At 44.0% G+C, this 72,089-nt stretch overlaps 1 protein-coding gene across 1 annotated transcript; it reads right to left on the bottom strand.

Annotated features, from left to right (window-relative positions):
* Window positions 1-17,160: 17,160 nt before the first annotated feature.
* Window positions 17,161-43,307, bottom strand: TEKT3 (tektin 3). The gene is made up of 7 exons (XM_067714373.1): window positions 42,713-43,307; window positions 39,848-39,931; window positions 35,109-35,179; window positions 31,604-31,747; window positions 28,985-29,207; window positions 25,482-25,636; window positions 17,161-17,624 (listed from the first exon to the last, which is right to left on the bottom strand). The coding sequence occupies exons 1-7, from the start codon at window positions 43,289-43,291 to the stop codon at window positions 17,408-17,410; spliced, it is 1,473 nt and encodes a 490-aa protein (XP_067570474.1). The 5' UTR covers window positions 43,292-43,307; the 3' UTR covers window positions 17,161-17,407.
* Between the last annotated feature and the right edge of the window lie 28,782 nt (window positions 43,308-72,089).

The following is a 72,089-nucleotide window of genomic DNA, read 5'->3' as shown; positions in this document are numbered from 1 at the left end:
TCAGCGGTTAAATCCCTATCACCCTCCTTGGCCAGCAACAGAAGTCCCTTTGTTTGGTTTTTGACCAGTATTTTCCAAACAGGCGAGGGTCTTTCTCTTCTTTTGATTTTAGTCACATGGTCGGTACATGACTTATCTTCCAAGAATCTGCCCCAAGATCACTCCCTTCGTGAAGCTTAACCTGACAATTTCCCGCTACCACTACGCACTTTGTATAGAATAGAGCCTTTCTATTCGTGAGGAATACATTCTGAGCACTTCGTGAGTTCCTGCGTCGGGGCCCACCAGTAAAGCACCCTTATTCTCTCTAAATGCTCTGTTTTCTGGACAAGAACAGTCGTGTCCTTGGAGGTCTTTCATTTCTCCTCTTTTCTATCATTGTCACTAGCAACTGGATTTTTCTCAAGGTTGTTTCTCACTATACTGAGAGAGGCTTTTATGACACTGTGAAGGTAACTGTGCCAGTCCCCCCATCACCCCCGCAGAAGCCAGCAGCATCTGTTGGTGGGAAGTCAGCTGGTGTCCTCATTAATTTGGCAACTTGTTCTTGTCCATACACTTCACACTGTGCCCTCAGCCAACCAGGTCATACTGCACCCAGCAAAATTAAAATCACTGCATGTGTGAATAAACTACGGTACATCCCAACAATGGAATATCATTGAACACACACAATGAGCGATCCAGCCATGAAATGACGTGGAGGAAATATAAATGCATATGACTTAGTGAAAGAAGCCAATCTGAAAAGTCTACACACCGTTTGACTTCAACGCTATGACATTCTGGAAAATGCAAAACTATGGAGTCAGTAAAAAGATCAGTGGTTGCCAGGAATTTGGGGAGCAGTTAGGAATGAATAAGCAAAGCACAGAAGCTCTTTAGGGCAGTGAAAATACTCCGTATGATATAATGATGGGTAGATGTCATTATACATTTGTCCAAACCCATAGCATGTACAACACCAAGTGAACCCTAAGGTAAACCACGGGCTTGGGATGATGATGTTGTGTCAGTGTAGATTCATCAGGTGTAAAAACTGTACCACTCTGGTGAGGTACGTTGATAATGGGGGAGGCTGTGTATGTGTGGGGCAGAGGCTATATGGGAAATCCCTGTACCTTTCTCTCAATTTTTGCTGTAAACCTAAAACTTCTCTTTAAAAATAGTCTTTTAAAAAATCAATGTAAAGGGCTTCCCTGGTGGCGCAGTGGTTGAGCGTCCGCCTGCCGATGCAGGGGACGTGGGTTCGTGTCCCGGTCCGGGAAGATCCCACATGCCGCGGAGCGGCTGGGCCCGTGAGCCTTGGCCGCTGAGCCTGTGTGTCCGGAGCCTGTGCTCCGCAGCGGGAGAGACCACAACGGTGAGAGGCCCACGTACCGCAAAAAAAAAAAAAACAAAATCAATGTATGGCATAGACCTATGTAAGTACTCAGAGACTGCTGACACCATGGATACCAAGTCCATTTGCTGAGAATCTAATTAACTTCATTGCATTTCTTCATTTATTTCCTTAGTGGAGTCTTCCTTCTAGGCTATAAGGCTTGGAAGGCTGGGACTTGTCTTACCATTTTCTGATTCCTGTGGCTAACTACAGTCCCTGGCATAACATAGGCACTTTATTAATATCTGTTGAATGCATGCATGAAAGGGTTGTTGGAGAAACACACAAATCTCCAGACTTCCATGTATTACTAGAAAGCCTGCACGTGAACATGGGGACCCCATGTTTATATAGGCACCACACTTTGTTAAATATTGCTTTGAGTTGTTTTACAACTCATTTATTGATGTTACTTCAAGCATTTTAAATTTCCAACCTAATGATTCATCGACTATCCATTCTGTCACTTGGACTTCAAGGCAGGTTTAAGGAAGATAGAATGTGGTACAGTAGAATCATAGGGTGTCACAAGAATGCCTAGGGCAGTGATAAACGCTTCTTTGAAGGTCTTTATCATCTCACCATCATTCTCTATGACGTTTCCTGAATGCTAATGTGTATAGGAACTTTGAGAGCTTTCCTACAATAAAGTAGGAACCCTCTTTGCTTTTTAATCTGATTAAAAACTTAGAGCATGTGGGCTTCCCTGGTGGCGCAGTGGTTAAGAATCCGCCTGCCAACGCAGAGGACAAGGGTTCGAGCCCTGGTCCGGGAAGATCCCACATGCCGCGGAGCAGCTAAGCCCGTGCGCCACAACTACTGAGACCGCCCGCCCTAGAGCCCGTGCTCCACAGTAAGAGAAGCCACCGCAATGAGACGCCTGCACACCACAGCCAAGAGTAGTCCCCGCTCGCCACAACTAGAGAAAGCCCTTGCACAGCAACGAAGACCCAATGCAGCCAAAAATAAATAAATAAAATAAATAATTTTTTTAAAGAAACACGTTATAAAAAACAAACTTAGAGCATGTATGTGAAGACACACTATTATTATTATTCCCATTTTAAACATGAGGAAAATGGGGTTCCAAGTATAGAGAAACTTCTAAGTCCGCTGGAGTTGGACTCTTCTGCCACCAGCTTGATCTCAAACTTCAACTTTCTCCGGGGCTCATTATCTCCAAGGATAAATACTTCACGGCGTTGGGTGGCTCTAACGGCAGATCTGATAACTCCTGACGAGCCGCTGCCTGGAACAGGCTTAGGATTTTCTGTGAACTATTTAGGGGCCTCTGATGAAAGGCTGTGTGGTATGAACACTCAGTCATGGTCCAAACATCTGAGGGACTGAGCTATGTTTATCCAGACCTGGCAGATCTTACGTTCAGAACTATTTTCCTGGAGCACGCTGGAGGGGTTTGTCTTTGCCAGAGAATGTTCCTATATCGTTTCTCTCGAGTGAGAGGAGAGCATCGCCCCTGCTGTGCACGGCAGGGATGCAGCTGCCTGCTCTGCGGCCCTCCCAGGGGTGTGGGAACACAGTTTTCATCAGATGCTTATAAACACTTTGTTCATTACACAGCCCTCTCAGCGCATGTGTGCGGACACCACGGCCAGACAGATATGTGGGACGTCCACGCCAGCTTGTAGACAAGCCTGGGGGTTGTGACGCCAGGTTCTTTTCTTGGCCACGAACTCCAGCCTCAGGCCACTTGTGGTCTGAGTCCTAACCCTGCTCTCAGCACGTGTGACCACATGGCTGCGGGACAAAATGACACAGCTGTGCTGTTGGGGATCCCCCTCTGGAGGCAGGAGATGGCAGTAGGACCCAAAGGCATCATCAATCCCTGGACAGACCCTTTTGTGAATGGGATGATTCGTGAGCATCTTTAAAAGCAAGCCATTTCTTACAAGCTTGATGACCTAGTTTTACCTTAGTTTGGGAGTATGGTTCCTTTTTGCTGTCTCCCAAACTTTACAGAAGCCTGCCTTAAATGCCTCCTCTCAGCGGGGCTCTAAGACATCAAAGGAAGTCACTTTCCACCCCCACTGTATTAGTTAGCCAGGGTGGCCCCAACAAATTGCCCAGAGAAGACGGCCAACTTCTCCCTGTGTCTTCACCTGGCTTTCCCTCTGTGTGGGTCGGTGTCTAAGTACCCTCCTCTTGTAAGGACCCCAGTCCTGGTGGATTAAGGCCCACCCACACGACCTCATTTTAACTTACCTCTTTAAGGACCCTGTCTCTTAATACGTCACATTCTGAGGTACTGAGGTTTAGAACTTGAACAGAGGAATTTTAGGGGGACGCACATAACACGTAACACATCCCTACAGAGAACAGTGCGGTGGAGCCTTGGCGATTAATGAGGGATTCTTCAAAGGGAAGACAAATTTGAGAGGAGAGGACTGGAGCATCACGCCTGAACTCCCTTCTCCCCAGAAAAGAGCAGACTTGGAGTTTCTGGGTTTCTTCCTTTCTTTCTTCCTTTCTTTCTTTCCTTTCCTTTCTTTTTTTCTTTCTTTTTAAATTTTATTGGATTAGAGCTGATTTCCAATGTTGGGTTAGTTTCAGGTGTACAGCAAAGTGGTTCAGTTACACATATACATATATCCACTCTTTTTTAGATTCTTTCCCCATACAGGTTATTACAGAGTATTGAGCAGAGTTCTCTGTGCTAAGTAGGTCCTTATTAGTTATCTATTTTATATATAGTAGTGTGTATATGTCAATCCCAATCTTCCAGTTTATCCCACTCTCCGTTGCCCCCTTGGTAACCGTAAGTTTGTCCTCTACATCTGTGACTCTATTTCTGCTTTGCAAATAAGTTTCATCTGTACCATTTTTCTAGATTCCACATATAAGCGATATTATACGATATTTGTTTTTCTCTTTCTGACTTACCTCACTCTGTATGACAATCTCTAGGTCCATCTACGTCTCTGCAAATGGCACTATTTCATTCCTTTTTATGTCTGAGTAGTATTCCATTGTGTACATGTACCACATCTTCTTTATCCATTCCTCCGTCAGTGGACAGTTAGGTTGCTTCCATGACCTGGCTATTGTAAATAGTGTTGCAATGAACATCAGGGTGCATGCGTCCTTTCGAATTCTGGTTTTTTTCTGGATACATGCCCAGGAGTGGGATTGCTGGATCATAGGTAGCTCTATTTTTAGTTTTTTAAGGAACCTCCATACTGTTCTCCATAGTGGCTGCACCAATTTACAGTCCCGCCAACAGTGCAGGAGGGTTCCCTTTTCTCCACACCCTCTCCAGCATTTACTGTTTGCAGATTTTTTGATGATGGCCATTCTGACCGGTGTGAGGTGATACCTCATTGTAGTTTGGATTTGCATTTCTCTAAGGATTAGTGATGTTGAGCATCTTTTCATCTGTCTCCCACTTTAAATCTCACCCCCTGTATTAAGCTTTCCCAGATCCTAAAAAGAGCCCCCACCTCCATCCTTACCTCCTTACACCACTTCCTTCATGTTTCTTGAATGGCGCTTATCCTACCTTGTCTTCCAAGAACTGCCCCCCATGACCCTGCAAGCACAAGGGCAGACCTGTCTCCTCTTCACTTCGCTGTGAAGTGCTCCCTGCGTCACCTGACCTTTGAGGATCCCACACAAGTTTAACTGGATAGAGTTACCACCCCTTCTACATGAGCCTTGACACCACGTTCAAGTTCTTTATTGCTACCATTATCTTCTGAGTCAATGTCTTAGTCCGTTCAGGCTGGTATAACAAAATACTGCAGATTGGGGAGCTTATGTACAACAGAAATTTACTTCTCACAGTTTTAGAGGCTGGAAGTCCAAGATCAAGGTGCCAGCAGGTCTGGTGTCTGGTGAGAGCCCGCTTCCTGGTTCACACACGGCCATCCTTTTGCTGTGTCCTCACGTGGTGGAAGGGCAGGGGAGCCCTCTGAGGCCACGTTCATAAAGACAAGAAGCCCATTCATGAGGGCTCCGCCTCCCAAAGGCCCCGCCTCCTAATACCATCACCTGGTGTGTGTGTGTGTGGGGGTAGGTTTCAACCCGTGAATTTTAGGGGGACACATGTTCAAACCATCGCAGCCAATGAACACTAGTGCCTGAGGGAAGGAACATCTTCCTTTTCATATTTTGGTCACAGAAGAATAGACTTTCTCTCCCCTCCTTATGGAACACTTTTGAAGGGAGCATCGCTGGCCTTTCTCTACCCCCTTCCAGGGCCCTTCCCCAGGAAAGACTGGGGATCACTGACTCGCTGCACCGTGAAAATCATCACAGCACTGGGGCCGCTAGGTTCAAGCCCCTGCTCAAGGGCCCGACACTCTTTTGGGTATTACTAGCGACGTAAAGCCAGCTAGTTATCTTCACTCTTGTGCGACAGTCAGTAGCTGAGTCAGGAATTGTCTTGGGGCCCGATCTCTCTCTCTCCATTGCCATCTGAGAATGTGGTCCCCAGATTTCAATTCTGGGGTAAGAGCCAGGAAATAAGAGGCCCCCGTCTTGTCCCAAACTTGAAAACGCTCTTCTAATTTCCCACACTTTGCACTGGGATGTTGGGCTCTGAATTGGTAGACCCAATATCCCATTAAAAAGGAAGCATGCAAATGAAAATGCCTCTCTGTTGCTTAGTGAGACCTGTGTTTATAATCAAACAGCAGGAGGAGAGAATGTCCTTCTAAACCTCCATTCACACCGTGGCAATTAGTCAGAAGGTTAAAGGGGGATCAATTAAATAATTGGGGCATCTCTTGCAATAAAGGGAAAACAATAAACCCCATACTTGGTTGAGGGTATTTAGAGGAACATTGTCTGATAGAATGGGGGGATCACATTCTCTGGGGAATCACACACGTTGAACTTTTCAGATGATTCCCATTTCCTGAAAACCAAAGACGGAAGGTTTTCTACATTACCTGCCCCTAGGGATACTGAGTTTTGCTTATACTGTTTTCACAAGCCAACTTTTACTGAATATATATCCATCCTGTACGAGGACATCTATCTAATTCATTTAAGCACTTCGTTTTATTTTCTTTTTAAATTATCCTTTTTTTTTAAATTTGTCATTTTTTGGTGGTGTCACTCTCTGTTGTTTTAAATCCCCAGTTCGCAGAAAAGAATCAATGGCTCAAAAGTGATTTGTTAAGAATAAGAGTGTAATGAAAATAGTAATACAAATACTAGAGCTCAAAATAACTTCATAAATATAAATAGGAAAGAGGAATTCAGTCTAGTTCAAATATAGACTATGAATCTGCATGTGCTAGAACAGTGATAGGCAAGCAGATTTCCCGCAAACAACTCCAACTGGAGAGTTGAATGAAAAGTCTGGCAAATGAATTTTTAAACTGGATATCACGGTACTTAGGAATTTCTTTCTTTCTACTTCAAACTGATTTGTCTTGTTCGGAAGCTTTGTTAAGTAGGAGTATGAAGATTTTGCATCATTTTCCAACAGTGGCCTTTTCTAAATAAACCCACTGAGTATTTTTTTTCTAAAACAAGCTCAAAATATTGCTTTCCAGTCTTCAATGGAATATTTTCCTCTAAGGAGTCTAAAACTTCAAAGCCGACATTCAAAGACTTCTCCAAAGCATAAACAGGTTTGAGTCAAAATATTTTCCCGAAGTTTTGCAAAACCAGTTTCATAGCTTTTGACACATTTATGCTCAGAGAAGAAGTCGAATGAGCATGTGGAAATCATTAGGACCATTCCCTACCTATTTCCAGTTCTCTGCCTTCCGTGTGCCTGACAGCACTGCATCTCTTTGAAATCAGGCAGGGCCATGTGACCTGCGTCAGTCTGAGAAATGAGGGTGGATAAACAACTTTCAGAGCGCTCTCTCCCCCGCTGCCATGACAACTTGTCCATGTTCCAACAGTGGCTTTTCCACAAGTCTGGATCCCAGAGTGAGGATGATGTGCAGCAGAGCCTTCAACTGTCCTGTGCTGGACATGAACTTTGCTGGGCTAGATCTGGGGGCCATTTGTTACTGCAGCATAACTTAGCCCAACCTGACTGATACATAGTGATGGAATTTATGACGCAGAGTATTAACAGCATATAATGTGGAAGAACAACGTCATGAGGGGTGGTGGTAAGGCTTGTGTTTGTTTTCGGTTTGCGGTTGGGTCAAACCACTGATGTACCAACTTTTGAACTCACTTGGAATATGAGTGACATATAATCAAAGAAGAAGAGGCTGGCCACTTTTTTCTGTTGGAAACTTAGAGTACAGAAGAAGAGGTATTTATTTTAGTGAGCAATTATTGTGTGAGTCATGGTGAGGATTGGAAAATGTGCGTAGGGAACACTAGCTAAGTAGGCACTGGGGGAGGAGCTGCCGTGAAAATAAACATCGGTCTTCTCAGGATCACCACTGCGCGTGTTAATTGTGATGCAATAAAGCAGGAAAGATGCTCAAACTGTAAATTACAACCGAGTGGTGTCCATTTGGCATATGTTTTTTCAACACATGGTGTGAAAGTACCTGCAGGAAGCGTAAGATTTTATTCTCTACACAGACTGTATTGGGTAAAAGGCACTCAAATGAGCATTTGAATTTAAGAATGAATGAGTTTGGGTTTTTTTTAAAGCATTACTTGGCGGCACTGATAATATCACTTACAGCCATTTCAGTGATGTTCAGTGCTTTGTGTGTGTGGAATACCTTAACTATATATTGGGCAATTTATGAAGATTCTTCAAGAGATGGACACTTGGTACAAATGACTTAATAGCAAAGTATTTGACTCTTTCCTGACACTTTATGATTTTTTTTCCATTATCAGAAGAAGAGATAGATGATATTAAGGGGTAGACAGTGTTTTAAAACTAGCCAAATGATGCCACAGAATTTGAAAAATTCAAAAGCTCAATGCAATCAAAAAGTGAGTGAGGAAATGTTCACTGCTCCTTCCCAGCTTTTAACTTTCACATACTTCAACTATTCTTCCTGATGTTTGACTAGACACAGAGAGTATGTACTTTCATGATTTTTAAAAATCTGTAATCTGTAGAGATTACAGATAATTTTAAAATACTGCTTCTGGAACAATAAGTAAGAATGGCTGAAAGATTTTTAAGGATATTGAGAGAAGTTTTACCTTACAGTAACATTAAAATTGTTATCAAGTAATTCATCTCTTTGGAAGATAATACATGCAGTCTCATTCTTCCAATACGTTTAATTTCTCACTCTCTTCACTGGCTTCTTTCCCTATACTTGCAAACATGAACAAGTTTTTGCAATCTCAAAGAAACTTGTATGGACTGCCTTGTGTTTTTCTGGGTGTTGCATTTCTGCCCTTCCTCTCACTGCTGGTCAATTCCTGTTCCCCATGGAACACAGCCCTGTTTCCCTTAAATTCCTGTGTTATCTGGTTACACTGTCCTCCCCAAAGAGAACTATTAAAAGTTATCAGTGATCTCCTTCATGCCCTTCAAGTCTTCTGATCTTCGACCTTCTGTGACCCTTTACACGATGCCACACTGGTCCCCACGCTGCCTGGACCCATCTCTGCTCTCTCTCCACTGCCCTATTCTGGACGTCCTCTGACTCTGCTGGAGGCAACTTCTCTGCCTGCACCCCCTACCCCCCATCTCCTTAACTCCCAGAACAGTCCCTCTCCTTGACGTTCCAATGCCACCATTGTTCCCAGCGCCTCTGGACATCTGGGTGTGGGAGAAATGAGCCCCTAAGGGAAGAAACCTCGACACGTGGTTTTCCTTGAAGCCCTTCCATCTTTCTGCTCTGGCCACCACGAGTCTATCCTTCCTACTTCCTCGGTAGCTTCCACTGAGAAGTTCATTAAAAGCTTCTCTGGCTTCTTGCTGCCAATAGGTCAAATCTAAGTCTCTCAGCCTGGCACTCAGGACCACCAGTGTCAGTGCACAAACTTAGTTTGCAGCATCCACACCCACTGCTACCCTAATTAACACTCGGGCCGAAAGAATCTGGATTTCAACCTGGACTCGGACTCTTAGTGGCTGTGTGGGCTTGGGCAGGTTACGTAGCCTCAGTCTCTGCAAACCCAAAGACCAGGGAGTGGCATAGGCAGTGGGGTTTACCACACGCAGCCTGTGTGTGTCAGGCACTAAAGAACCTGCAGGGTTCAGGACCCTTTGCCTCGAGCACAGACGCAGAACACGGCCCATTTGTATAACAGATGGCAACACCTCTGGACCTCTGGAGGTGAACACTTGGGCCCTCCCTTTCTCTTATTTGTCCTTAGAGGTCAACCAAGTGATTTTCTTTTCTCATTGCTCACCCTTTTTTGACCCAATGGAACTATTTTATTTCTTGGCATGCCCCGCAATACTCATGACATTTAATAGATGCTCTATAAAGCTTTGCAAATAAATGGTTGTTTGAGACCGCCGGGTCATAGCATAGAAAAAAGGTCCCTGAGAGTCAGAAGATCTGAGCTTCTGTCTGGATTTGCCCTATTCTGATTCTGTGACACTGAACGACCAAATAGCTTTCCTGAGCTTTAGTGCCCTAAGTTTTCATGTGGAACCCTGCTAATTTTCAGTGTTTAATAGACACATGTGGCAGGTCGCTACCATTCTGGACAGAGAGGATGTAGAACACTTCCATCATTGCAGAAAGTTCTATTGGACAGCGCCGAGAGCTAAAACAGCACAAGAGGATTATGACGTGGCTGGCAATAATGTCATAAAATAGTCTTTATGGGAAATGCCTAGAACAGAAGCTTCACTGACAGCAGAAACACAGCCGCCTTAAGTGGAAGAGACAGCAAGTGTCTGTGGGATGTACTCCAGGGCATCGAAGGAATTAGATTAGCAGAGATTCAGACAGGCAACTGAAAAGCCTCATCGTAATCATCTGGGTGTTATCTGAGCTCGCTGCGTCACAGGAAGGAAGCGGGGGGGAAGCAGCCCTACTTTATGTGAGTCTCCAGCATTGCGCTAAAGCTACGAGGCAATTCCCAAAACTATTGCGAAGCCTCAAACGGGAAACAGTGGTTTTCAGATCTTTAAGCTTCTTAATCGATTAAAGAAATTGAGCTTGAGTTGAAGAAGCAAAACGATGGTATTTAGCTCAGAGAAGAGAAGGCTGGGAGGACGCATGTAAGAGGTGATACCTTTCCCAACCCGGAAATTTCACCTGATAACTCTCTGCTCAGTTCTCAAGATCTTCTTCAATATATTCCTATAATGTGTAACTTCCTATAATGTGTAACCTTTAAGAACACCCCTTGGCCAGGTTTTGCTGTACCTGCTGTACTATAAGGTCCTAAAGGGCGGTAGCCATATCCCTCCTTCCACGCTTCACATCACAACCAGAGCATCTTTTAGGAATTGAGAGGATGTCTCTCCTTGCATCAAGCCTTCCAATGGCTACATAGCACAAGTAGGACCAAGATCAAACTTCCACAGCCAGGACCACCTACATACTCTGAGGGACTCAGTGCAAAATGAAAATGCAGGCCTCCTTGTTCAAAAATTATTAAGAATTTCAAGGGGGTAACAGCAGAGCATTGAACCAAGCACGAGCTCCCGAGCCCAAGGCTCTGAGTGACTGCACAGGTCTCATGTCCGCGAAGCCAGTCCTGCCTGTATGTAACTCCTGTATGTAGCTCCTCACATGTTCAGGGTCTTTGAAAATGTGATTCTCTCCACCTAGAACACCTTTGCAGGCTCTCCCACCCCCAGCACGTTGCACATTGATTTTCTTACCATTCAGACAGTTGCTTAAGCGTCACAACTTCAAGAGAGCCCTCCAAGATGCAATCCCTCTCATAAATTCTCATAATTAGCTTAGTTCTTTGTGTGATTATTTGTCAGTAGAATCCACTGGACTGCAAGCTCCATGAGGGCAGAGACCGTGTCGATCTCGTCCGTTGTATTATCCAATACAACATGCTGTCCAATACAGCACAAACACATGGAAGGGACTCAGTAAAAATCTACTGATTGAGTCAGTGAATAAAGAACGAATTGCAATTTTCCACATACTATATCTTCAAAGAATTGGCTGGTGGGGACAAGTGGAGGGTGACGCTGGAGGACAAGATATCAGTCCAGACCCCAGTTCCTAGCACGGTTTCGCTCCATACACCTTGCTCTGCTCTCCTCCAGGGATTCAACCAACCAGCGAACAGGCAGACAGAACGAAGCTGAGGTTTGGATCACTTACTACTGAACCATCCTGCCATTCCTACTGGGCCACAATATATCCTCTTGCTTGCCACTGGATTTGATCTTCTATCGTGAAACTGACCAAGAGTGATGGTCATTATTTCACCACTGGGGATAAGGTCTTTCTGCATTATCCCCGAACATTTGCGCTTTCCCCTCCCTAAGAGATAAACATCATCATCGTCTTCTTGAAGCTTGAACAATAAACACATCTCAGAACTTCTCTACGAAGGTAATTATCCAGCAAACCAGAACTCAAATGACTCTTGAAATTCTCCCTAGATAGCTCTACGTGTGTAGATCTGGGGTTTTCATTGACTCTTCATCTCTAAATTTCATAATTAGACTCCTTTCAACATTTCCTAACACTGTTACTCCACAATGCCTAGTACTCATTTTACTAATACAGTCCTGTGTGTCCTGAGTTCCGTGCGAGCAAAGAAATGTGACCCAAGCTAAGGGTCTTAAAACCCACAAGATAAGATGAACAGAATCCAAACCAAGGTAAGAAAAGGAGGCACCTAGTTCTAAATTCCTTTTTCTCTCTAGAGGAAGTTAGCTATTTCTGTAGCTATAACTCCAGCTCAGACGCAACCCAGAATGCGCACAAACGGGAAAGAACCTATTTTGGTTAACTCGCACCAAAATGCCGGTAAGTGACACAAAACGCAATGGCTCCCCATTTGGGACTGAATGCTCTTTAGGAGAAATACGGTTCCAAAGACCCAGGCACATGGAGAGTAGTCCTACAGTCCATCAGTACCAACGGTTATTGCCAAGAGGATGCCAGAAGAGGTTGATTTCTAGAATTGCGTACATTCTGTCAAATCGGAGATTTTTTTCTTCTATCTGACGATACAGAGTATACACGCAGATATTATCCTTAAATGCTATTTAAAGATAGAATCAAAGACGTTGAGATCTAGGACTTGGCAATACTTTGGTAAAATTAATTCATTGTGTTGATGAGATTGATTGTTCGAAATATTATACCCTCATGGACGTCTCTTGGGAAAAATAACACTTTCGTTTTCAAATAATTTTCTTTAAAAAACCCACAAACTTTGATAGCGTCTAATTTATTCTTTTTTTTTTTTTTTTTTTTTGCCATGCCGCAGGGCATGTGGGATCTTAGTTCCCTGACCGGTGATCGAACCCACGCCCCCTGCACTGGGAGCGCAGAGTCTTAACCGTTGGACTGCCAGGGACATCCCATGATAACGTCTAATTTATTCTGTACAGTTAGATCTCTACCATGATGCCACCAGAGTTGCTTTTTGGTCATGGTGAGCTCTTTAGAAGCTCCTTGCTAAAAGGAAAAAGTTGGCAGCAGAAAGGGTCTCCCAGTACCTCCCAGCAGGGTCCCCAGGGAATGACCCATTAATCACAAAACAGAACGCTTCTGATGTTGGAAGGGAAAGATCTGGGCTGAGGGAGAATATAGAACTGTTTAGAGCAGAGATCGCAATATTTGTGCTGCTTCTTCTCCATCCTGGACCCCTGCAGGTTAGATTAGCCTTCCGACGTCTAGATTCTTACCTGTGTGAACTCACACATGTCCTCAGACTCCTTCTCAACATTCCAAATAAGCACTGCTATGGTCTAGAACTGGTCCTCAAGGTAAAATAGATTTTCCATCCTTGGAGAAGACATTAAGTATTGCCTCTGTTCTCCATGAATGCCTGACTATAACAGGGTTCAGAAAATATCATCATGGCATCCCGCCTAGAAGGCTGGTCTTGGCAATCCCACCAATGGTGGGTCCAGCACTGCCGGGAACAGTTGAAGGGCCAGGGCTAGAAGAGTGGAGACTGACAGGGAAAACTGGGGATACATCCATGAGAACCAATTCCCCCTTCTCCTGAACTGGGTCAGCCCTGCACACAAAAGGAAGGACTCCATTCCCGTTTTCAGTGCAAAAATTATAACCAAGAACCGGACCCCACCTCAGCTATTTCCAGCATGAACTCAGGACTCAAAAGTGCCCTGCGAGGTGTTTATGACAACACTCTCCAGGGATGTAAATGGAAATTGCTAAAATTATAGGTGACTTGGTTATTTAGGGGCAGTTACACACATTTCTAAATCTGAATGATGCTTGGGTGGGTGGAAGCCTTTGACATTCCAGCAGCCCTTCTTAAAGCCACGTAATATTAAAGATAGCTTGAGCCTGAATAGATAAAGCCAGATCACGTGTTGATATTTGCGGACCTGTGATTCTGACGCAAGATCACACTCTGAGTCTTGGCTGCTCGTGGATCCCAGCGTTTGAATATCTGCCCTCGGAAGTAGCTGTGACATTTTAGACCAGAAACCGAATGTTTATTTGTGGAATTTCGCTTTGCCCACAGTTTACCAAAATAACAAGAAAAGTAGCCTTTTCCTCTGTCTGAACTATGTCTTCTTCCCATCACATTCTTGTAATGCTGGGAACATATGTTTAAGTAAAAGGACTCCACACTCACATATTCCTCAAAAAAAAATTATAATTCGTGGAAAAAGTCAGCAAGATTTTCCCTGAAACATGTAACAAATAAGAGACGTGGAATTTATGTTTATTCTAACTATTGTCTAAAACTGATGACCACCAACACTTGATTACTCTAACTGCCAAGTGTCTTAGTGGCACTTAAATATCTTTGTTTCCATTAGAAGCAAAGGGAGAATGACAAAAGCTACAATTTGATGTCTAAAATGATACACTGAGACCACAAAAATAACCCTAGTACAAGCTTATCATGTTTATGTCAACCCTACTAGCATTTTGAGATGTTTTGTGAAGTTGACTGACCAAGATGTGCTGAAAAATAACTTTTAAGAAACAGAAAGAGAGAGAGAGATGGATTTGGCATTAATAGACAGTGGTTAGGACAGAGCAAAGAGAACACAGGCAGAAAAAAGATGGTTATAAGAGAAAGAGGAGAGAAATAGGAGAGAAAAGAGAGAAACCCTTCCCTCCAGTAACTCATTTTCCCATTTCAGTATTTCCAGATCAAAGGATTCAAAGCTAGCATGCTCTCTACATCATATCAAATTGAATTCCAGATGGTTAAGGGTAATTTAAGAAGTCATGAATGGAATCAGAGGAAATTATAGGTAAATAATCTTGGAATGAAGAAGAGCTTTTCTGGTGTAACTCCAAAGAAATAAATCATCACGGAAGTATTTACACATTTCAGCCTCTGAACATTGAAAACCATGAGCAAAATGTAAAGGCAGGTGGCATACAAAGAATATATGCTCAGTACATAGGCTGAAAGTGTCACATGACTGATACACAGAGAACTCTAAAAAACAAATGAAAAAAAGAGAGATACTCAGGGGAAACAGGCAGATAACAAGGACTAGCAACTGACAGAAGAAATTCAAGGGTCCAGTGAACAAGGTTCTACACCACTATTCACTAAAGATGAGCTGGTGAAGAAAGATAACACAGCATTATCAAGATGCAGAAAGACAGGCCCTCTTACAGGCTGGTGGCGGAGTGCTGAGTGACATAAAGTTTCAGGAGGTCAATTTGATAATACACTGCAAAAGCCTTTTTCAATGTGTGCCTGACTTTGATGTAACGACTCCAGACCTAGGAACCTTCCTTAAGCAAAATATTAAAGTTGTTCGCACACATTTCACTAACAAGATTAAATCATGGCTACATTGTGATAAAGAAGAGTCGGGCACAACGAAAATATCTGATAATGGGTAACTGGTCATAGAACATTCTAGAACCTCAGGACAATGGACTATTAAAAAGCCATTAAAATGAAGTTATGGAAAGGGATTAAATGACATGGAAAGAGTATACATTTTCAAGTGCAAAAAGCGTAAATGAGTTGAGGTGAGCAAAGCACTGGGAATGGTTTCAGCCCAAAGTAAGTGCTTTGTAAGGGCTACTTTACTCGGGATTCCATTTCTGAAAGGAAAATGTGCATAAAAATACAGAAATAGAATATAGGTATATCAAAGCATCTAGTTAGTTTAGAAGTATGGAAGAGTTTTATTTTCTTCTTTTGCTCATCTGTACTTTCTCTTTTTTTAATCCAAGTGTAGTTGACTTACAATATTATATTAGTTTCAGGTATACAACATAGTGATTCAATATTTTTATAGAATAAAATAATAACTCCACTTAAAGTTATTACAACATAATGGCTGTATTTCCCTGTGCTTACTTATTTTATACGTAGTAGTTTGTACCTCTTAATCCCCTACCCCTCTCTTGCCCCTCCTGCTTCCCTTTCCCCTCTTGTAACCACTAGTTTGTTCTCTGTATCTGTGAGTCTGTTTCTGTTTTGCTATATTCATTCGTTTGTCTTATTTTTTAGATTCCACGTATACGTGATAACACGGTGAAATAAGTCAGGCAGAGGAAGACAAATACTCTGTTACCCCTCGCCTGTATTTTCTGAAATCTCCAAGAGTGGTTATTTCTTGTGTTTAGAGACACCAAGGCAAGGCTTTAAAAAATGATGTTGTGGGGCTTCCCTGGTGGCGCAGTGGTTGTGAGTCCGCCTGCCGATGCAGGGGACGCAGGTTCGTGCCCCGGTCCGGGAAGATCCCACATGCCGCGGAGCGGCTGGGCCCGTGAGCCATGGCCGCTGAGCCTGCGCGTCCGGAGCCTGTGCTCCGCAACGGGAGAGGCCACGACAGTGAGAGGCCCGCGTACCGCAAAAAAAAAAAAAAAAAAAAAAAAGATGTTGTGCATTAACAGCTAATGACATGGAAACCCATTTATAGTATAATATATGAATAAGGAAAAGGAGATTACAAATCAGAAGTGTGGTCCCAAGTGTTATTAATTATGTATTTAAATATAAGCATTACATATGATACATATGTGTAAATAAACACTACATATGTAAATAAATTTTATAGACACATATACTGTCACAGAAAAAGGACTGAAAGCATATACCATAAAATGCTGACCAACTTCAGTGATTATTTCTGGGCACTGTGATAGCAAGTAATTTACAAGGAGTTCTGGGTGTGTCTTTTCCCTATTTTCCAAAACAGATATCAGCAAATGTTTTTCATTTGTAATAAAGTTATTTTAAAAAAATAAGCAACCCCTGAGATAAGACAGGACCTCCTAGAATGTAAGCAATGTCCCATTTTTCGGCCCACCCAAAGTCAGCAACTTTTTGTCACCCTGGGCCCTCAGGGCTCACTCGCCTGTGAGGTTAGCGAGTCCTGCTGATTTGTTGTAACATGCTTTGTGCTTCTCCCCTCTTGGTTTCCACGGCCATCTCTAATTCAAACTTTCCTTACCCGGTCATTGCTTTCACAAGGCCATGTCCCTGCACAGAGCTGTCCATCACTCCCCCTACCCTTGAACCCACCCCCCGCAACTTTCCAGGGGTCTCAGCCATCCTGTTTCTTCATACACACCCTACGTTATGAATCACAGCCAAACTGGTCTACTTACTAGTGTCCAAATGCACTCTATTTTTCCACCTTCGATTTTGCTCAAACTATCCCCGACTACTACCTTCCAGAGACCTCTCCGGTTCTCTCAGAACCCACCTGCTGGGACACCTGCCTCCACGGCCTCAGAAAAGAATACATTGCTCCTTTCCAGCCCATTCATGTTACACAGAGAATACAAGAGTAATACAAATAAGGGTTCTTACCTTGTCTATTACATCGATTGTTTTTCTCTGGCCCAGAGGCCTAGTAAATCGTCGGCAACTAAGGTTTGGAGGCAAACGAAAGGTTTTACGAGACAGGACCGCGGCACATGTCTATAAATACGATCCTTTAATAAGTGAATATAGATTGGCCCTCGTGTAAGTGCGTGCGCGCGCGGCGCCCTGGTTCCGCCTTACCTGGGGAGCATCACACCTAGTCCAGGGGAGGGGGCCCTAGCAGAAGCCCACCAGCCGCCGGGTGCTGGGGAAGCTCCTGCGCATGCTCATGCACTTCTCCTGGTCGATGTACAGGGAGTTGGCTTTGACCGCCAGGTCGTGCTCCAGGGTGGCCTTGGTGTGGACCAGCGACTGCAGGGTGTCCTGCGCGTCCCTCAGGCGCTGCTGCAGGGTCTGGATGGTGTCGTCCACCTCGTACACCTCGTTAACCAGGCTGCGTGGGGAAGAGGCACCTGTTAGGTTAGCAGAAGTCACGCTGGTTATCAGCTTCGCCGGCGCCGAGCGCGGTTACTGAATTCCCACCGGTCACATCAACCTCAGAGCTACTTCACGCTGCAAAGCCGCAAAGCAAACAGGACGATCCAAAAGGCACACCAAGGATATTCGGGGGACACCAGCAAGTTTTCATACATGCATTGCGCATACACGCGAATACTAAACCTTGTAATATTTTAAAAGGTAAACTTTTAAACATTTGATTTTTTTTAATAGTAAAGATGGGGAAAATGTTAACAGCTCAATCTTCATGCATTTGCTTTATCATTGAAAGCTGTTTATATAGTGAGGAAGAGGGGAACACCCAGCTTTATTCAGCGTTTAGAATTCAGCCCAACCTGTTAACTACGGTGGGGGAGGGGTTAGTTAATGGGCACTCCTCCAGTGATAATGCCCCTCCCCCCAGCAATGCCCCAAGGTTCCAGAGTAAATATCGAAACGTCAAAAACCTAATGGGACATGAAAATGATAATTCATGAAATCAGCTACGTAAACCATGAAACAAGCTGCCGTTCTGATTGTGCTGATGATGAAAAACATGACACATTTGTCAAGACAGAAAGGAAAAAAGGCATCATTTCATGTAAAAAATCTAGCATTTCCTCCTCAAATTATTTTAACTGATATCATTTTCATTTCTTTGATTATTAGTGAAACTTTCCTAAATGTCTATTGGGCATTTTGCAATTTTTCCGTGAATTGCCTCTTCCTGTCTTTTGCTCATTTTTCTACTGGGGTATTACTAATTATCTTAAACTTTGGCAAAAAGTTCTTTAAGTTTTAGGCATATTACATTTTTTTTTTTTTTGGTCTGTTAAGCTTGTGGCAAATGTTTTCTCTAATTTGTTTTTTACCTTTTAATTTAGCTTATATTTCGTTACACATAAGATTTCAATTTTTAGTTAGCTAAATCTTTCTTTTTCTTTGTGATTTCTTCTGTTGTGTTTATATTTAGAAACTCTTTCTCCTCCCAGAGAGCAATTAAGCAAGGACTCCTTTACCCTCTGATTTGGCCAATAATATCCAAGGGGTGGGACCATGTGGTCAATCAAGAGAAAGAATACTAAACAGGTTATAAAAGACAATAGTAAGGATAATAACTTATCTCAGTTGAAACCACCAACTCCAAATTCATCAAATTTTGCCCAGTGATTCAGAGCTAAAGTTTGCTTTGTTGGGGATGTTCATTTATCAGCAGACTGGTTGGGTGGGGGGAGGGTGGGTGTGTGCATGAAATTAACTAAAATGTACCATAATATAAAGAGAATAGTGACAGTGAACAAATAGGGGTGTGGACGTCGCTGCAGGCGGAAAAGGATTTCACGATCGTAGAAAAATACCCAGACCATGTGGAAATCATTATACCAAGACCATTTTATAGCTTCACAGACTTTGCCACTGGAAGATAAATGGCAGAGGTCAACAAGCCCAGCTTCCTTGCTCTACAGACAAGGAAATTGAGCCCCAGGGATTGATGAACTGCCCTCCCCACAGGCAGACGGCCTACATGTGTTTATACACCACTCACAGTTATCCAGGAAGCTAAGAAGGAAATCAGGAGTCTCGGTGGCCATAATAAGGAACTGGGTCCCATTTCCTGCCCCGCCCACTCAGCTCCCAGAAGCAGAGACCTGGGAAGTTGGCCTTGGCCCTGGACCCTCTGGGTGAGACCATCTCATTTCTATTTGTCATCCCCACAGCGCAGGCCTCCCAGATAATACACAGGGGGCCCAGTTAAATTTGAATTTCAGATAAACACGTATGTTTTTAGTCCAAGTATTTTTTTCACTGCGGTAAAATAGAAACAACATAAAATTTACCATCGGAGCCATTTTTAAGTGTGCAGTTTGGTGGCATCATGGGCAGTCGCACGGCCATCACCACCCTCCACCCACAGAACTCTTTTCATCTTGCAAAATGGCAGCTCTGTCCCCTTTCGACACTAACCCCTATTCCGCCCCGCGACCCCCATCCCCTGGCAACCACCGTTCTTCTTTCTGTCTCTATGAATCTGACCACACTAGGTACTTCATACAAGTGGCATCGTCCAGTATTTGTCCTTCTGTGACTGGTTTGTTTCACTCAGCATAATGTCCTCAAGGTTCATCCATGTGGTAGCACGTGTCAGAATTTCCTTTCTTTTTAAGGCTGAATAGTATTCACTACAAGTATTTTTACTTACCATAAGTGTTTTCTGTGTAAAGATGCCTTGCGGTATTGGGGATATACTAATACTAAAAAATTATTCGTCGTTTATCTGAGATTCATATTTACTTGGTCGCTAATTTGCAAAATCTGGCAACCCTACCACAAGAACCAAAATAGTGTCAGGCCCAAAATTAGCTCTCACAGAATATTCATTTAAGACGGCACCAAAGCCACAACGTCTCTACTCAAAACCCTCCGCCCCCTGCTTTTCGTAAAGGACAAATTGTAAATGTATTATGCACCAAATCAGCAGCTGCTGGTTGAGGTTGTGGGGGGGGGGTGCTGGTGGGGGGGAGAGGAGAGGGAAGAAAAGAGGCTCTTGTTTTTTACTCCATATGGATCTGTACTGTTTGAATTTGTTTTAAAATCAGAGCGTGTCTCTCTCTTACTTGTGAATTTAAACAAAGTGAAAAGTTTGACAGAAAACGATAAAGGAACAATGCCTTCATTGTGTTATCCTGTACTGAGTATTATTATGAGAGAACAAGAGGAAACAAGATCCTGATGATAACGGACACCGTAGTCAGACGATGGAATACTATGCAGGCAATACTTTTTAAACAAGAATTTGTTTTTGCCTTGGGGAAGGAGACTCAGAATACAATGTTGGTTGAAAAAGTCAGGATAGAGAACTCTACATGCAGCGTGATCACAATTTTGTTAACGTGCCTGGTGGCAACCACGGTTATCCCTCAACGGCAAGGAGAATTGACGGTGATTTTTATTTTTTATTTCATTTTCTGATTTTCTATCACGAACAGATACAGCTCTTAAAGCCAGAAAGAAAACAATAAATAGTTTCCAAAAAGGAAACACAGTTTTGAGGGACTTGAACTCTCTTTGGCCTTGAACTCAGAGAGGTTACCTGAAGTGCCTCGGCTGGACCGACACCGCGACGGGGCAAACATCACATCTCCATCCGAGGCCACAGCGGACAAATGAAGGGGGTCTGGAGACTCCCCAGGACCGCCCTGCAGGCCCACGTTCTGGACACACCCTCCCTGGTGGGTATGCCCGCAAGGGGCCCACCCACGCCAAGGTGGGGTACAGAGCAGATGAATCACCAGCACCCCAGGCCACCTGCCTGCCCCATCTCAGGCCATGCTGACGTCATCCTTGCGGATGCTGGAACCGAAGGTCTTCTGATCATCCCTGACCCCACCCTCTTCCTCACACCCCTACGTAAAAATGTAAAAATCTGCGGTACCTGTCTCCCCGTGCCCCTGCGCCCTTCCTCTCCATTATGCAGGCAAGTCCTTGAATGTCCCTGCTCCGTGTCTGACCTCAGGGTCTCCCCCTTGCCGTCCCCTCAGCCCACGATGCTCTTATTCCATTCTTCATCCCGCTAATTTACGCCATCCTCAAAGCCCGGCTGGACAGACCCTTCTTAGGGAAGTCCCCCCCTCAGCCCTGGGACTAGTTCGCTGCCCGATGTCGATGTCGTGTGTTCCAAGAGCGCTAGCCCTTCTGTGGCCCTCGGGGTGCTTGTCGTGGCCTGTGTGCTACGTCTCCCTGCCGGCCATCAGGTCCGGGAAAGTGACATCCACAGCCCCTCCTGCAGTTGACAGGGGCACAGAAAATGCTTGATGGATGGGGACCAACTTCTGTCTCCTAGGAGATGCAGCCCATGATGGGAGGTAGGAAGCTGCCCGGAAGTCCAAGTCAAGCGTCTCCCAGGAACGAGGAGCAGACCCCAGGTGATGAAGAGGGAGCACAGGCCAGAGGGAGCCACCTGCAGCCAGCCCGAGGTGGGGAGCACCGCAGAGCACCCCCAAAAGGCTCATGGATGCAACGACAAGCCGTGAAAACACACCCACACCGTGCATCTCCTTTCATCTTAGAGCCTGAACTGTCTTCTTACTTCTAGTGGGGGAGGGAAGGAATTAAACTTAAGTGTGGAAGTTTCCTCTGGCCTGAGATCTGTAAACACAGCATCTGAGAACTGAGCTAAAGGCATATTTTGTTGTTGTTTAGGTCAGGCTGGATTTTAAAAGTACGTTTCTTTTTTGAAGATCCCAGGGTACACAATACCACTAGCAAAGAAACAGATCTTCAGAGAGGCTGTCGGACACGGCTGGTGACGGGATTTATGAGGGTGAGTGGTTTATAATCACACTGGCCTGCTTCTCGTCTCCCAGCCTTCCCTGAGCTGTTTTCACCGCTTCAAAAGGAACTCTGAACCCAAAGGTAGGGACGGAGCAGGGTGACGTGCGAGTCTTCACTCCTGACAGCCAAACGTTAGTCTAGTGGAAAATTTATCTGTCAGGGCTCTTCTGAAAAAGGACACATTAAAATACCAGTTTTTTAAAAAAGCAATTCCAGATACTTAGAATGCAGGCAGCTAACATCCTGGTTTTCCCATCGCTGTGTGAAGGCAGCTCAGAGATACTACACCTCCCTCAACTTTCGCCGTTAGAAATACGTTTCTCCTCCCCTTTCAAGGCCACGTTCCACTCTCAGTTTCCTTATTCTTGGCAGATGGCAGACAGCCGTTCTGCTGAAACCACTCATTTTGGGGGAAATTACAGAACCGAAAAAACAGTTTGCATTCAAATACAAACAAAACTACCGTCGTCTGAAAAAAAAATATCAAGATTAAGTAAAGCAGAGCCTGGTCTGGCCTGCCCTCAAGGATGCCAAGAATGTTTAGAATTGTTCTTGAAAGCACCCATTTAGAAAAAGTTCCAATGCAAATCAAAGTCTTGAAATGGAAACAGCACTTTTTCTCTGTCCTCACTCCCCTGAGTTTATGGTCCTTGTGTTTTCTTCATCTAGACAGCCAAAGGGCTGCTTTCAGAATGATGAGTTGAGTAAGAAAAATAATCCCCTCCTCCCTCAATAACAATCCTAAATTCCACTGCTGTTCCTCTAGGACCATATTTTTGGCAGCGATATTTTAACAAGAAATCTTTACGGAAACAAAAGTAGGTTTTGTCCTGAAGTCAGTAAAGGAGCAGAGGAAATAGACACACTGCAGGGTCGACAGGAAGTAAAGGAAAAGCAAATTCTGTTTAGCCGTGAAGGGGGAGAAAAGAGGAAAAATCATTCAGCTTCTCAGAAGCAGCTGTGAATGCCTCATTGTCTGATAACTGCAAAGTCAAATTCGACCACGACTCAAAACCCTTCTGAAAAGCAACCCTGTGTTGGTCTGATGGCAGCCCGGACAATTTGTCTCTTCCCGGCTCTACTTTTTTTTTTTTCTTTTGATAAATTTATTTATTTTTGGCTGCGTTGGGTCTTCGTTGCTGCTCGCGGGCTTTCTCTAGTTGCAGCGAGTGGGGGCTACTCTCTGTTGTGGTGCGCAGGCTTCTCATTGCGGTGGCTTCTCTTGTTGCGGAGCATGGGCTCTGGGCACGCGGGCTTCAGTAGTTGTGGCTCACAGGCTCAGTAGCTGTGGCTCGTGGGCTCTAGAACGCAGGCTCAGTAGTTGTGGCGCACAGGCTTAGTTGCTCCGCGGCATGTGGGATCTTCCCGGGCCAGGGCTCGAACCCGTGTCCCCTGCATTGGCAGGCATATTCTTAACCACTGTGCCACCAGGGAAGTCCCCCGTCACTACTTTTGATGACTCCGCAGAAATTGTCGGAGCATGAAACTTCAGCTCAGCTTCTCCCAATAATATTTGCATAAAACCACAATTCATGATCTAATCTAACTGGCCAAATGGGTGTGATCCCACTACCAGGTTCCTGTAATAAATAGATACTTCAGCCTGGTTGCCTCCAGAGTGGCGGGCCGCTTCACCTCAGTGATGGGCTGTGTGTGAGTAGGGGTCCTGTGGAACCCACTTAGAGAAACATGTGGCCTGGGTGACCTCCTCCATGGTGAGGGCCCAGACGACAGCTCCACTAGGAGAAACACAGCTACTGTGGGAGACGAAGGCCATTTGAATCTATTCTAGAGCACACCTCTTAGCATCCAACACAGACAACACGCGTGCTGCCCATGGAGGGTGTTTTGCAGTAACGTCTCCTCTGTGACCCTCTGTTTTATCCTCTGTGAGAGTGAGATGAGGATACAGCACCTGCTTTGCTGACCCATCCCATGTGGGCATTGAGAAGGCCGGATGAGCTTAGGTACAGGACGGCGGGGTGGCAAAGGCCCCATACGATGAAACATGGGGAAGCAGAGGCAAATTGCTGCTTTGTTTGAACGGAGCTCAGCAGGGAGATGGGCAAGGATTCTAACTATGTCTCTCCTTCCTCCCAGCAGTTGCCAGCTGGGTCACCGTCACTCAGCCCGCTTCTGCCTCCATTTACTTACTTGTAAATTGAAGAGGATGCATAAGGTAAAGTGTGCAGGACAGTGCCCGGCACAGAATAAGATCAATAAATGGCAACAGCTATTGTGATTGTCACCGTCACCACCTTTATCAGCATCTTTCTCATTCTTGGCCTCACAAAGACCACCCGAAATTTCCTTCACAGCCTCACCCCACCGCTTGTTCCCTGGGTAAGAGCTCCAAGTCGCTTTGTCCCTAGGATATAAGGGAATTCAGTCGTGCACCAGGCAGACTACAAGGCTAGTGGTCTCTCCCACTGCTCCAGTTCAAGCGCTGCCGCTTCGTCCCTCCAGTTGCTATACATTTCATTTGCTTCTGCACAAAGTGTTTCAAGACCTAAGCACAGCAGTGATGCAATCCAGAAAGAGGCAGATAGGCAGGTACTGAGAAACTGGAAACGAAGCCAGAATGGGGGTGGGAGGGCGGCCAATTCCATTCAAGCCCATCCTGAAAGGAATCTTCCAAGTTAAAAAGAAGAAGGAGAAAATACACCTAGTGTCCAGAAGATGAAGTGTAGTGTCAGATCCCTCCCACCGTGTACACGTGGGGGATGCTTGATGCTGACCAGCTGCTTTCAATTTCTGTCAAGAACAGAACAAACTGAAATGAGCTGAAATGAGCCATCGGGATTAGGGGGTCCTGAGGATGCTCTTAACGACGAGAGCAGGAATGAAGCACCCAAAGAAGCGGATGAGAGCGACGGTGAGAGCAAGCAGACGGGGTGGGGGGAGGTGGTACCCAAAGTCCCTTTTCCGATGAGTCAGGGGCACTCGGACACACACAGCGGCCAACCTCTGTACTGTTTCCGAGACAGGGGATCTGGAAACTCGGGACACTCCAGGGAGGTGCAAAGGAGCCCAACGCCACCTCCACCCCCTGGATGAGGCTAAGTGTTACCACTATTCTTGTGTGTAGTGTTGATGTCATTTCCTTTTTGTTTTAGTCGCGGTAAAATAGACACAACACAAAATTTACCATCTCAGCTCTTAAGTCCCTGGCATTAAGTACATTCACAAACTTGGCAACCATCACCACCTTCCATCTCGAGAACTCTTCATCATCCCAAACCGAAACTCCGGGCTGTTAAACACGAACCCCGTTACTGACACTTTAAAGGAGGCTCTGGCACCGTGACCATCACTAGGCCGCTCTACATCCCCGTGTGCTGGTGGACGAGCCGCAGGAGCTCAGAGCTGCCGGCAGCCTGGGGGTTTCCCCAGAGGAGCCCGAGCTGGCCCTGAGGGCGCCCCCCTCCCCATCACCGTGACCCCCTCCTGGTTCTTCCCCCGTCGCCTCTTCCTCGCTTACCGCAGCTGAGCCGTGTCTCTGCAGAGCTCTATGTTGGGCCTCCGCGTACGCTCATCCAGCCTGGTCTGAGCCACCTTCAGGAAGGCGCACTTGTCCTCGATGGCTTTCTTGATGGATTCGATGGTCATCTCCGTCTGGAAAATCTCCTGCAGGGTCTGTACCAGGAGAAGCAAACGCCCGGGGCTTTGGTGCCGGGCCCTCAACAACCTGCTCTCCGACCCGTGCATCGGTGGCCGGGCCTCCCCCTCACGGGAAGGAGGATTGTCTGAGGGCCTCCTCCCACCAGCCCCATCCCGGGACCCGCGGTGGGAGGTGCGGCACCTGCTCCCACCCTTTGGAGAGCATCTCCTCCCGACTCAGCGTGCGAGGACTTAGGCCACAGAAATGGGCGAATGCCGCAAATCCGAGCTCGCTTTCTCCTTTTCCCTCAGATCACCGGCTGTTAGATATTTACTGATACATATTTGCACGTGACTCCGAGAAAAGGGAGGCCAGCAGCTTCGAGGGTCCCCGCTTCCCTCCCACGTCGCTGCATCCTTGCTTCTTTATCGTCCCGCTGCCTCTCCTCACTAATCTCAGAGAGGTTTTCCTGCTAGGAGAGGATTTGCCTTGAGGCAAATCGAGGTCAAGCTTTGGGGTGTCTCACTTGCAAGGGAGGAGCTCATAATCTGGTAACCCCAATTTTATGTTCTTCTCTCCTTAAAGAAGTCCCCCGGTTACCTAAACCTGAATCCCTCCCTGGTTCGTCTTCCTCTTCTGACAAGCAAGCCCCCTTCTTGTGCTCTGAAAACCCTGCCTTCTCCTTCGCCTACGACCTTGACCTCTGCCCCCCCCGGGTCTCCACACCCCCCCATTAGTCCCCTCTTCTTCAGCCGCTTTCCTGTGGCTTGGAGATGCCCCCCAACCATCACCCAAATTCCTTTGAACCCTCATGCCTTCCCCACCACGCTCTCATCCAATCCCCCTGGGTCCTCTCTGGCTGGTACCTTCCCAGCCTCTCCTCAAGTTCACAGCCACATGGACTCAGCAGTGGCCTCGCCTACTCCCTCCACTTGCCACCCACCTAACCTCACAGCGGCCCCCGTATCCAGTCTCTGGCCCTGGTTGCTCTGGTGAGACCACGCACTCAAAGTCAATGATGAGGCCTCTCCGGAGTGTCCCTCCCCTTGAAACCCTCGCCTTGCTTACTTCTCTGGTCAACTGCTATCCTAACCCCTGATTTTGTCTCTAACCCCTTCTCCTCACTCCAGTGCAAGGTGCTGCCCTTGACCCCTTCTCTGCTACCTCCTTTCTCCCTGCAGAGACCTCCTGTAACCACACAGCTTCAGCATTTGTGAAAGCCAGGAACTCTTTCACCTGTCAGTTAAGCTTTGCCCTCTCTTCCAAGCTTTCAACCACCTGCTGAAAATCATTACACTGTTCTATCACCAAGGTCACCCTCAAGGGCTTCCCGCTCCACGAAGCCACCCCCATCTCTCACCACTGGAAATAACTGCTCTTCCTGCTAAACAAACTGAACCTTTTATCTGTAGCTCCAAAGGGTTCTTTCTGCACTTTTCTGATGGAACTTATCATTTTCTACGTACGTGTCTTGTCCACACAAGACACAAGATGGCAGGGTCAGTGAGTCGTCATCTGTGTACACCCCAAAGCCCCTGGCACAGCACCTTGAATGTAGCTGTTATGAGTTGAATTCTATCCTCCTCAACCCCCCCAAATCCATATGTTGAAGTCCTAACCCCCAGATCCCGGAATGTGATTGTATTTGAAGGTAGAACCTCTAAACAGCTAATGAAGTTCTTTAATGAGGTCATTAGTGTTGGTCCTAATCCAGTCTGACTGGTGTCCTTATAAAGAGAGATTAGGAGACAGACAGGCATGGAGGGAAGAGAGCACATGATGGTGTGGGAGAAGGCGCCCGTCTACAAGCCTAGGAGAGAGGCCTCCGGAGAAAGCAACCCCACGGATAACCTGATCTCAGACTTCAGCCTCCAGGACTGGGAGAAAATAAATTTCCGTTGTTTAAGCCACCCAGTCTGTTGGGCTTTGTTATGGCAGCCAGAGCAAACTAATACAGTAGTAAACAAAACTTTGTTGAGCAAAGGGACCCCATCGTGTCAGCCTTCTATCGATAAAAGGCCTTTAGGTGGCCCCTCACTGCCCAGGGGACGCCTGCCCATCAATGACTTCCACGGCCTGGCTCCACCTGCCTTTCCAAGCTTGTCTCTCTAGGGACACACACCGTCTGCGCCAGCCAGAGGGTCTCTTTACGGACCTGACTCAACGTCTGATTGGCTATACCTCCCGAGGCTTTGTTCATGATGCTGCCCCACCTGAATGCTCGCTTCTTCCTCCAAACTCCCAGAACAATTTCTGTGTTGGCTGTTTGGCAACGGTGATCTGTCATGTTCTATTGTTTTTCATTGTGCACGCGCTTTTCATGTTACGCGCACCTTCTCCACAAATATAAGCTTCCTGGGGCAAAAACTACATTTTATCCTTCTCTCTTCCCTTCGCTGGATGTAGAAGCTGTCTGACCCAACAAATGTGCATCGCCCAAAGAAGACACCATGAGAAGGAAAGGTAAATTACTGCAGCCTGGGAAAACACAGTGCCCTCGATAGGATAATATCTCCTGAGAGCAACAGAGCCAACATGGTAAGGTTCTTAAAAAGAGAAGTGAAACTACTCAATATTCTGCAATAACCTGTATTGGAAAAGAATCTGAAAAAGAATGTATATAAATAGTAATAATATATATATTTATTATATATATAATATATAATAAATATATATAAAGAATAAAAAGAATATATATACGGATAACTGAACCACTACACCCGAAACTAACACAACATTATAAATCAACTATACCCCAGTATAAAATAAAAATTAAATTAAGAAACAAAACCAGAAAACTATATGCAGCATAACCCACAGAAATAACAAGGACTCCAAGACCGATACTAAAAAAAGCAAGAGCACCTTGTTTATCTTGAAACCCATGAATTCTGCCTAAATCTTTCATCTTATTGTCCTCATAAAACACTTATACTTAAAACACTTTAAAAAGTTCAATATCAGAAACATTTTGAAGCACTTAATAGTCGCCTGTATTTGGTTTTGTATTCCAGAAAAAAAGGCCCGAAATAATTTAACAGAAAACATCCCTCCCATATGTTCTAATAATAAATTCACTTCCTAGTTACATACGGTGATTCATTGAACGTTAATAGTAATATTTTTGTTTCTATTAAATACTAGGAACCTTTCATGACATAGTGCATTCTTTGTGTTCCCATTTCCAATTCACGTTGGATTCCAATTTCATGTTGACACCTAGCTACCTGGCTAACATAAATGGTGCACTCTGTACCAGTTTTCATTTTTCTTAGTCTGTATGGCCAGGAAGTCATGTGCCTTACGGTGGAGATCTGTGGTCCCAGGGCCCCCTGCTCTACCTATCCAGGTCAGCTGCGGGGGCCTCCCAGTGCTTGGCTTACCTTTGCGAGGTGAATCTGAATCTTATTTTTAGCATCTGCAGTCTCAGCAATGCGGCTGGTGAAAGCCAGGTTCACTTTGTTGAACTGATTCCACATCTCGTTGGCTGTCACCACCAGGAGGTTCTGGATGTCGTCTCTTAGTTTCGCAGAAGCAGCTCGCTCGCTCTGGGAGCGAAGAATATTGTCGTGGGTAAATTTGGCCCAGGACTCGGGCACTGAGACCCTGAAGAAAAAAGAAATAGACCCAGACAATGGAAACGATGATGAATCAGCCTAGATTTTCTGTAGACAACCGCTCGTCCGGAGAAAGAAAAAAACCCCAAATCACTTGATCCTGGTTTTACTGCATGAAGTGTAAACACCAGAGCAAAGCTTCTTTTAAAATTTTCTTAATTGTTCCTTGTTTGAGTGCTTTCTCTCTGTAAATCCGCAGCATAGATTAAGTCCTCTGCCAATGTGCAGGGACGGGGGAGGAGATCGGCGAAGGGTACGAGTACGTCCATTCATTAGAAATGTGTCTCACCGGCCCCATAAGCGTTACAAAAAAATATTCAACCTCAGGACTAATCAAAGTGGTACTAATGAAAACAACAACATATTAACAACGCTTTGTCAGAATAACAAAGAATGAAGAGAATGATAATTTTCTGGTGAGCATGTTTAGAAAAAGATTCTCTCATCCTGCAGGTAGGAAAGTTGAATGGGTACGGCCATGCCGGAGAGCAAACGCGCATACCTCAGAAATTCCACTTTAGAAAGTGTTTTTATTGAAATCTAATTGAAATCTAATTTATTGAAATCTACTATAACATTATATCAGTCTCAGGTGTGCAACATAATGATTTGATTTATGGGTACATTGCAAAATGGTCACCACAGGAAGCCTAGCTGACAACATCCACCATCACACACAGTTACAAACCTTTTTTCTTGAATGAGAATTTTTAAGATCTACTGTCGTAGCAATTTTCAACTATGCAATAGAGTATTGTTAACCAGTCACCATGCTGTACTTTATATCCCCGGACTGAAAATACAGAATGCTTCCTGAACTGGCACACCATCACTGCGCAAGGGTCATGCTAATCTCTGTATCGATCCACTTCAGAAATTGATCCTAAGGAAATAACCCAAAGATGTACATGTAAGGAGATTCATTTTTAGCAGTGTTTATTCCAATTCCTGAAACACTGGAAACACGCTAAAATGTCCCAAAGTAAAGAAAAATTTGAGTAAATGATGGTACCTTTTAAAAAGTAATCCATACAGCATGCAAACTCACGCTGTAAAAGAATATTTTCACAAACAATGTATTTGACATATCCTGAAGTGAAAAATCAGACAGGCTATACAAACAGCACATGCGTAATACCAATCTTTAAAAATATAAATCGATATCTACACGAGTGGAAGAATACTGGAAGGACTGACGGTAAATTGTTAATATTGGGCCTCTCTGTGTGGTTTCTTTGCTTGATGGTGTAATAGGATGTCAAATGAGACTCTTACTGTCGATTAGGGTTTTAGCTCAGGCCATGATGACCAAAAATAACATCCTATCTGTTCCATACCCTGACACCCTACAAGAGACGGCAAAGAGTTCATGCTGGAAATAGATGAGGCCCTTTATGGAGGACCAAGTGGTCAGAGTGTGTGTGGTTTGATCCCAGCCCACCCGCCCCTCCACGTCCACCCCAGAAGGAGAAAAGGAAGATGCTTCCTGCTCTCCTCAAATTAAGTAAGAGGCACTTCATGGGGACCACTTAGGACCGAGGGTCTGAATCTGATTCACACCTGAAGAATCTGAATGACAAAGTTGGTACCCGTTGCTGCTCCTATTACAGAAGAGCTAAGAGGGGGTCTGCTTTGGGGTGACCAGCCCTAAAGGGAGCTTTAAAGGGAGTCCCTTTAAAAGGGGGAGGGGCCATGAGTGTGGATATGGTTACAGTTACATAGGCATAGAAATTCGTTAAAACTCATCAAAATGTACACTAACGCCAAATGCATTTTAGCATAGGTGAATTTCACCTCAATCAAGTTGATTTTTTTTAATGTTCTATGCCACTATTTTCCAAAGAGATGTGAAAGCGACAGGACCATTTTTATAAGATGGTAAAGAAAGATAGCAGGGTTATCAAGATGCGGAAAGACAGGCCCTCTCATAGAGAAAAGAGCATGAACCCAAGATCGTATCCAGGGGCCTGGCAAAGAAACCACGGACGGGGCAGGTGTAAGAAAGAGTGGAAATAAATTATTCAACATTCAGCTGTTTTTCAGCTTGTACTTCCCACCCCGGGCCCACGTCCAGGGCATCCAATACATTGGTAACATTTTATTTTCTTTGTGCTAAACTGTGTTTTCTAGGTTCTTGTGCCTCAAGCAGGTGCTATTTTCACAGTTAGAAATATAAACAATGAATATTCTTCTACAAAAGATTACAGCAGGATGCAAGTGTCTGCAGAACCCTGTGCTTACTGACGACCTGTCCATCGCAGGTGCCTCTTACCTTTCCGCATCCTCCCAGGATCTCCGATTTACCTGTGTGCTGCATCCTTTTGAAAGGAGAGAGAATGAATTAAGTGACATGGAAATCACAGAGGCGGCACGCGCCCTACTCACATGGCATTCACCCGCTCCACTCCGCAGAAGTAGCTGACGCCGTCCGACGTGTTTCGCAGGTGGTGGCATTTATCGTCGATGCGGCAAGCCGCCTGCTTGTCACTCAGGTCCTTCTCCAGCTCGTGCTGGGAAGCTCTGTTGGCTCTAAAACACAGAGGGGAGACAGAGCTTCAGGCTAAGGGAACAACGTCACAGGAGGAAGCATGACGGCCCTTCCGGGTGGGGACCCACCTCCACCCCCCACGCACACCCATGACTGCTCTCTGGGTCTCTCCTCCTTCCCACGATGTCCAACTTCTCCATTAAAAGCAGCTTCCCCTGGAGCTGTCCCTACATATGGGCGATGAGAGCCCTGCCCACACTGTCCCTTCCATGGGCATGAGACGTGCAGACACACAGAAATTGGTATCTGGAGTTCCCCCAGGCTGGGGCCCATCTTCCTAGTACCCAAACTGCTGCAGACAGGACACTGGTTTGGAGCAATCTGTCCACATCTGTGCCTCCCTTTCCTTCTTCCTTTTCCTCAGCTACGTCCTAACCCCTCTCTCCTCCATTCCTAGAGTGCAATTCCCTGAGAAGTTAGGAGGTATTCACAGCCAGCCTCCCTCCAGCTGTAAATGACCTCACTTTGCAGTTGTGCCAGGCCTGGAGGTAGAAACCGAGGGTCAAAATGGACCTCCCCTGCAGGAGTCAGCGTGTGGAAAGAGGCCAGGAATTGGCAGCCCCCGGCCTCCCGCTCCCGCCAGAACCCTCCTGGGAAGGAAGAGGACTTGGTGAGCTCTGAGATGCCTGGCACTCCTGCCCTGCCATGCAGAGAGAGGACCCGGCAGGCAGCTCAGTCCCAAAGAGACAGGCCGGTGGGGCAGGCGTGGGTGACAGGTGAGCCACGCCCTGACTTGTGGCATAGTTCATTCCACATATCATTACAGAGTGCCTACTCTGTGCCAGGATGCATCACGGACGAAGCACACGTCACCTCCCTAGAGGAGCTCACATCCTACGGGGGGTGACAGGCAGTCCCCATAAGGAATAAGCAAATCCTGTGGTTTGTAAGCAGAACAATGCAGAAAACAAAGCAGGAAAAGGGGGGCCAGGAGTGTGAGCGATGATTCTAAATAGGATGGCCAGGGTAGGACTCTCCTCAAGCAGGTGATACCAAGACTTGCAGAGGGAGAACCAGACCTTGCTGCCCATTGGAATATGTCAGGTTTTCCTCTGAGTGGAGTGAGAGACCACCGACTTACAATCTTAAAGGATCATTCTGGTGTGGGGTTAAGAACGGACTGCAGGGGACAGAGAGACCCCATGAGCAGACCGGTGAGGCTACCCAGGTGAGAGATGGTGGTGGCCTGGACCAACGGGGTGGCAGTGAAGGAGGTGAGAAATGCTCAGATTCTGCAGATGCTTTAGAGATGGAACCAGGACTTATACCCACGACCAAACGTAAAATGGATGGCTAGTGGGAAGCAGCCGCATAGCACGGGGAGATCAGCTCGGTGCTTTGTGACCGCCTGGAGGGGTGGGATAGGGAGGGTGGGAGGGAGGGAGACGCAAGAGGGAGGGGATATGGGGATATACGTATGCATAGAGCTGATTCATTTTGTTATACAGCAGAAACTAACAGAACATTGTAAAGCAATTATACTCCAATAAAGATGTTAAAAAATAAATAAATAAAGAGCACAGGCTCTGGAGCAAAAAAAAAAAGCCAAAGTTGAGCCATTGGGATAGCAGGATTCCATCAGCAGAGGTGAGCAAATCTATGGGTGGGATGGAGGGCTGGGGGAGAAGACAGCAGGCTTTGCTTTACGTTTGAGTGTCCATTAAACATCCAAGCGGAGGTACCAAGTGGGTTGTTGGAAGTGGGGAGAAAGGTCTGGGCTAGAAATAAAAATTGGGCAATCGCATACAGAGAGCATGTGAAAAAGCCAGAGAACTGGATGATCCTAGACATTTCTCTACTCCCGGGGCCCGAAAAAGGCCCTGGCATAGAGGGACCACCCAGGAAAGCCTGTGTGCAACTGAAGGGCTGATCCTCCTTAAATTGGCCTGTGCCTTCAGGTAAGTCACTTGACCTGTCAAAGCTCTTTGTTTTGTTGTTTGTAAAGTGGAAATGAGGGTAGCAGTACACAGGTCATCTGCGTTTGGTGAATTCTAAATCAGCGTGTGTGTGCAGAGGAGGAAAGGAGAGGAAGCTGCATCCCTGCTGCTTCCGAGTTCAGGTTACTGGGTTGAAACTCTGGGATTCTTAGGCCTTTCTCATCTGTGGTCTGGGACCATGATGCTCCCCAGGCTTCCTCTCTTGGGCTGACACCCTTGACCTCCTCTGACCTGACCTCAGAGCCTCCTTAGGAAGGCCTTCTATCCATGCACCATCTTAGAGCCCAAGATGGGAGAGATCTAGGCCTCCATGTTGGTTTCTAATGAGATTCCATTCTCAGCTGAGATCCAAGCCCATCTCATGTTCCTTCCTTAATTGTTCCTTCAAGACAAGTGGAGCTGAAAACCTTCCTCCCATCACCTTTGCTGGACCGAGCCCAGTAACCATGTTAGAGCATCCTTAGCCAATCCTCAGCTATCCTCACCAATTTCTGAATTAAGGAGACCTTCCAATGACAGCTTGAGAGAGAACTCAGCCATCTGAATCTCACCGACCTTCATAGCATCAATCCTGATGGTCAGCAGACTGAGCGAAAAGAACCACCACCTTTAGAACCACTATTCCTTTGGCTACATCACACGCTACCCCTGACAACATCAGTACAGGCAGAATCATCATTTCCTCTGTGTGACATAGTCAACACTACTTCTTTCCATGGCCGTCACCAAATGAACGTTGACCTTTCTAGTCCTATAAGGCGACAGGCTTGGCCAATATTTTTTCTATGCTGACAGCTGTTATCATTGCTTCAAACCCTCCTTTGATTATTATTCTTTGCCGCCAACCCCCACTATAAATATTAAGCGCCTACTGTCTACTATTGCCGAGAAGAAGAATTTGTATTCTGCTAGAGAGTAGGATGGGTGAACAATTACAGTGCAATGGATGCAGTGAATGCAGTGGTGTAATCACAGCACCAAGGACCATGTACCAGGGTGGCCGAGAAACCGGAGGAGAAGGCTGAGTTTTTAAGGAGAAGTGGAGAGTAAATAAAAAAGTGTGCCACAGTTCATCGCTTTTCCAGCTGTCGGGCTGCACGTGTACAAGTCTATCTCTTATCAAAGAATAAAAGTCTTTTGAGTTAAAAGTAACCTTAGCCACACTTCAAGGCTGGATAAAAATCCTTTCTGAAGCATTGCAAAACTTATTTCTTTAAATAAAAGTTTAAAGTAAGTACCCCAAGTACTCATTTTACCTTCTAAATAAAAACGTGTATGTGCATGCGGATGTGTGTCCATGTATAAGAAATCCTTACATAAGAAGCTAAGAGAAATCTGATTGGGAAGCGTGGAGGTACAGTTTCATGATAGAGTTTCAACTATATAGAGAGATAAAAGCTCTTACGCCAGCTGGGCAATGGCCTTGTCCAAATGCAGCTTCATCCTTTCTTGACAACACAGAATAATATCAACCTCCTACTCAAGTGAAAAAAAAAAGCCACATTAATGTTTTGATATTGAACATAACGTTCAGAGTCGACAACGTAACAAAACACTGATGATAGAAAACTTTGTTTCTGGGAAAATCGTGAAGTAAAACAAGAAAAGAATTCTATACCCACTTATTTACCTACACGCCCCCGTGATATTGCTGTCTTAACATAAGACTGAGATTCACCCTTCACAGGGCTTTAGGGAAATATATTATGGAACAAGTTGGGACACGGGTAAAATTTTAGGAGTTTTATTTTTTATCTCTGGTCTTTAATTGAATCAGTCAATCAATCAATCAATCAAATTCTGGTGATACCCAAGGTTGAATTTAATGCACGGCTTCTTCTATACTAAGTATTCTTCCAAGAAAAGTGAATCTGGAAGGGAAAAGGACAGCCTAAAAGGCAGTTCTCTCAGGCAGTGCATGTGACCTCCAAAAGACCCAGTTTTTTGCTCCAAACGGAGGCCAACCTCCACCCTAGGAGGCCAGGTCTCCCCTTGTCCTGCCTCTGCCCTGCAGCCCAGCTGCTATACTCGTATAAAATCTGCACTACCCATGCCACTCTGCTTGACCACGCACATGGCACTTTGATGCTGCTGGGATGTACATATTGTTACACGTATAGCAGAGATTTTTCAAATAAATAGTTACTTCCCTCTGAAATTCATATTCACATTACAAAATTTAGGAACCCAAAATAGCACCTAGAAGACATTTAAAAAGTGCACATAACGATCGCTACCACTTTTTCAAGTGAAAAGTGATCATACCATCATATTGAACACTGAACATGAAACTTGAACACTTTCCCATGACATAAAGCTATACTGTGATGAACAAGCTCAAAAATATTTAGACACCACCAAAGGGGATGCCTTTTTTCAAGGTTTTGACAAGTACAACCAAATTGCCCTTCAGAAGAGTTGTACCCATTTACAACAATAAATGAGTGTGAGCTTCCTCACCTCACACACCCAGTAGACACTATGACTCCTCTCAATCTTTGCCAACATGAAAGACCACCCCCCAGTAAAAGCACACTTGTTCAGATGTGCAGGTTACTATTATGACTGGGTATTTGCTCATGATTTGACTTTCTTCTCTTGTGAACCACCTGTTCATGTGCTTGTCTACCTTTTCTGTTATGTTTTTCTTATTTATAAATATTCTTGTATTTAAAATTCAACCCTTTCCCATTATAGGACACACATATATATATTTTTTTTACCAGTTTAGCTCTTGCCTTTATATTTTGTGTGTGGTGTCTCTGATCTACAGACATTTCTGGTTTCTATGACATCAAACGATCAAATGTTCCCTTTGGGTTTCCGCCTTTGTTCATGTGATTTTAGAGGCCTCTTCACTCCAATGTTAATTATTACTCAACTATATCGCCTTCTTATTCTTTTATTGTTTAATTGGTTGTCGTAAAAATATTATGCCTAGAGTTTATTTCAGTGATAACCCTCCTGCCTGATTCTTTGATACTCTGAATGACTGGAGTAAATGAAAAACGCAATTCCCATGACATGTTAGCAAGTCCCCCTGCCTTTACAGGCAGCAAGGATTTCTCACACATTCTCATTGTAGGTGGTGCCTGTCTTTGATATTTTTGGTTGTCTGGTCTTCATCTTTCTCTATGGCTTGGGGGTGTGTGTGTGTGTGTGTGTGTGTGTGTGTGTGTGTGTGTGTGTGTGTGTGTGTGTGTGTGTGTGTGTGTAGCCATTTCATGGAGGTGTTGGCAAAGGATACATGGAATACTGCTTAGAAAATATCACTTAAAACCCAAAATCCCAGTGAGCTTTTATGCTATGTGTACACTATTCACACAGAGGGAATTCCTGGAACTTTCAGTGGAAAAAATTACGTTTAATGAGACTCTTGCTATAAAAAAATCCCTTCAACACTACTTTTTATACTTGAATTTAAATAATGTCATATGGTGAACATCGTGGTTGGAAGCAGAAGGCTTCCTTGGAATAGGGAATGCCTGAAACCAAAGACTTTTGTAACTGTCCCCAACGCTAACTTACCTACTAGTCTGCACTCACACATGGGGCTGGTCTGGAAACGCCTCCATGAAGTGACTGCAGGGCAAGGGCCTTATTCCCTCAACCGCCCGTGAGAAGAAATTTTGCCGGAAGGTGGTGGGTACAGACAGAGGGCAGAAGTGTGAGAAGAGCCCAGATGTCGTCAGACCGACAGCTGCCACCTGACACCCAGGGAAGTGAAGGTCATGGCAGAAAACCCAAGAACCACACACTAGGCGCCTGGCAAGTGATGCCACCCCTTCTGGATCCTGAACTTGGGGACGAAAAATAGACCCCGAGAATAAAAGGGTGGCAGTGACTCCTCTGAGTTTCTCAGAGTCTCAGTGGCCAAAATGAATACACTGTGGCTTGAGATGGAAAGAGAACAAGGAATCACATCCAAGCATTTGAAGAACCTTGAATTAATCCTACTATCTGAGCAGGCGAAACCTTTGCAAAGCATCTCTTACGGTTCTCCTCTTGGGAGCTGTGGTCTTGGGATGGGGTGGCGGAGCGCGGAGGTAGAATAGAGGCTTCACAGCCTTTGGCGTGCCCTCACCTCGAGCAAACCACCCGCCCCCGTTGCCTCACCCCCTGTGTCTTGGGTGAAACAGTGGTTAAAGACGTGCTCTGGCATCAGATAGCCCAGATCCAATGCTGCCTTTGCAAATGCTGGGAGCAAAGGCGAGTTATAAACAAAGGGTAATAACACCTGCCTTTCTAGGTTGTGGGGTAGATAATTATGTGCCTTGCAGATGGAAGCTCTCACTAAAGGGTAGGACTTATAATGCGACATGGATCATAAAGTATGATCTAGAACTTAATCCTCATGTGCGACGTGGCCTCCACCCTCTTCTTTGCTGAGAAATACTGGCCAGGTCACAAGAACTCCGAGTTCTGACCACACACATGGATGTGTGCTAACTCTCGGCTATACCCTGAACTGTGGATATACGATCATTTCTGGGACCTCACTGTTAAACCCAGACCCTGCTTCCTGTGGTTCTACGTATCCACAGATACATACAAACTTAAAGGCTTAACTGAGCCTTTTTAAGTTTGGGGTAAGTGGGTAAACTATCACACTCTTAACAGGTAGAATAGGCTACTGAAATCACACTTTAAAAATCAAACTATAAGTCCAAATGGAATCTGGATAATGGCAAATGTCATCGATAGGAGCAAGCACCCCATTTCTATAGACAGTGTGTTTTGATGACGACATTCTCAAATTCTCACTCATCCCTGAGTTTGGGAAGCAGCGGTGTTTCCTTAAAGATGTGCACTCTCAGTGTTTGCTCCTGAATCACTTGAAGTTGACCCATCACCCGGCTGGTTGTGAGGGGGCTGGGGTCCTACAAGCCATTTAGAGGCGGAAATCCCAGACGGGGAAGGCGTTTCTTGCTACTGGTGGTGAGAATCCACCCAGACATTCTTTGCATGCTGGTATCAGGTTCTATTCAATACTGTCTCAGAGCAGAACCCTCTTGGGATGGAGTCATAGAACCAGTAACAGTACCATCAATAGGAAGGGGAAGGCAGAAGGCATCAGGGTCAAAGAAAAGTTCACTTTTAAGCTTTATGAATGTGAACCAAAAAATGAGTTACCAACGTACATATGTCTGGCACTTGGGGAAGCAGAACGAACGCTTAATAGAGTATCCAGGCTAAAAAAAAAAGAGAGACTGGGAAGGGTCCCAGGTACCTAAGGGCTGAAATCTTAAGAAATGGCAGAGATCTTGTGGGAGAGAGCCTAGGAGGTAAGCTCCCGGATGGCTGATCAAAAGCTGTCCAAATGCATATACCCTTTGATGCGTGGATTACAGTTTTGGAAATGTATCCTGAGGAAATAATCAGAAATGCATACAGTTATCAATACGATGCATGTGTGGAGGCAGGGGCCACATGGGAAGAAACCTCTGGACCTTCCCCTCAATTTGGCTGTGAACCTAAAAGTGCTCTAAAACATTGTCTTCTAAAAAACACAACACTGCCTTTCCACGTCTACATTTAAGAATAAACATCATTGGGCATTTATCCAACAAAAAAAGCACTATTCAAACGCATAGATACACTATAATTCTAACCTGGAAGATATGTCTGTGTGTCTTTAAGTTGGGTGGTATCTACCTAAGTATGATTATTAAAAAGACTGAAATACTCTAACATTAATAGTCATTTCTGTCTAATTGAACTTAGGTGATTTTTATCTTTACTGCATTTTTCAAATTCTCTCAATAAATATCTATTACTTTCATAACCCCCCAAAAATATATCTTTTCTAAAAAATAACATAAACAACAAAGTCCTACTGTATAGCACAGGAAACTATATTCAGTATCTTGTAATAAACCATAATGGAAAAGAATATGCAAAAGAATATACATATATATATGTATAACTGAATCACTTTGCTGTACACCAGAAACTAACACAACATTGTAAATCAACTATACTTCAATAAAAAATAAAATAAAATGTATCTTTTCTAAATACCATAAATATCTGATACTATAACTCCTTACTGTGTCTTTACATAACATCATTTTTTGTTTCTATACATTAAACGCACATTTGCAATGAGGTTTCTTGTTATTGAAGGGTTTGCCCCATATTTACCGTCAGCAACTCTTTTTCCACTTCATCATGAACTAGATCGATTCCCATTCTCTTCTCTCGATGAAACAGACATTCCCGGGCTACCTACAGATACACAAATAATGAAAAACACTAATACAACCTGACTAAAATCAGTGACTAGCACTTCTAATAACCTGTTTCTAAAACAAGGCAATAGATGCTCCCAATACCAACTTTTCAAGGCATTTTCCTGGAAATCAAACAAGAAACTCAGTGTGACAACGAAGTGAATCCCTGCTGCTAGTGAAAAGGTAAAGAGTTTGAAAAAAATTCCTAATTTGGAAAGTTGACAAACTGAAGCAGATGGCATCTACTTAATCCCCACAAATCAGCATCTGAGAAAACTATGTGACATCAATTCCTTCTAGAGAAATAGTTCAATAACCCAAATCACAGTCTTCAAGATCTTATTTCCAAATGTTTTCTACTGAGAAGAGTGAAGAAGAAACAAATGATTATTTAAAGACCTCAAAATATTTGTGTGGCCAAAAATCCAGGTGATTATTGTTAAAGTACCATTTATTGTTTTCCTAATTATAAAAGTAATATGCGGGGCTCCCCTGGTGGTGCAGTGGTTGAGCGTCCGCCTGCCGATGCAGGGGACACGGGTTCGTGCTCCGGTCCGGGAGGATCCCACATGCCGCGGAGCGGCTGGGCCCGTGAGCCATGGCCGCTGAGCCTGCGTGTCCGGAGCCTGTGCTCCGCAACGGGAGAGATCACGACAGTGAGAGGCCCGCGTACCACAAATAATAATAATAATAATAATATGCTTTATCCATTAAAGAGAAAAAGTAGAGAGAAGTCAAAAATGAGTTATCCATACTCCTATCAGTTTTGTTTGTTTTAAACAGAAGTTACAGTGCCCTCATAATTTTATTCTTTTTAGGATTGATGTTAAATAGTAGACTTGAAATAGTCTATGAGACAAAGTACATTAATGACTCCAATGGAAAGCAGCTTAGATAGCCAACAACTAAATTATGCATGAAATAACATTATGTAAATGTTAAAATACTTTTTTCAAAGAGTAAGTATTTCATGACATGGGATGACTATAATGTTAAATGTTTAAAAAGCATAATAGTATGTACACTGTAATCTGGATATGATGTCATTGAACAAAATCTTGGAGTGAATCTCTAATTTTTTAATAGTCTAATGTACACTGACTAGAAGATGAACTAAGGGGTTGAAGGGAACTCTGATTATTTTAATGTGTATTACGAAATTGCTTTCCAGGAAGTTTCTGCTCATCCATAGTCTACTAGCAATATCTGAAGTGTCCGTCTTCTGCACTTTTGCCAACCCTACACATTATCGGTTTTCATTTTTGCAAATTTGGTAAGCCAAAGACGGTTACTTCATTGACTTAGTTTGCATTTTTGCTATTGAGTTTTAATATTTTTGTCTTATATACAGTTGATCATCAGTATTTCCTCTTTTGAGCTGTATCTGTTCATGGGACTAATTCTCATTTTAATTGGGATCTTCTGATACCGTGTTGATTGTAAATGTTTAAACACACAAGATATCTGGACAAAAACTGCAGAAAAGTATTTAAATTATGCCCATCTCATTGAAAGCAGTCATCACTGAAAGGAGTGTCAAGGGAAGAAACTGAATCTCCTCTGGAAATTAAGTAAAAGGTAAGTGGCTGTCATTTTAAGTGTTCATTAAAGTAAGTGGTGGGTGGGGTGGGATGGGATGTATTGTAGAATAGACCAGGAATCCTCAAAATGATCCAGAGCTCAGAGAAAGTATGGAAGGGCTTCTGATCCCATGATGAGTTCTTTTAAAAGAATATCATTAGTGTCCTGTCGACCTTTCTCAGGATTTCTGTGGTCGTGTGTATTTGTGTGCACTCGTGTTTAGTGGGGAGGAGGGGTGCAGTAAGAAGCTACGGTGTGCAGGGGTCTCCAGCAAACCCCCCAAACAACTAGACTTCTAGCTCTTCGATTCTCTAATCTCACACAAACATGGAGAAAAAGAGTGTTCGCTTTGCCCATTCACATATACACAACTTCTAAAATAATCTGCATCATTTGGACATCTTCACATACAGAATGTCTTCTCCCAACGGTGGTGGATAGAATGGGGTCAGGGGGCCCATCGCACACTCAGAGGATTAAAGGTAATTTGATCTCCATTCAGAAGCCTGGTCAGAGGCCAGCAACCAGCTGAAAGGCTGCCTCTAGGACCAAAACTGGCTTAACTTCTATCCCATTTCTCTATTTAACCAAACTCATTCCATTCCCAAGAAGCTCTAATTTGATCGTTTCACCGTGCCTGAAGTGGACTCATAACATACATGCAGAAGGCATTTCATGACACAGACTAAAAGAACAGTTTTTTCCCTCTCAAACAACGTTTATGTTAATCCAGGGACAGCAATAACCAAGCAGCCTATTTAAGAGATGGGAAGATGGCATTTTCACCATAAAATACCGTGCGTCTTAAGAGCGTCGCTTTAATTAGCCTCCTTTGCTTTGCATGCAGAATTCTCTCTACTTTTTTTTCTTTCTTGGCTGTACCACTGGGCTTGCGGGATCTTAGTTCCCCAACCAGGGATTGAACCTGCGTCCTCAGCAGTGAAAGCACTGAGTCCTAACCGCTGGACCGCCAGGGAATTCCAGAATTCTTTCTACTTAAATGGTTGTTCGGTATAATGTGAGAAAAATGGCAATGGTTTTATCGTCACTGAAACCCGGTACAGATTTATTGACAAGGGCTTGGCTTCTACAGGGGAAGCGAAATATAATTCAATAGACAGATAACCTCAAAATTTCAACGACAGGGTTATAATCATAAAAATGCACTGTCCTTTTAATAAGGTCTTATAGTTACCTGAAGAGGGGCTTCTGTCTCCATCAAAGCCCTCTCCAGTTTTTTCTTAACATCGGTGAGTTCATTTGTCTCTCCAATCATTGCATCCAACTCATGAATGATTTCAGATTTCCAAAATCCTATGTCGTTGACTCGTTCTCCCAGATTGTGGGTGGAGTCTGCCTGGGTTTTTCTCGTTTGTTGATATTTGTCTTGAATCAAGCGAGATGTATCTACCCTTAGTCTCTCTGAATTGTGTCGGGAGGTGTTGGATTCTTGAAAGTTGGTTAAGTTGGACCTGTACCAATCATCTGGGGTATATCTGGTGAAGAGTGTGGTTCTGTTGGAAACACAGGGAAGCGTGGTGCTCTCGGACACCCTCTGAGATCTGGTGCAGCACGGGTCCAAGGCTGGTGAGTTGGAGGCTGCTTTGTAGTACGTGCTTGGTCTCCAAGGCAGGCTCAGACTGTGGGTCAGATTGCAGTGCGGGAAGCAGTTCCTATAGCTTGAGGCCATGGCACTGATGGCTGGTAGGAAGTTGGCTGGTGTTGGTCTAGGGTGGGCATAAGGTGCCGCCAAAGTAGAACCTAGAAGCTCCATGATGCTCAAGCACTATTTGTAAATCTCTCCTGCTTAAAAGGGGGGGGGGGAAGGGGCGGAAGCAAAAATAGACAGTCACATAAATAACCTTTGGTGAAAACTCACAGATAAAAGGGTCCATCTGACTTACTATAAGCAGCAGTGTTGTCTAGCACATTAGATATTTGTTTTAATTTGATAACCACCTTTACTTGTGATAACATATTCTGCATTTATTTTTCATCTCTGTCTCTGGATTGTATTCAAATTACATTTTTGTGGGTTGGCCTTTTGAAGTTTTGACATATTTTTTCAATCATGAGAAGTAACACCGTCTCGTAACAGATTCAAATGAAGAGCCTGGACTATGCTTTCTAACAGATTGGGATTCAGATCTCGGCTCTGCTATTTACTAGCTGTGAGACCTGGTGCAAATGACTTAAGCTCTCTGTCCTCATCTCTAAATTGGGAATAATAGTAGTAATTGCTACTTTGGTTTGTTATAAGCAGTATTAGCCGCAAGGGGTTGCTGAGCGGCATCCACCGCCCACCCCAACCCCCCAGTCTTCCTAAATAAACACACGATCAGAGTAACACCAGTGTGGCAGATAAGCCAACATAACTCAAGGAAGTACCTAGATCCCCTTTTCCTGGCAACTTGCCACCTCTAAGCAACTCCGGTATAGACAGACATGCTATGGCAGCCCCTGAGCATTAAGTAAGACGATGCTAAGTATTTGGAATACTTAGCACAGTTCTGGGCACATAGTTAATGCTCAATAAATGTTAGCTTTTAAAATTACTAGCTCAGAGGTGTATACAAAGTAAAAGATAAATATCTACTCTCCCCCCTTCAAAATAAACTCCTCAGAAGTAGACACTGTGAATAATTCATTACTAGTTGTATCTTTCCAGATTTTTCCTTTTCATATACCAACATATATATTATTTTTAAATCTATATACATCTCCCTATATACATATGCACAGAGTTTTTTAATACAAAAATTGAATTATCTTAATCATTATATGTATCATTCCAGAACATGCATTTTTGAAAATATATGTATTTTGGACCTCTCCCCCTGTTAAAACATAGAGAGCCACTTTATCCTTTTTTACCAGCTGAAAATATTCTATTGTCCAGAATTTGGGGTCATTGTTAGTCCAGAAAGCCAAAGATGCCATAGACTATGACATACTTTTCAGCATCTGAACGTCATTCTGTTTGGGGGTTAATGTCCATAGATGCATTTACTGAAAAGGAAAAATAATATCAGATCCAATTCTGTAGGCTCCTACTCAGAAAAAACAAACAAACAGAAACACATTCAGAGTCCGCCTGCCGATACAGGGGACACGGGTTCGTGCCCCGGTCCGGGAAGATCCCACATGCCGCGGAGCGGCTGGGCCCGTGAGCCATGGCCACTGAGCCTGCGCGTCCGGAGCCTGTGCTCCGCAACGGGAGAGGCCACAGCAGTGAGAGGCCCACATACCGAAAAAAAAAAAACCACATTCAATGATTCTTTAAATAGCTGTTTTGACGCCATTGGTACCCAAACCACAAAATAATCTATTTGTAGAACTGTGGCCAAATCAAAATCCACTCGGACTACATGTGATGAAACAGCTACCCACTGCCACTGGTGGTATCCCACCTGACCCTAGCTCCCTGATGTTTTCCTTATTCTTCCCTCCCTCAGCCCCCAAACACTTTATATGGGCCAAGCTTAGAGTACGATGGTAAAAACGAAAGCCTTAATAACCACTTGCCATTCCACACCTAAGTCTGAAACTTAAAACATTGCTTTTTGAAAAAGCAAATTCCAAGTAACTTGAGCCACGAGGGTCCTCCTGGCTACTTTTAGTTTCAACCCCTTCCCCAAGTCACATCTAGAAATAATCCCATCAGTTTTCTTTGAGCAAGAAGCTTCGAGTGGGATTGGACCACTCTTGCTTGGCTTTTCTTAATTCCTGACAACAATGAATCTAAAAGCTAATGTCACACTTGGTCCTTCAATCACGGAATTCCAGGTGTAGAATTCCCACATGTATTTACTCGACACCTATGATGCTGAAATCTTGAGGCAGCTCAATCCATGTCTGTCAAATATCAAACCACGAGTGTTCAGGTTTAACACACGTGTGAAATGCAGGGGTCCACAAGCCAGAGGAGACATATGACTTGAGAAAATCAATATGGTTTGTAAAAGCATCCAGTGATAATTTTTAATTAGAGATGGGATATAATCTAGAATCTGGAATCTGAAGCATAAAGTCAGTTGTTTAAAAAGTTCCCAGATGTAGAGCTCCTCATATATGGCAGTAAGTTTCACATGAGAGACAATATTCCATTGCCATTCCATATTCCAATATTCCATGTTCCAGCTCCAGTAGGCCCCCTTCTAAGTCATTTAGGAAGACCCAATAAAAGACAACAGCCTGGCAATGTCTTTTTTTCTTTTTTTTTCTTTTGGTCATTATTGGCCAAGAAAATTGAGAATCTCATGGCCTAAGAAATATTTAACTCAAAATAGATTTCTGCCTTCAACCAGGATAGAGTAATAAAAACTAGACTTAGCCTCTTACACCTACAAATCTAGACAAAATATATGAAACAACTGTTTTCAGGCTGCACAGGACTCTGATCTGTGAGAGAAGAGAAACAAAAAAGGTGAGCCCTCTGATCACCTGGAGGCAATTTCCAGACTATGGGGAAAATGGATGGAAACAAACCAGAGCCTGGCAGCATCTGTGAGTTGAGGAGGAGGCCAGAATTTGGGGAGGCTGAGACACCTGGAAGTTGGGACGCGGGATTCTGGAGTAAAATGAGTTATGCAGACAAAGCGCTCCATAAATCTATGTAGGGGTCCACTTGGGTCTTTGCTGAGTAATAGGTTGTACATACATCAAGGAATGTTCCACAAACCTTGGCAAATAATGATGGCAGTGTTGTTAGCTGCACAATTCCTAGAGCTCACAGAGGGCCCAGAGACATTTTGAACCCAGACCAGTCAGAGTGGAGAGTTGTTAGTGGTCACCTGGAGCATTTGATGGAAAGCCCAGAGAGGTCACGCATTAGAATGGGGCCGACCTATCTTTAGAACGAAGGTACTAAAGACTCTGGAAAAGCTTGAATACGGGCCTCAAAAAGCTCAAACTAATCCACAAGTAAGTGCCTGCCAACGTCAGGAGCTCAAATATAGAGCACCACAGTGTCCAGCATCCAATCAAAAACTTCCAGACATGCCAAGAAGTAGACACATGTGGCCCGTAATTAGGAGAAAAATCAGTCAATAGAAACAGGTATACAAATGGCGGAGATGTGACGGCACTAGAAAACCACGCGCAAGTATTTAAAGGAAAACAAGAACATAATGAAGAGAGACATGGAAGACTTAAAAAAGAACAAAATGAATCTTTAGGGATAAAACATATAATATATTCTTGCACAATTTCACTAGATTGGAGTAACTGCAGATTAGACACCAGAGAAGCAAAGATTAGTGAGCTCGAATCTAACCAAACCAAAGCACAGACTTTTTAATTCACTGGAAACAAAACATGAAAAGAGCCTCAGTAACTTACGGTATAATATCAAGTGGTCTAACATCATGCACTTGGGGTGTCACATTAAGACGAGAGGGAGACAAAATATCTGAAGAAACAATGGCTGCAAATTTCCCAAATCTGATGAAAAGTACAAACCCCTATGTCTAAGAAGCTCCACACACTCCAAGAGGATAAACACACATCCATGTGTGTGTGCACACACCACTACCTCAAGGCTCATCATAATAAAATGGATGAAAGTTCACAATAAAGAGAAAAAATTAAAATCAGAGGAAAAAAGACACAATAGATAGAAAGGAACAAAGATAAGAATTAGTGAAGAATTCTTGTCAGAAACTATGCAAGCCAGAAGACAATCAAACAACATCTTTAAAGGGCTGGAAGAAAGTGTAATCCTAGAATTCTATTTCCAGTGAAAATATCCTTCAAAGATGAAGGTGAAATAAAAGGTTTTTATATATATATATATATATATATATATATATATATATATAAAAGCAAAAGCCAAGAGAATTCAGCTGCAGCAGAACTGCACTAAAAGGGCTGTGAAAGGAAATTCTTCAGGCAAAAGGACATTATACCAGATGGAAACTTGGAGCTACACAAAGAAATGAAGTCTCAGAAATGGTAAGTATGTGTGCTAATAGCAAAAAAAAAAAAAACTTTTCTAACTTTTAAATTTCTTTAAAAGATGGCTGCTTAAAGTAAAAATAATAAAAATTCATTGGGAGATTTATGATAAAAACAAAAGTAAGTTATATGGTAATAACAGCACCAATGATGGGAGAGCAGAAATGGAAAAGTACTATTGTAAAGGCCTTATGACTAAAATGGAATAATGTTATTTAAGCATATACTACAGTAAGTCAAAAATGCATACTGTAAACCGTAGAGCAGCAGTTCTCAAAATGTGACCCAAAACCATGGGCTTGCCTAAGACCTTCTCTGGAGTGACAAGGTCAAGGTTATTTTTATAGTAAACACCCAGATGTGATTGGCCTTTTTCACTCTCGTTCTCTCAGAAATGTACAATAGAGGTTTCCAGAGGTGACATGATATGCGATATCACAACAGACTGAATGCAGAAGTAGATATGAGAACCCACCGACTAACAAAAATTTTAAAACTTTACCAAAAATGTGAAACAGTGCCACTCTTCTAACTAAATTTGTTTCAGAAAACATAGTTTTTTAATGAAAAGTATTGTTTATGTTACTATATAATAGGTTGTTACGGTTACTTTTAAGAGTTAATATTTTTAATTTCTCTATTTTAATTTCTGATATAATAAATATCAGTAGCTGTAATCTACATAAACTAAAGCTCTACAGAGTATCCTCTCTGACCATATCAGAGTTAAATTAGAAATCAATAATAGAAAGGTGTTCGGAAAATCCTCAAATACTAGGAAGCTAAACAACACACTTCTAAACATCCTATGGGTCAATGAAGAAATAACACGGGAAATTAGAAAATATCTTGAACTGAATGAGAATAAAAAACAGAACGTATCAAAATTGTGAAATTCAGCTAAGAGTGTTTAGAATGAGGTTTATAGCTTTAAACGCTTATATAAGAAAATAAGAATGAGCTAAAATCAATGATCTATACTTTCATCTTAATGGCTAGGAAAAAAAAAAAAAAGCAAAGTAAACCCAAAGTAGAAAGAAGGAAATAATAAAAAGTCAATGAAGTAGAAAATGAACAAATTTTTGAAAAGCAATGAAATCTTAACAATAAAATTGATAAACCTCTTGCAAGACTGATCAAGATTTAAAAAAGAGAAGACAAATGACTACTATCAGAAGTGAAAGAGGGAATACTACTAAAGCCCCTGCAAATGTTAGAAAGTTAATAACGTATGATTACTAACAACCTATGCCAAGGAATTTGACAACAGAGAGGAAATGGACAAAATTCTTTAAAGATACAAACAAAACTGCCTAAGAAGAAAAAGGTAACCTGAACAGCTGTATAGGAATTAAAGAAATTGAATCTATAGTTTAAAATCTTTCTTCAAAGAAAACATCAGGTCCAGATGGGTTCACTGATAAATTCTACCAGAGTTTTAAGGAAGAAATAGTATAGCTTTTAAAAGCCTATCGCTTACTTGCGTGAGGTGCCTTTCACAATGTTTAAATTATTCTCTAAATTCTAACTCAGCCTCTTCCTAAAGAGGCAATGAGCACACACTATGATCCTTAACTGATGCTATAAATATCTCACATTTGCAAGTAAACTAAACAAATTCTTTGGGAAGATGACTGAAAATAGCTGTGGAAAAATTCATCCCCTAAATCATGCAATTGTTTTTTTATTATGCTTTTAGTCATGACCAAAAAAGCATTTTAAGAAATCAGACCTGCTACAAAGTCAAATACAGTATTTGACTGTATTCATTGAAGTTGGGGTCAATAGTTATTTACATACTGGAAAAATGCTACAATAGTCTTCTATAAATATTAACATGCTAAAAACATAATTAATCACACAGAGACTGTAAGTACTGGAAAGCTCCATTTCAAACCCAAAAGGTGGCCTCAAGCTGGAGAAATATATTTTATTAGCACATTTACGCAAGACTTTAAGATCATAAATATTTCAAGGTATAAAAACCTATAGCTCATAGTCTGCAGAAGGCATGACAAGGACAGAAAGTTTCCATGACTTTTTTCACACATTGCCTCAGATCAGCGGCCACCACAGGCTTGAAAGAATCACACAAAACCCCTGTTCCTTTGATCATATGTATTTAATTCCTCACAGTTTCAAACTGAAGCAGAAATAAAACACTGCCCCTGACACATTAATAAGTACCAGACTTAGGAGAAAGTATATCAGATTTCAGCGTTTAAGTAATTTCTCTCTATGCATATATTAAATAAGAATGCAGGAAAAGTTGAACAGTCTGTTTCTTTTAAAAAAGTTTGATAAGGAACTCTCTTCATTGATGGTGAAAGTATAAATTACTACACGTTGGAGAGCTATGGGGCAGTATCTACTAAAGTTGAAAAAACATTCCCTATGACTCAGAAATTATACAATTAGAATGTACAAGAATATGTTTCTGGTGATTTTTAAAAGGGAAAAGCGTAAAAGTCCATCGACAGGAGTATGCATGCGTAACTTACGATAAATCCATGCAAGAATTATCACACAACAGTTAAAAGCAATGACCTAGAGCATGTAGAGAATGATAGCATTATATAAACGTTTAAAATGAGACTATATATTGGTTTCTGGATAAATACCTAAGTAGCAAAAGTATAAAAATATGCAGAGTATAAGTAAACACTAAATTCTGGTAGGTGGGGAAGGAGAAAAAGGCATGCGATTCCCAAGGGGTACATAGGAGGCCTCTTCTGTGTCTGTAAGTTTTTTTGTTTTGTTTTGTTTTTAAACAAGGGGTGGGTACCTGCATGCTTGAACACTTTGTGAAATATTTTAAAATGAAAACAGTTGAATATTTTATCATACACCTCAATACACTTGGCCTATGAGTCTGTTTGCTTTTTTCACAATAATCAAACGAGTAATTCTACTCATTTCTAAAATGTTTATTCAGCTACGCCACCATAAGCATCTAGGGAGAAAACATACCGTTACTTTGTGCAAACTGTCAAAATACAAGTGAGTGCTTCACAGCCAGAGCTGAACAGAAAAGGCCACGGACAGTAAGGGAACAACTGCTGTGACCTGAATTTCAGCAACTCTTTGAACGGCCAGGTGACTGGTTGTCCAGCCCTCCCCTTGGCTGCATTTGGAAGACCGGGCTAAGTAAGCCGGGAGAACAAGGCAGAGGGTTGAGGCACACAAGAACCACAGGGACAAACACAGCACTGCCAACAGGTGTAAGGTATTATACGACCTAGGGTCTGGGGTTCTGACACACCTTTCCTGGTTCTGCATTTATAAGTAACTTCTCAATCCGCGAAAAGCACCAGAAACGTACATTAAGAAGGCTTGGGAGACTGGGTAAGTGTACCTGTGGGTTTTACGGTTTTCATATGCAGGGGTGAGGGTAGCGAAGTGAAGATGGAGGCGGGGCCAGGGTTTCCACGACCTCACCCCGAATTCTGAGGCCAGACGTTGGAGTCCTAATAGGGGCGGGGACTCTGTCGGGGTCGTCCCAGCAGCAGGCAGGAGGTGCCCGAGGGACCACTCACCTGTCGGCGGTGCCGGGCGAGGGGCGGGGAAGCGGGCGTGGGCGGGAAGGGGTCGCAGCCCCACAAACTACAACCCGCTGGAGCGCGGACTAGCGGCCCCGCCAGACCCCGCCCCGCCCAGCCTCGCCCTTCTGTGACGTCAGCGCCCGAGGACCACTCAACGACCGCCGCTGCTGGCTCCCCGGAAGCCGATTGGCCGGTGGAGGGAGAGGCGGGCGGCGGGAGCCGGAGAGAGGAGGGAAACCCTGCGGGCAGGCGACCGTTGCCATGGACGCTCTCGCGCGTAGTAACCACAGCTCCGGGGGAGACAGAGAGGTGGAGGGGGTGAAGGGGTGAAGGGTCCCCCGCCTCCCCTGCGGCGCCTAAATCGGAGCTCTCTCAGCTGCGCAGACCTTGGTGGCCCATTCTAAGGCTCGGGAGGCTGACAAGCCCCCGCGTTTCAGCCTGGCTGGGAAGACAGGCTGACCTTACCCCACACCCTAACCTGGCCATACCCATTTGTGCTTCTCCCTGTGACATAGTGGATGCCATTCTTTTATTGAAGACACAGATAAATCAGTTGTGTCCACGTGGCTTTGGAGAATGGCAGCAGTTAACTAGAGATGGACAAGCCATTTTTTCTCCAAAGCCACGCGTACATAACCGACTTAGCTGTGTCTTCAATAAACGATTCTAACTCAGTTGTGATTTGATGACAGTTGCCCTTGTATGTATCCTGTCTAGGCATTGGGGGGTGAGGGTGGAGAGGGTGTGTTAAAGGGCGGCTGGTGGGAAAATAAAGGAAGAGGAGAAAAAAAGTAAGAGAGGTGAGAGCAATATATGGGGATATGAGTGTGTTGGGCTGAGAAGGAATGTTTAGGAAAATGAAATGGAAAATATTGCCTTTACAGCCAACTGTCTCTAATCTCTCTGTGCCTTCTAAATTTTTTTAATCCCATAATTCCATTTTTATGGCTATTTATACAGGGAAATTGGAAATATTTCACATTGTCAAAGTTGGGAGAGGTGATTACAAACATTTTCGGTCTAAATTTTAGAACAATGTAAGTTCTTGCAATGTATTCTTTATCATTGTTCTTGGAGATTACTCAGAAACAGATTTGGGACATTTTATTCCAATTTGTACCATCAATATCAATGGTATTCTTTTCCTTGAGTGCTGTGTTGAGAATCAGTAGTTTTGGAAACTATAACCTGTAACTGGGTATGGGATCCAAATGGCCTTCATGCACAGAATATAACACTAATATTTACAGAAAAGTGCTTTGTGGAGTGTTTATTGGCAACTTGAGTGTGTGATGTGTTCATTGAGAATTTTATCATTTACAACCACAGGAAGGTAGTATCCGTTGTCACTGTTATGTTTTGCTTATGTTACTAGGTTATTTATAGGGGTGTGAATCACCATCGGCTTTTTTCATTGAATGACTTTTTCATGACATGAAATTGCAGCGCACACCTCGTTGAGAGTATTCCCAGAGAGCCAAGGTACACAGACTCTATCAAGTTCAGATATCATATTCTAGCTCACTTATTTAGCAAGTGAGGAGCTGTGTCCTAGAGGCTAAATGACATGCCCAGGGTCGCATTTCTGTGTGTGTCCTTCGGATCAAGTAGAAAACAATGGACTCCCACAGCCTCTCTTTCCTTTTGTTTCCATCAGAGCCATTATGTCACCGTCGTATGTTTTCACATATTGTCTCCCCCATTAGACTATGTCCCTGCGAGGGCAGAGACAATGATTTTCCAGCCTTAGTCACGGGAACCATTTTTGAAGCACTTGCTCTGTGCCAGCTTCATACACATCATTTATGACCCTCATCATAAGGTTGAAAATATGATTCCCCTTTTACAGGGACTTACAGGTTAAGTAACTTGACCAAGGTCACATTAGCCAGGAGGTCATAGAGCTGGAGTCTAACCTAGGTCTGTCTGACCTCAAAGCCCATGGTCTTCCCCCTACATCAAATAGCTATATTCCTTCTCGTGTATTCTCCTTTCTATCCTCAGCACCAGCCATCGAGCTTGGCCTACGGTGTACTCCTAGTGCATGTTTGTTGAATGAATGAATGAGCGCTTGGAGAAGGAGGGACCAGCTTCCCTCCCTGGTACTTAATAGTGATGATTTGGGACAAATTCCCAAATCACACCAGGTCTGTTGTATCTCTCCATAAAATGGGGCTAATGATGCTTCACTGGCCTGAAAGGAAGAGCATTAATCAGATGCTCTATTGAAATCCTTCCCAGAAAATAGATTGAAATTCAGATGCTCACTTATGAGTAGTTCTGGGAAAGCTAAGTGTATTTAGCCCACCTAAGGGGAATGGCACCCACCTCTACAGGGACAGTTGGATGCTTCTCTTTCTCCCTGAGATACATAAAACTCAAGGGAAAAGCAACCCAGATTGGAGCTATCAGGTGAGGTGTGTTGTGGGGTATTAATCAGAAGCCGCCCCAGCAGCTGAGATAGCTAGACAATTAATTGAGCTCTATGACCTAAAGTCTTATATGATGTGGGACACCTCTGAAATCTAATCTTAAAGTTCCATTAAGATTAGACCATTTAGAAGGTCCTGGTATTTATTGGCAGTCTAACGTCATCAATTAATCATCATCCACAATAAAGATGACTCATTTTAAGTGCTGCAGGGAGATCCTGACAATCTAAAGGAGGAGAGAAACAAAGACACAAACAGGACACTTTAAAGATGTTAAGAGTCATACAGTGGTGGGACTTCCCTGGTGGCTCATTGGTTAAGCACCTGCCTGCCCATGCAGGGGACACGGGTTCAATCCCTGATCTGGGAAGATCCCACATGCCGCAGAGCAACTAAGCCCACAAGCCACAACTACTGAGCCCACGTGCCACAACTCCTGAGCCCATGTGCCACAACTCCTGAAGCCCACACACCTACAGCCCGTGCTCCTCAACAAGAGAAGCCACCGCAATGAGAAGCCCGCGCACCGCAACGAAGAGTAGCCCCCGCTCACTGCAACTAGAGAAAGCCTGTGCGCAGCAATGAAGACCCAGCACAGCCAAAAATCCATTTTAAATAAATAAATGAATAAATTTATTATTTTTAAAGAGTCATACAATGGTATATGTTAGGTTGTGGATTATACTTCATGCTATGTATGAAAAAACAGGGCTATATCAAGGCTACTTAGAATCTTGATCTGGCATTTTAGGAGCTGAGGCCATTTTGTAATATTCTCGTGAAGATTCTGCAGAGACTGCATTATTTTTTCAATGTGACTGATACAAGACTAACGGGTCTGAGTAGGCTGGTTTATATCAGCGATACACCGTATTTCATCCAGATGAGTCTTTATCAGTTAAGAAAAATTAGCTTCTGAACTCAGCTACCACTGGGAGGTTGTTAAACTTTAGTCAAGGAGATAGAGCATGTCAAACAGAGTCAGACAGTCAATGTCTCGAATTTACTGGACCAAGATCCCTCATGCAAGCACTGAAGGTATTTTAGCTGTGGGCATGCAAGGCAATGAATTAGACAGGTAACTGGCAGTAGTTTGATTTATAGTGGCTCACAACAGCCCATTGTTAAATTTGCAGGAATTTTGCAAGCCCATTGTTAAAGAGTCCTTATTAAGAGCTAAATTATATCAATGTAGCATTAAATAAATTATATCGAAACAATGGTAATAAATACTCAAAACATCACTTTCTAATTCTTTTCCAACACTTTACTGTTTTTCATCCTTTTGAGTTTATCTTCATCTGTTGCATCATTATGGTGGAAATACTACATAATGACGGTATCCCTTATCATTTTTAAGTTCAGCAATGTCACATTGGTAAATTGGGATTGACCGTGATGGGAGTATTTAAACCATGGAAATCATTAAAAGCTACAAATCAAGGCTTCATTTATTGTTTTCTTGATTGCCTAGACTCAAGAAAGTCATAGAGAAAATGCTATAATGCAGATGAAACTTTAAAAATGTCTTGTGTCTGTGGCCATTACATTGTGACAAGCAAAAAAAATTAAGAAGCTACATTCTCCCAGTATTGAAGACAAACATCTGATTCAGCAAAGAAGTGATTCATATCATTAAGTGAAATTTCAACATGCATCTTCAGTTTTGTCTACTCAACAACGTAAATGAAAATATCAACCAGCATTCAAGCTGAAACTCCTTTGTTCATCAGTTGCAAGGTTGGCTAGAGATACGAGTGTAGCAAAAATCAGTAAAAGCATTTGGCAAAAATCAATTGACTGGATTCACTTTGTTATAAAGCAGAAACTAACACACCATTGTAAAGCAATTATACTCCAATAAAGATGTTTAAAAAAAACAATTGACTATGTGGAATTTGCAATACAGAGTATTGTGTATTTTTGTGACTATTTATAAGTTGTGGGCTATGTGTCCTTTATATCATTAAAATGTATAATAAACTTATGTATGTATGCATGCAGACATTTTTCCCAGAGAGCCAGCTGTTAAATGTTTACATCACTGGAAGTGGGCCCCTGTTTTTATCCTTAAAGAGATTATTCTCTGGCAGGACACAGGCAAAACCCCTGTGCTGCAGACTCCAGTGTGGTGAGAAGCATCAGAAAGGAACTCAAGTCTCCCAGGAGTTCTGAAGAGGGCAAAGCAGCGTCATCCAGGGACTCTTGAAAGATGAGTTCACAGGTTATATGGAAAATCGCCTAGCTCTTTAGACCGATGAGGGTTTGTGGAAATAAAAATGGAGTAGGATAGAGATAGATGTGCTGTATGTGTATAAGATATACATACAAGCTCATCTAAGCAGACCTGCTCTCTCAGGAAGCCAGACCTTGAGTCATCCAGAGAGTAGCTGAGTCATCATATTTGATGTTGCAAAACTTTGGTTGAGAATCACAGACTAGGCCTGCCAGGGAGCCACCAGATACCCTGTCATTGTGTAACGAGCAGGACCCTACGGGGCCTTCCCCAGGACAGGCTTTTCCGCCCCCCATATCCTTTGCTTTAGCTTCTCTCTGAACTACCTAGATAATAGTATTTGATGCAAATTTCCCGTGTTGTTTTGCAGATGTTGAAAACCCCCCACCAAATGGAAGATGTTAACTACTTGATGACCCTGAGCACATAGCCCCAGGCCTCCTGGAGCCTAAGGACTAATGAAGTTAACCCCTGTGACACCACCCTGCTCCCTGTGACCCCCAGCCTCCCTCACCTGGCTTTTAAAAATGCTTTGCGGAAACCCTTCGGGGAGCTCGGGGCTTTTTAGGACACGAGCCACCTGTTCTTGCCTCGTCTTGCAATCAACCTTTCTCTGCTCCAAACTCCGACGTTTCCGTTTGTTTGGGCTCACTTTGCTTCGTTGGGCACACGAACTTGCGTTAACAACTGGAAACCTATTGCCTCCGCCGTGACTTTCCAGTTTTCAAACGGTCTCCCATTTGCCATGAGATTTATTTCTCCAGGTCTCCTTCTTGGAATCCTCATGACTCAAGGTAATCGGGTGTCTCTGTTTCTCAAAGAGCCTAAAACACAAGCTAGGAATGACCTCAGGAGGGCCCCAATTTTCTGGCCACTCGTCAAATTCTTAGGGAAGCGTCCTGAAAACTATCAGGGAGGCCGTAATGATACAGCAGAAGCAAGGTGAAGTCAAGACAGTATTCAAATCAGTGGAGCGGTGAAGATGGAAGGAAATCTGGTTGCGATATCGAAAAGCTGAAAGGATGCAGATGAGTGTTCGTGCTTGCGGTAGAAGCGGCAACTGAATGCCCTTGTCTCCCATGTCCCCTTCTCTCCCAAGGTGAGGCTATCAACCTAGGGAGGAGAGCGGTAGCAGAAAGAAAGAGCAGGAAGGCTATAAACCAGGAAGCTCTACAAACCAGGAATGTTGCGCCCTTTGGCCCTTGGCTCTCTGAGTCTTTGGCTGCCTTTTGCTCAAGAAAACACGTTAGTTCTAGGGATCAATGGAAACTGAGACGTGTTGTCTGGGCTTGCTCCAGGTTCGCCCAATAACTGGATTTAAAAGGAACTTCTGGGCTTCCCTGGTGGCGCAGTGGTTGGGAGTCCGCCTGCCGATTCAAGGGACACGGGTTCGTGCCCCGGTCTCGGAAGATCCCACGTGCCGCGGAGCAGCTGGGCCCGTGAGCCGTGGCCGCTGGGCCTGCGCGTCCGGGAGAGGCCACAACAGTGAGAGACCTGCGTACCGCAAAAAAAAAAAAAGGAACTTCTGACCTAGCTCTGCTCACCAGGGCCCCAGAAGAGACAGGGGCTCAGGGCAGACATCTCTGTTCAGAAATGTAGGTTGAACAGTCCTTGGAGTAACAGGTCAAGTAGGGTGTGGAGAAGAGAGATACCAAACTACAACCCTCCATATCGAAGATGGAAGGCCAGCACTTTACAGGCTCCGGCAAACAAAGAGAAGCTGTGCTTGCCTGGAATCAACAGCAGCTCCTGCAGCCCACACCCCACACTTCTCTGGAATGCTCGTAAAAATACTAAGTGCTCCAGTAATTAGCTCGCAGGAGTCACAGTGCAGGGACATGGTTGCTCTGCGAGGACATTCCCAGGTGAAGAAGGGGACACATCAGAATTTCCCAGAGATCTTTTCAAATGCAGATTTCAGGATCTCAGCCCAAGAGGATCTGATTCTGTAAGTCTAGGGCGGGGCCTGGAGATCCAGGCAAACTTTACTTGGATTTGAGCAATGATACCCGATCTTACATTTTTGTTCAGATGGCCCTTACTTTAATCTTTATTTAAAAAGTTGGGGAATTTTAAAGGCGAAGAAGGTACCTGTATCCCGTTTGAGGTGAATATTTGTCTACTTACCTAACTTGCATTGGAAATAAGTTGCCCATTTTTTGCTTGTGGGTGAGATGTTTTTAATAGTTATATTTCTCATTTAAATTAAGTTTAAAAACTGTTTTTAAGTATTCAAGAGGAATCTTTACATCTCTCCTGTTTCTCCCTTACCTGTCCCATTAAGCACACAGTGTCTTTGGAAAGAGGTTTCAGGTAACTGAATCGAAGTTGATGGAATCACAGAAAGTGAAATCTAGAAGGATCTTAATACCTCCCCAGTTCAGCCCCTTTATTAGATGAGGAAACTAAGACCAACGCGTTCAACGTGCCCCATGTCACCCAAGTGGCCACGGAGACCTGCCCCCAACATCCTTTGATGCTGCCCTGCACCCAGAGGCCTGGCGTGAGTATTATCATCTCACTGGAGCTTTTCTCCTAGACTTGTTCTGCAAACAGCACCTCTGGCCCAGCTGAGCAGGGGTAGGCTTGCTGTCTCTGAGCTCAGCTCATCGTGGGGCGCTCCGTCTCCCCTCTGCTTGATCAGACCCTAGCCACGGGGATCCATCCATCACCGCTTGAGGCTTCCCTAAGGAAGAGCCTTCAAGGTGAACATTTTTTAATTAGAAAAGAAAAGCAGACTTCATCATGCCTCAAGATACTTTCATGTCTTCTCAGTTACCTAAATCCCTGCAGCCTGCTTTCATATATCTTCTGAAAATACATACACCTATACGTTCTCTCTCTCTCTAAATATGTATATAATATCTATATATACACACACACATAGTCTCTCTCTATATATATACATATATACATATATGGATACACACATATACATACACCTATACATTCTCTCTCTCTCTCTCTAAATATGTATATAATATCTATATATACACACACACATAGTCTCTCTCTATATATATACATATATACATACATGGATACACACATATACATACACCTATACATTCTCTCTCTATATATATATGTATATCACATACATATATACTCTCGCTATATATACATACACATATATATGGATACACTACATATAGACACATCTATATATTCTCTACTTCCTCAGAAATTATTTATTTGAGTCCAAAGTGAGAGTCACCAACCCCACGCTGTATTAGTTCTTCTTATCTCATTTTGGACTGTCGTCAATGGAGAGAGAAGGAGAGAACGCCGTGGGCAACGCCATGACCAGTAGGCAATCTCCTGCCACCTCCTGCTCCCAGGGACAAGGGCTGTCACTCATAACCACCTGCAGTGTCCCTCCACATTCCTCCACCATCCAAAGTCACCACTGCTCCAAGGACACTAAGTGCGTCATCACCGTGAATTCGAAAAGGGACCATCCATTGCTTATCCCATGAAGGGACACAGCTCTGCAGAGGCCCCGCTGCGACAGAGGCTGTTCCCTTAAGACCAGGTCTGCGTGGCACCTGCATGGTGGGTCAGCGCCCCAGCACCCAGGCCAGCACAGTTACCAGGGTGCTTCCTTCAGCAGCCAGGTCAAGGTCAGGCCCCTGGCCTCCAGCCTTGGCCACCTTCCGCTGTGTAACCCAAGCTGTCAAATACACGTTTTCCTTTTCTCTATGAGCCACGACGTGGAAAGGGTGAGGCAGCACTGCTCCGGACTCACAGCTGCCAGGCATCCCTGAAGACCGCAGCATCACCTGCAGCCACTTCCCACGCCCCCACCCGGGCACCTGCCCCAGCCAAGGAGCTGCGTGTTCCAGCCCGGGAAGAGCTGTGGAGAAGTCTTTCTGCCTGAGGTGGGCCCTCCGCGTGTTGGAAAGCACATGGGGTCAGCGATGAGACGGACCCAGACTGCAGCCTTGCTTCTGCCCCTGCTGGCCCGAGACCATGAGGAAGCCATTTAAACCTCATTGAGACTCAGTTTCCTCATCTGCAATGCTGGGATAATCATACCACCTTCCCAGCTTCTTACGCAAGTTCAATGAGAACACAGATGAAATAGTACCTCCCCTCCCCTCCCCAGAATCCTGTTGCTCCTGTGAGACGAGAGAGGGGTACCTGAGGGGAGGTTTGGGAACCTACACGGCCCCAGGGAGCTATTTTCTCCTGGCGGGAAGGGAAGCACCACATCATCTTACAGCAGAACCACAGCAGGATGGGCCTTAATTATATGTGGCTGCAAGTCAGCCACAACCTGGGATACTGCATCAGCTCTTCCAGAAAATGACCAAGGGCTTTTTGAAAGGTGACAACTATTTTTAAATAACTAAACTGGAAAAAAAAAAAAAAGAGTTTTCTTCTTTCTCCTCTCAGCTTAAGGCAGATGGGCCCAAGGACTAACCTAGATCAGGGTTTATTATGAATCTTGGGGCTAATTTCTTTTCCCTAGAGTTCCTAAGTGTTCCAAGCACACAGCCTAGAAATAATCATGGAAACAGATTACCTGATTCCTGACACACACGTCCAGGAAGTTTAATTTATCTGGTAGTGCAGTCTTTCCCTGGAGTCTCTAATGGAGCCCAGAAGAGACGGCAAAGGATGGGGATGCAGTGAGGCTACCATGGCTCGCAGGGCTGCTCTCAGGAGGCACAAAGTAGAGGAAGGGGCAGGAAAGTGTCTCACTGGGTCTGGGGCATTGTCCTAGATGCAGCCCAGCTCCCCTCTCCAGCCCAGAAGAGACCAGCGGACTATTGGACTAGCCCACTAGAGGTACCGAAACACTTTCCAAGGGCCAGGCGGGCCCTCCAGTGGTTTCAGGGCAACCATTTCCATTCTGTACATATTCATTTCTACAACTGATCTGACTGGAGGGGAGCAGGGTCCTGGAATCCTCCTGGCTCCCCGCCCCTTTCACAGACCCCCTTCTGACTTTCAGGAGTGTGTTGCCCTTGGGTGAAAAACATCTCAGGGTGTCCAACCAAGGGACAGTTCAGACTTGGTAATGGGTTCAGAAAGTGTATCACTCTGATAATTAGGTAGTGAATTTTGTTGCCAATCCCGTGGTTTCCAGTTGGCTTCCTGCAACAAAGAAGGAAGAGCTAAACGCTTGTCCATTCATCAAACAATTTTTGGTGATAGATGATCTTGTCATTTTTGACACATAACTCAGAAGGTGTTCTGTTTCCAATTGAGTAGCATTGATATAAGAATACTCCTTCCATCAGTCAGAAGGAGAGAGACAAATATCATATGATATCACTTATATGGGGAATCTAAAATAGGACATAAATTAACTCATCTACGAAACAGGAACAGACTCACAGACATAGAGAACAGACTTGTGGCTGCTGAGGGGTAGGGGGATGGGATGGGGGGGAGGTTGGGATTAGCAGACGCAAACTATTATGTATAGAATGGATAGACAACAAGGTCTTACTGTATAGTACAGGGAACTATATTCAATATCCTGGGATAAACCATAATGGAAAAGAATATATATTTATAAACATATAATATATATTATACTATATAGTATATATAGTATATAAATATATATTATATAATATATAATTTCTGTACACCAAAAAGTAACACATTGTAAATCAACTATACTTCAATAAAATAAATTTTTAAAAAAAGAATACTCCTTCCAGTCCTATCTCATTTGTGTGAACGAGGTTTCTCAACACCAATAGCTTGAAAAATGAGGCACTGGCACAGAACTGACACTGAAACTAAGCTCAGTTTAGCAATGATATGTGCATTGATTAAATAAGTAAATAATCTCCCATCCATCTCATCAAGAAGAGCATTTCCAATCAAGTTTTGCTTTGGGGGTTTAACAATAAATTTATGTAGTTTCGATTCACAGTTTGTTTGACTAAAAATAACCACAAGATTTAAGAACATGTTTTGGGTTTAAATATTAGCCAGTAGTGAAAGAAGGGGCTCAGGCCAGTGCAAGAAAGCCACTTCAAGACCTCAAGAAAGAGGGCAACTGGTGCATTTTTACTTGGTAGTTCTGTTCCACAATCATCACACTTATATAGACCACCCCAAATTCCTTTGGGTTACTCACCCAAAGGAAGGAAGAACAGACTTTTAGAGCTAGAAACATGTCAAGTGGCTTTATTTTTATTTCTGTCTTATTCCGGTATCAATGTTTTGTTCCACAGGAAGCGAAAAGTATATATGCTTGCACTTTTTTTCCGGAAAAAGTTCATCCCTAACCTCTTCCTCTTGTTCTGCAAAGCAAAGACTACTGGGAATCTAAGGAAACTCAAAAAGTATACTGTTCAATCTCATCTCTTTACAAACAAGGAAAGCAAAGGGGAGCCCAGGGAGTTGCAACAGTCACAGTGTTGGAAGGTTCTGGCCCAGAACACAGATGCTCTGACCCCAGCCAGGGAGGAGCATTCCCCACCCCCAAGTCATTATGGCTTTCACGGAGCACATGTGAGCTCCACTCTGCACAGCTGACATCCTGAGACTTTCATTTACCTTTTTTTTTCTCTATTAAATATTGTTTCCTGGCTCCATTGTGTTTTTCCATTTCTGGTTTTCTCTCTCACTTTAGTGGAATAAATCTTTACAGCTTCTTATGCGAAGGTTCACGGTCAGTAAAATGTGTAATTCCCTTTTCCTCTGAAAATGTCATTATTCTTCCCTCACACTTGAGTCCCAGTTGGTCTCAGTAGTAAATTCTAGGTTGAAAATAATTTCCCCTCCGAATTTTGTCATCTACCGTTCAGGGCTGTGTGATACCATTTTGACTCCTAATCCTTTTTGTATGTGACCTGGTTTCCCTCTTGTAACTCTGTGTCGTTAATCACTATTGTTCTGAAATTTCATAAAAGTAGATTTCTTATGCGTTTGATTTCTTGTTGATTGTTTGTTTGTTTTATTTGTCATGATCCCAGACACTTGGTTGGTTACTATGTGGACTGTCATGTCCGTCTGTTCCAGAAAACCTTCTTGTACTATTTGTTTGATAATTTTCTCTCTTCCATTTCCTCCGGAACTGACATTAGATGATTTTTTGTTTCTTTTAAATTGATCCTCTTAATGTTCCCATCAGTTCTCTCCTGTTTTCCATTACTTGGTCATTTAACTTTTACATTGTGGAGTATTTCCTCAATTATATCCCCCATTTGTTTTACTCCCATACTTTTAGTTTCCAAGAGCCTTTTAGCGAGACCTGATTTCTGTTTTATTCTGAGAGCAACGCTCTTGCACGACTGCAATGCCATCTTGTACCTGTTTGGAGATATTAAATTACACAGTATTTTAAGTTTTCTTCTCTGCCCTGCATAGTTTCTTTCCTCTTCTCCTGTTCATTTTGGACTCTTGCCTGGTAATCCTTGACACCCTTTTATTATATGTGTCAGAGCAAGGCTCTAAGAAAGACACTGGAAGCTCTAAATATGTGAATAAGGCTTCTCGCCTGGTGGCCTCCACATTGGGCACTTCCAGATTTCACTGTGTGGAGCTATTTTCTCTGGGAAGGAATTCCCAAATCCCCACCCCTGCATATAGCTGCAGGGACTCTGTGAGCAGAGCAGGGAAAAGGGGCAGGGAGGGGGTTAGGGGATCAGACTTTCATTTCATACCTGTTTTTATCCCTACACCACACCCCTTCCCCCCCCCAAATTGTACCTGAAACGTCCAGGACCAGAGCTCCTTCTATTTAATTTGTCCAGAACATAAACCTGCAGTCTTCTGAGTGGAGTGGGGCAGAGCTAGAAAACCAGGAGCCCTGGATGGAAACAGTGGTCCTGTTTCCCATTTCCAGCCTCCAGCTTGCCTCCAACTTTCTGTGATGCTACCAGGTCCAGAGCCTTCAAGGGGTTTTATGGAATTAAATGGCTTGTTTTCCTTCAGTATTCCCTGCCTACACACATTAGAATGTAGTTTCTTCCTCCTTACTTAGTTCCTCTCTCCCATCTGTTTTCCATCTTGTAGAAATCTGTTTAAATCTCTTGTCCACTGGGGGCTCCTGTCTGCCCTTCTTAGCCCTCAGAAGCCCTACACTTTTGTCCTCCTGTAATGTTATTTTAGGGGGGTACGGGCAGAGAGGTGGGGAGAGAGGAAAGATACATACATGGATGTAATCTGTTCTCTTTTATTGGGTCTTTTATTTTCTTCTATTGTTGTCTAGTTTCAAAGTTAAGCTCATAGTACGAATTGGGAACGTTTACATCTTCTTCTAGGCTCTGGGAAAGTTCCTATATTTCTTGGTAGAATTTGTCCAAAACAGGATCTGGGCCTTATATCCTTTCAAGGGTTGGATTTTAGACTGCCTTTTCCATTTTTCTATGGTAATCGGTTTATTTAGGTTTTCTACTGCTTCTCAAACTTTTTCGAAATGTGGTGTTTGGAGCTTCTGGGTCTCCAGTCCAGATCTTTTACCTTTTGTTTCATTCTTTTTTTTTAAAATATAAATATAAATTTATTTATTTATTTTTGGCTGCATTGGGTCTCCGTTGCTGCACGCAGGCTTCCTCTAGTTGCAGCGAGCGGGGGCTACTCTTCGTTGCGGTGCACAGGCTTCTCACTGCGGTGGCATCTCTTGTTGCGGAGTACGGGCTCTAGGCGCACAGGCTTCAGTAGTTGTGGCTCTCGGGCTCTAGGGCATAGGCTTGGTAGTTGTGGCGCACGGGTTTAGTTGCTCCATGGCATGTGGGATCTTCCCAGACCAGGGCTCGAACCCGTGTCCCCTGCATTACCAGGCAGATCCTTAACCACTGTGCCACCAGGGAAGTCCCTGTTTCATTCTTTCATCTGTTTGTTCTATAGTATAAAAACCCAGGACATAGAGGCATTACTCACAATAGCCAAAAGGTGGAAGCAACCCAAGTGTCCATCAATAAATGAATGGATCAGCGAAAGTGGTGTATGCTTACAATGGAATAATATTCAGCCATAGGTAAGAGGGAAATTCTGACACATGCTACATCGTGGATGAACCTTGAGGACATGATGCTACATGAAATCGGCCAGTCACAAAAGGACAAATGCTGTAGGACTCCACTTATATGAGGTCCCTAATGTAGTCAAATGCATAGAGACAGACAGTAGAAGGATGGTTTCCAGGGCCTGGGTCGGGGGAGGGGGGCAGGAATGGGAAGCTAGTGTTTAATGCGGACAGAGCTTCAGTCTTGCAAGATGAAAAGAGTTCTAGGGATGGATGGTGGTGACGGTTACACATGACGTGAAGGTACTTAATGGCACTGAACTATACATTTTAAAACGGTGACAATGGTTAAGCTTATGTTATGTGTATTTTACTGCAATTTTTAAAAAAATTAATCTACATTTTTTAAAAATCAGGGAGAATTTCTTTTTTTAATTAATTAATTTTTTTTCATGGAAAGGCATGTTATTTGAAATATAGCAGTATGTACATGTCAATCCCAAGCTCCCAAACTATCCCTGCCCCCTACCCTTCCCCATAAATAGAATAGTACAGTCTATAAACTATTGAGACTGAATCCGGCCCCCGGCAGTGAAAGCACCAAGTCCTAACCACTGGACGGCCAGGGAACTCCCCCCAAACCAGGGAGAATTTCTTGCTTTGACCATTTGGTGCCTGGATTTATTTTTTATATTTAGTTACTCATTCCATATATTGAAGGATTTTTTAAATTATCTTATTTTGAATTTATAAGATGTCTACTTGATTCTTTTTTAACATCAGTCGTTATTGTGTTGTGATGATTCCTCCCAATTAGCCCATCATAAGGTAATAATTATCTATATTTTAAAGTATTTTTCTGTTTTCACTATTGGCAGGGGGATGATTTGCCCCCTTGTCAAGCTTGGTGGTTCTCTTTCATGAGGTTGATCTTCTGGAAAGGCCGGTGATTCTCACGCTTCCCTTCATCTGGGGGATTCCCTCTTTGCCTGTAGACCCGTTTATTCTGTGGACCTCACTACAGGGAATTATGAGCAGGGGTTTTCTGGGTGTGAGCAGGTCTCCACTCCTCCCTGGGTTCAGTAGCCTCTGGGGACACTTCCTTCCGTCTTAGGCCCAAGTACTCACTCTTACTATCCTAGTCAGTGGACAGAAGTCATTACTTCTTGAAGTAGGAGCTGGAAAAGGGGGTTGCCTAGCCCAGCTCACCTTCCAAAGGCAGCTTCCAACTACACCCCTAAAGTAAGACTAGGGGTCTCCCACCTGAGCCTGTGTTTCTGTCTGGAGACTCTGGGCTTCCTCACGTCACTGCATCTCATGGCGGCCTTTCAATGGACTGCCCCGTGCTTTGGCTTTTCTGCTGTTCTTGTTGCCCACCCCCTGCATCTTCAAAAACTGTCCTCCATCCTTACTGGCTCATGGCATGCCATCTTATTTTTTCGTGCTGTTACCCTTTCAAGAAACTTTCATACAGGTGTTCAACCCACCCCCTCACATCCTTCCTTTGTCTCCTTTTGAGAAACCTCTCTGGGTAGGACCAGGTTTCTTCTTAGGCCAACACCCAGTGGGTGGACTGAATATCTTTGCAAGGTGCTGACTGTTCCCCATGCTGGGCTGGACCTGTAGAGTTAGTGCCCGGGACATGGACGCAAACAGACAAAGGGGACCTTATGGCCAGTGGAGGTGCTTCCCACCAGGCTGCTAGGTGAGTGAAGCTCATCACTTCCCACTTCCCCAGCCTCACAAGCACGTCCCCGGGAGCACAGGTGACCCACGGCTGTGTCCTGTGTCAGAGAGCAGATCGTCCAGGGGAGACACTGGCAGTTTTGATACCAACGCCATAAAGAATCAATGCACAGCCATGGGGTAGAGAGGACATAGGCATCCTTTTGTTCACAGCAATTAATGCATTCCAGCCAAGCCAGTTCTGGGCAGGGGGCAGAGGGAGTCACCACAAAATGGCCTTTGTCTGAACTCGCATAAAAAATTCCAGCCAGTGGGAGTGAGCACAGACAGAGTCCAGGGACTCGATTGTAGATGTCCCGGATCTCGGCTTTTACAGCGAAACTATTCCAGGAATCCGTGGACCGTGGTCTATCCAAGGAGGAGGAGAGCAAATACCTCCTCAAGAAAAGGTGCTGCTTTCAAAAGAGCTGATTTGATGGTTGAGGATTTATTGTTCTAAAAAGCTCTAGATCTCTCTAGAAAGCTGGGTGGGTTCTTTTGTTAATGCAGTTAGATAGAGCCATAGAGAGATATCTTTCCATCTTCACTCCCCCAACACCTACACCCAGTTCCCTCATGACACACAGAAATAGGTATGTGGCCATTTGGTTCACAGCTAAATAACCTTAAAACTGTATTGCATCTTTCTAATGACAGACACACAATAAAACTGGCTCACTATGTAGTTATCATTATCTCTGCTTTAGAACTGGGGGAAATGGTGATCCAAGTGGTTAGGTAGCTGGATGAAGGTCATCTGGCAGGGCTGAAATGTTAATCCAGGTCCACCTTCGTTACCTGGACGTCAGATCCACCACATGGTAAGACGGCCCAGGTCGGAATATTGCCTCCTTGACCATAAGCTGTAAGATGAGCACAGCTCTGTGCTTTGCTTTCCTCGGCTCTACAGTGACCACGACCACACTGCCTCCATCACAGAAATTCTCCAGCATCCAGTGATAGACAGTGGGGCGACCTATAGAACAGAAGCCGGCACTTAGTGAGCAGTAAATGGACCTATTTCAATTAGGTCAAGGGCACAGAGGAAGAGCCTGCCCAAGAGGAGGAGGATGTGCTTCAAAAGATTTTTCCAACTTGGAGGGATTTGCACTGATCCACATATTTTTAGTCTCATCTTGAGCTAATCATGTACACTCAGAAGGGGGCTGGCCATATTAACGATGCACTTTGCTTTCTTTTTCTTTTTTTTTTGGCAGCGTTGGGTCTTCATTGTTGCACACAGGCTTTCTGTAGTTGAAGCCAGCGGGGGCTACTCTTCGTTGCGGTGCGTGGGCTTCTCATTGCGGTGGCTTCTCTTGTTGTGGAGCACGGGCTCGAGGAGTGCGGGCTTCAGTAGTTGGTGCTCACGGGCTCTAGAGCGCAGGCTCAGTAGTTGTGGCGCACGGGTTTAGTTGCTCTGCGGCATGTGGGATCTTCCCGGACCAGGGCTCAAACCTTTGTCCCCTGCATTGGCAGGTGGATTCTTAACCACTGCGCCACCAGGGAAGTCCCTAATGATGCACTTTTTGACGACCAGGACATTAGCTGAGGGCAGATGCCTTAAGAGTTGACCACCACTGGACAGAGTGGACAAGAGGAACAGGGCACACCCTAGTGTCCTGGTGTCCACTCTAGAGGGGATGCCCTAGCTTTCCTTTTGTCCAAGAAGATAGGATTTGCTCCATGAACTCTCCTAAGAACCTTGAATAGAAGGCATGCGATGGGGCTTCTCCTTCACTCACTGGGGGCCTTCACTTCTTCATCTGCACAAATAACGAGAGGAAAGGAATCCTAATCTACGCTTTCCTGTAGTTCTAGAAACATAAAATTCTGCAGCATTACTTCTTTGTGAAAATCAACCATGGTTTGTCTCAAGGCTGGATTCCAGCCAACTACCACAAAGGAGCAAATGCAAATCTCTGAGTGATTTCAGTTGAATTGAACCAACTCTCAGCTGTCAAACTGGAAACAGTACGAGCCAAGCCTTTGCAAAATAACAATAAAGCACAATAAGACATACTTGGGCTCTTCCTAGGTGCTAAATTCACCTTCTCACCTTGTACAGAATACTTTTTGGGTGTTTCACCTCTAGGGATTCATTTCCACTGGACTTTGGCATATAACTTAATTCTTATGAGGTTTGAACTTTTTATTAGTGGGAGGGTAGGAACAGGTTGTGGGTTTCATGCCTACACTGAAAATCATCTCGTGGGTCCGTCCTGACCCACCTGAAATGATTCACAATGTCTTCATCACCATCGTCAGAATAGCTGCCCTTCCTCAGTCACTGTGTTCACCCTGGGGCTCACAATAAATATCCTTACACGACTCGCAACCCTGCAAGGGAGGGGGCCCCGGGTTCGTTAGAATTGAGGAGTCACTTTCCCATCCTGCTGCAGGGTCTTCACTATGATGAAATATATTAATGCAGCTGAAGTTTAGTTATTTTGAGTTACAGATAATCAATATATAATCAATATGTGTACAGCTGATTCTTGTTATTCACGGCAGTTCTGTTTTATAAAGTCACCGAGAACACTGAATTAGCGAATCCTGAACCTTTGCTCCTGGGGGAAATATAGGGCTAGACTCCTGGGAGCCTTTGATGACAACATTTTCATCGACCAATCGACACATAACCTTGTTTTATGTGTGTTTCTGTTTAAAGACACTTTAATATACATCGTTGATTCACTAAACTCACGGCCGTCAGCACTACAACAGGTGCCCGACAAAGCTTCCCTAACACGTGTGTTTCCTCCATAAGGGACCATCACAGCCTACTTGCACTTAGGATCACTGGACAGCAACTCAGCGCTATTCTTGGAAGCCGTTCTAAATGCAAAAATCACCGGCAAAACGCGCAAAAATCCACACAGCTGTGAGTTTCTAGACGTTTCTGAGCATACCACCCTCTCGCTTTTGTAATAACTTATTTCCACTGGACTTTGATATATCATTTTCTTTTATGAACCTTAATATTCTGCTTGCTAGAAGAATAGGAAAACGAGTGACGCTGACATTTACGCAACATGTGGCTACACCCATTTGGCCCAGAGTCAGAAGGCATGACTCACTGGGTCCTACACGGTTGTTTAACCTCTAGGTAAATCTCAGATAACACACATGCCTTACAGTGTGAACTGTGGAGCCAAAGAACGACCATCAGGTGACAGCTCACCACATCACAATTCTGTTTCCTTAGAGTATCAATAAACTTTCCAAGGTTGAATTTGCAGCCTGAAATGTTGCAAATTCACCGTGCATGGTGACTGGAGTTAATAATGCTGTATCTCATCACAAGAAAAAATAAAGTGTACTACAAATAACATTATGAATAGTCATCTCAAATACGAACCGTACAAATTCATTTGTTAATTTTCAGTGCACCTTAATCCAAAAAAATCAGGTTTCTTGATAGTATCAGAATAATGAAAATCACCATGATCACCATGCTTATTAACATCTGAGCTGTCCCTGGGGAAGGAGAAGGGCAAGAGAGCACAAGGGTTAGGGTAGTTTGCTTCAGCACAGGAATGGGGAAAGACAGCCGTCTTCAACCAGAGCTTGCATTTTTATCGTTTGAAATGACATCGTAAGAACATCTAGGAAACGCTAGCCCAGAGATGGCAGATAAGAGAATCGGCTCTAGCTCATGAGGGGTGGTCCCTCGGAGCCCTGTTGCAGAGGATTCTGCCATCACGCTTAGTGGGAAACGGAGCCACACACGCAGGACGTCAAGTCTGACCTCACGCGGGCTCTGTGATAACTGCTTTCTACGCACTGGCTCGTGGATTCATCCCAAGGAGCACCGTTGATATCGCCATTTTATGGATGAAGAAACTTGCACAAGGTCCATCGACTAACAAAGCTGCCCAGGGGGATCGTCAGGGTGCTTCACTGTCAGAACCCTCCAGCTGGGAGGCAGTGCCTTTGAATGTGGTAGTTCCTGCTTATAACACTTAGTCGCCTTGAGACTGGGGGCATTTTTTTAACCTCTCTATGCCTTCATTTTTTAACCCACCTCATAGAGGCAATCATAGTATCATAGTAGCGTAGGGTTGTTAGGATTGGGACAGTGCCTGGTAGACAAAATGTGAGCTATCGTTATTGTCGTTACTGACCTGCCAGCAAGCACTGTCCACGGTGCCTCAGGTGCTGCAGCCCCAGCCCTACCCGAGGAGTGAGTGGCCAAAGTCCTTTGATGGGAAAATAATGTACGTTCATCCAAAACGGATGAAGCTGCCTCTCAGCAGATCAACTTTGCTCAGACTACATAAAACCGCCCATCAGGTAATCTGCCTTTATGGCAGGTCATCAAACTATGCCAAACAGTACAAAACTCCTTTCCCAAGGACCCCAGAAATGACGCCATAGGTACAAGTTGAATGTGCTTTTATTGCAGAGATGATCATAGCACATGGTAGCAAAAAGAAAACGCAAATGAACAGAAAGATGAAACAAAAAAGCACCCACAACACGCCCTCTGAGATATAACCACTCTCGACGAGTTTGCATATATCCTTCCAGACTTTCTCTACCTCTATATGTGTATTTATTTTTCACACACACACACACACACACACACACACACACACACACACACACAAAAGTAATCATATGGTTTTGCGGCTTAGCTGATTTCATTGGCTGCGTGCCATTTGGGACCCTGGCAGCCTGCCAGTAGCCGTCCCAAGCACCTGTCTGATTTTCCTGACCCAACGAGGTTGGCATCCTTAAAACCACTCTCAAAGGGGAAAATTAGTGCTTTGAGAGCTTAAGTAAACTCGCCAAAGTCCACAGAGCCGGCAGGCGTCAGAGCCAGGCTTCATCGCCAGCACCAAGGCCTGTTCTGCAAACCAAGCCTTATGCTTCCGCAGAGGCTTTGCAGATACGCATCCACTGGGACAGAACCAGACTTTATTTGACCCACCTCCCATGACTGTGCACGTCGAATGTTATCAGTTCTTTTCACTATTATGAACAATGTGGCAGCAAATATCTTTACGTATCCTTTAGTTATTTTCTTAGAAAAAAATATTTCTAGAACCAGAGTTGCTGGATGAAAAGGTTTGTATGTTTAAGGCTACTAACACATAGTACTAGGTCAGCCTCCAAAATACTGCACCATTGAAAACCCTCCATAGTCCCTTTCCCACGCCCTGTACCCCTTTCATCAACAAGTATGTGTTAAGCACCTGTTAGAGGCAAGGCACTTATTAAGCACCACACATTTGTAGTCATGGGATTTTTATTATATGATAATATAACGTAGGTGGAAAGGTACGTATTTGTTCACTGACCCTCACAATGATCCAGGAGAGAAGCAGAGAAGGAAATGCTTCGGAAATAGACACCCACGGAGATTCAGGAGCCCACCTGAGGTCACACCGCTGGCAAGGGACGGAGCAGGGATCAGGGCCAGACCCATCAGCCTCCAGCGCAGAAGAGGTCTTGCCTTTCTGCCGCCCGGCCAACCCCAGACAGCAAGGATCATCTGAGGGGTTTTGTGCAATTTCCTGTCCCTTCCCCACACACTGCCTATTTTGACCATCAAAGGGAAACATGCAGAAGAGCTGACTGAGGGAAAGTTGAAAATGGGGTGACACTTCCTGAACTTCAAGGCTGGCTGGAGTAGGGTGGTTGTCCAGATTCCGTCCATCAAAAAGAAACCCAGCAGCAGATGCATGGCAAGGTGATGGCTGCGCACACCAGCTGCAAATGATGTTGAAACTAGAAGAGAT

This window comes from Pseudorca crassidens, chromosome 19 (genome assembly GCF_039906515.1).
Source record: "Pseudorca crassidens isolate mPseCra1 chromosome 19, mPseCra1.hap1, whole genome shotgun sequence".
NCBI lineage: Eukaryota > Metazoa > Chordata > Mammalia > Artiodactyla > Delphinidae > Pseudorca > Pseudorca crassidens.
The sequence above is the reverse complement of the archived record's forward strand: the minus strand, read 5'-3'. Positions and strand labels throughout refer to the sequence as shown.

What these genes read in the sequence shown, in the direction of transcription:
- TEKT3 (XM_067714373.1), bottom strand. Translation starts at nt 43,291, where the DNA reads ATGGAGCTTCTAGGTTCTACTTTGGCGGCACCTTATGCCCACCCTAGA. An exon ending in TGGAAAAAGAGTTGCTGACG is followed by an intron (nt 35,180 to 39,847) that starts GTAAATATGGGG and finishes TCACTTGAGTAG; the next exon opens with GAGGTTGATATTATTCTGTG. An exon ending in AGAGACACGGCTCAGCTGCG is followed by an intron (nt 17,625 to 25,481) that starts GTAAGCGAGGAA and finishes TTCCCCACGCAG; the next exon opens with CCTGGTTAACGAGGTGTACG.